Source organism: Strongylocentrotus purpuratus, unplaced genomic scaffold (genome assembly GCF_000002235.5).
Source record: "Strongylocentrotus purpuratus isolate Spur 01 unplaced genomic scaffold, Spur_5.0 spur5_scaffold_21, whole genome shotgun sequence".
NCBI lineage: Eukaryota > Metazoa > Echinodermata > Echinoidea > Camarodonta > Strongylocentrotidae > Strongylocentrotus > Strongylocentrotus purpuratus.
The window spans coordinates 27,494,038-27,546,475 of NW_022145607.1; the positions used below are offsets into that span (position 1 = coordinate 27,494,038).

General features: G+C 37.6%; 3 protein-coding genes across 4 annotated transcripts; 2 read left to right on the forward strand and 1 right to left on the reverse strand.

Moving 5' to 3' along the window:
• Positions 1 to 9,068: 9,068 nt before the first annotated feature.
• Positions 9,069 to 10,192, forward strand: LOC587648 (beta-1 adrenergic receptor-like). The gene has a single exon (XM_787362.2). It carries the CDS (start codon positions 9,220 to 9,222, stop codon positions 10,096 to 10,098), a length of 879 nt encoding a protein of 292 aa, XP_792455.1. The 5' UTR covers positions 9,069 to 9,219; the 3' UTR covers positions 10,099 to 10,192.
• Positions 10,193 to 24,638: 14,446 nt separating this feature from the next.
• On the forward strand, positions 24,639 to 26,927 carry LOC100889781. Its single transcript, XM_003723437.3, has 2 exons — positions 24,639 to 24,901; positions 26,181 to 26,927. The coding sequence occupies exons 1-2, from the start codon at positions 24,639 to 24,641 to the stop codon at positions 26,815 to 26,817; spliced, it is 900 nt and encodes a 299-aa protein (XP_003723485.2). The 3' UTR covers positions 26,818 to 26,927.
• Positions 26,928 to 32,940: 6,013 nt separating this feature from the next.
• On the reverse strand, positions 32,941 to 48,715 carry LOC588878 (ornithine carbamoyltransferase, mitochondrial). 2 transcript variants are annotated; one of them, XM_011666173.2, is made up of 10 exons: positions 48,441 to 48,715; positions 44,830 to 45,029; positions 44,591 to 44,678; positions 42,060 to 42,213; positions 40,616 to 40,738; positions 39,392 to 39,445; positions 37,586 to 37,735; positions 34,898 to 34,960; positions 34,641 to 34,715; positions 32,941 to 33,966 (listed from the first exon to the last, which is right to left on the reverse strand). In XM_011666173.2, exons 1-10 carry the CDS (start codon positions 48,578 to 48,580, stop codon positions 33,907 to 33,909), a joined length of 1,107 nt encoding a protein of 368 aa, XP_011664475.1. In that variant the 5' UTR covers positions 48,581 to 48,715; the 3' UTR covers positions 32,941 to 33,906. The 2 variants fall into 2 exon arrangements, with proteins under 2 accessions (XP_011664475.1, XP_793635.2); XM_788542.5 differs by lacking the exon at positions 34,641 to 34,715 and having other exon boundaries at positions 34,823 to 34,960.
• Between the last annotated feature and the right edge of the window lie 3,723 nt (positions 48,716 to 52,438).

Genomic DNA, 52,438 nt, shown 5'->3' on the forward strand with positions numbered 1-52,438 from the left:
CACGTGGAAGGTGATAAGAAATGTATTTCAAAAAGCATGTAAAGTAACAAGTATAATACAAATGAATATAGATGACCAAATGGTTGAAGATAAAAAAATATATAGTGGAAAAGTTTAATGAATATTTTTGTAATATTGGTCCGAATCTGAAAAAAAATATTCCTAACAGTCAACTGATTTCATGATTACTTAGTAGAACCTAACATGCAAAGTTTATTTCTGGTGAAAATGCAAAGATGTGCAAATGAAGAAGAATGCTTGGTATTGTTAGAGCCCTCAAGAACAAGAAAAGTCCTGGGTATGATCATATTGGGAACGAACTTATTAAGCAAGTTATTGTCGGTATCCTTCAACCACTAGTTCATATTTTTAATTTGTCTATGTCAAGCGGAGTTGTACCGATAAACATGAAGATCGCAAAAGTTGTACCAATTTTAAAAAAGGTGACTCTCAATTACTGACAAATTATCGTCCGATTTCTTTGTTAACCTGTTTTTCAAAAATTCTGGAAAAAATTATTTATGTAAGAACTATAACATTTTTAAACAAAACATGTGTCTTCAGTAATTATCAGTTTGGTTTTCGGGAGAAGCATACAACAACACATGCAATCTTACACCTTATAGATAAACTTGCTTCTGCCTTAGATAGTCGCTTACACACCATTGGTACATTTTTAGACTTTTCCAAGGCCTTTGATACTGTAGACCATGAAATTCTCTTAAGTAAATTATGTCATTATGGTGTCAGGGGAGTCGCCTTGGATTGGTTTAGAAGTTATCTAACTGATAGAAAGCAATATGTGTCCTTAAATGGAATTGACTCTAGTCCCCAAAAAGTAACATGTGGTGTTCCCCAGGGATCCATTTTGGGACCACTTTTATTCATTTTGTATATTAATGATTTTCAACGCTCATCAAGTGTATTATCATTCATATTTTTTGCTGATGACTCAAGTGTATTTTTTTCTCATAGATGTCCACAAACATTGTTGAAAACTGTTAATGAAGAGTTTCGAAAATTAATGAAGTGGATTAATGCTAATAAGTTATCCTTGAATCTTCAGAAAACTAATTATATACTGTTCAGTAATTCAGTTAATATTTTGCCAGGCGAAGTGGCATTCAATAATAACCCAATTGAGAGAGTAACTTCAACGAAATTTCTTGGCATATACATAGACGAGAAACTGAATTGGAAAACTCATGTGGACAAATTAAGTAAAGTGGTGTCAAAAAATACTGGTGTTATTTATAAGTTGAGATCATGTATACCTCAAGAGGTATTGTTCATTTTGTACTCTACTCTTATTTTATCATATATCAATTATGGTATGTTGGCATGGGGCAAATCATCCAAAACTCAAATCCACAGGCTTTTTGTTGTGCAGAAGCGGGTTATTAGAATAATTTGTAAAGCAAATTATCGTGCACATACAAATCTACTTTATTATGAAAACAGTATTCTAAAACTAGAAGATCTCTATTCAATGCAACTTGGAATGCTCATGTTTAGCATTCACTCTGGAGACCTCCCTCCTGCCCTTGCTCAAATCTTTAGAAGAAATAACCAAATTCACAGCTATAATACTAGACAGGCTTCTGCTCTCCATTTACCATAATTATGCAAGGACAACCTTCACTTTGAATACACTAATGTCCACTGGCCCCAGGTTCTGGAATTCACTTGATACTACCATAACAAATGCTTCAAGTATCTCAGTTTTTAAACGTAGACTTAAGTCATATTTTCTTGACAAGTATGTCGATGACACATGAATGTGTTATCAAGCTTTATTGTTAGTGTACTGTAGCATATTTAACTCTACTCTTGATCTTTTTTTCGTTAATTCTTGACTTTGACATATAACCCCCTTTATCCCTTTTCTTTTTTCTTCTTCTTTCTCATCTGTACATACTACATATACCATATATTCCTACTTGACCTCTGCACTCAGAGAGCAATAACTCATTGATGTCTCGACTTGGTGTCGGCTTGGGTTTGTCCATATTAGATCATATTAGATGCAACGTTGGGTAGTTGTTCTCTGAGAGTATTTTGTAAATAGTTTTATATATTCCATATTTGTTGTTGTATTCATAATAGGTTATCTTTGTCACATCATATGAGGGGGCCTTAACTTAACAAGCTGTGCTTCAACCAAGGTCTCCTCGTCTTCCTTTGTTCTACATTGTACTGTTATGATTATACTCTATTATATTTTGTCACATGTGTTTTCTGGAAGACAAATAAACTTGAAACTTGAAACTTGAAACTTGAAGTCCGGTGTGTAAAGTCAATACGGGCCGGATTTGTGTGTACTACGAGCCTCTTTGGTACGTGGAAAGTAGGCCCCTTTAAGGGCCTATCTCACTGAGCGGCGAATGCTTAATTGCGAACGTAGCGAATTTGGGGTTTCGCCAGAGGTTGTAAAATGTTGTAAAAGGTTGCAAGAAAGATCGCAAACAGTTTTTCTTGTCGCAAAGAAATTTTGAACATGTTCAAAATTTCTTTGCGAATTTATTTTTCCGCAAACAGTGAGTTGCAGGCGTTTGCAAAACAGTCGTTAGCGTTTGCAAAACAGTCGTAAGCCTTTGCAAACGGTTGTTAAACGGTTTTGCTCTTTGTTTTCGTCAGTTTTCGCCAAAGCTAGCGACCACGTTACCATATGGTTCCTTTATAAAATCGACCCATTGAGTACCAGTAGTTAGCAAAAGGTCTCAAACGTTCACAAATTCGTCCTTAATAGTGGCAATTAAGGATTGGCAAATAGTTGCTAATCTTCGCAAAAGTTGTCGCTAACGTTTACAGTCGCTAATAGTCGCCAACTGCCTTTCGCAAACACTTTCGGAGACATTCGCTCAAATGTTGCTATAATAGGCGCTAAACGTCACCAAATGTCGCTGATTTTCGCCAACATTCGGCAGAAAAGTTGGCGAATCCAAATTCGCAACGTTCGCAAGCATTCGCTGCTCAGTGAGATAGGCCCTTACCGGACATTTTGGTAACACGCATGGGTGTCGATCCCGGGGGGGATGGGGGGATATATCCCCCCCCCCCATATTTCAGGTGGGGGTTTGGCCTGTACAATCATCCCCCCCCCCCCCTGAATAATTCACCCTCCAAAAAAAAATAAAAAAATAATAATAATAATGATGAGAGCCCGATGAGAGTAGTTAATGGTTATTACTCGCAAGATGACCGTCAAAGGCATCAATATACACATTTTGTTATCTCATTTTCATAATACATACATATATACGAAGTTAATGTGACAACCGTATATGAGACAAGAATAAATTGAATTCTCGTTCATACGGCTTCATCAGGAATTGATGAATTAATTCACTTTGTTCAATCAACAGCATCATAGAAATGCAGTGCGCCAGATGCAAGACGCAGCGTTAAAAAGCAACGAGCTAAATGTTAAGCGCGAAGCGCAAAAGTAGCAATCTGCAACATCAGACAATCCTGGACAGTGTAAGCATAGATGAACTCTGTGACAAATTCGTTATGAGATCGGAGACAAGGAGAAAGATTTTCGGACATTAGTATGACTTAGAAGAAAGTTGTTATGTTGTTTCCGTTCACCCTTTTTAAAATTTACGTCATTGTATCTTTATTTTTTATTTTTTTCACTCATTTTATTTCCTGATATTTCCTTTAAAAATTCATTTTTGGAGAAAGATTATTATGTCACAACTTATTTTTGTTTTATTGAAAAGCTGATTTAGGCCTATGTCACTGGCGTATTTCATACAAGTGATTTATAAATGTTCGTGATATCACATGATTTTCAACAAAATTCGCGTTTCTCCATTTCTGTTGCAAACTGACACATTACCAAATAGCCAGGAAGAGCATATATTTTGTATAGTCACTAATGGACCTAAATAGTGGCCGTTAACACTAATGGTAGTATACAATTCCTTTCCAGAAGCTATTGCGACAAGCACTGCCGGGAAATAACATGCTACCATCCACTCGGGCTGGACATGCAAAGATTTGCGAACGTACGTTCCATACGTACATCATGACTGGGGAAACTAAATTCAGACAAGGATTAATATACAGAACAGTACAACGAATCGTCTTTTTTCTATAATAATTTAGTGAAACGGGAAAGCTTCCGCGCTTCACGCGGGAGGGGGCAACTGAATTCAGACTAGGATTAAGAGTTATAATCAAATGAAACGTCAAAGTACACGATACAACGAATCATCTTCTTTTGCTAATAATTTAATGAAACGTGAAAGCTTCCGCGCGGGATAGGCGAAAGTGATTTCAGACATGGATTAAGAGTTATAATCAAATGAAACGTCAAAACTTCCGTGCGTCGCGCGGGAGGGGAAAAACTGAATTCAGACAAGGACACGATACGACGAATCGTCTTCCTTCTCTAATAATTTAATGAAACTATAAAGCTTCCGCGCTTAGCGCTGGATGGGCGAAAATGAATACAGACAAGAATTAAGACTAATAATATATTAAAACGTCAAAGCTTCCGCGCGGGAGGGCGGGAGCGAATTGCACTCAGACAAGGACACGATACAACGAATCGTCTTCTTTCTCTAATAATTTAATGAAACGTCAAAGCTTCCGCGCTTCGCACGGGAGGCTGAAAACTGAATTCACACAAGGATTAAAAGTCGAGAATGGTACATGTATTCGTCTTCTTTCTTCAATGATCTAATAAAACGTCGGAGCTTCCGCGCTATGCGCGGAGGAAGGTGAACTTGATTCAAACATTAAGAATTAAGGATGGTACATATCGAATCGCCTTCTTTCTTTAATAATCTAATGAACCGTCAGAGCTTCCGCGCTACGCGCGGAGGAAGGGGTAGGCCTACTTGATTCAAACAAGGATTAAGAGTCGAGAACGGTCCAACGTATCGTCTTCTTTCTCTAATAAGTAAATGAAACGTCAAAGCTTGCGCGCTTCGCGGGGGAGGGCCCTCCCTGCACCCAACCCAAAGACGACCCAACACCATAGGGAGCGCGCTTCGCGCGCTCTGTAACTCTCCTGGCCTCGCCCTTGGGGAGGGGTGCAACCCGGCCACACGCTTCTACCTCTTGATTGCTTTGAACCATTGCCGAAAATATTTTGGCACCTATCACCCCCCCCCCCCCCAACCATGGTTACCTCTCCGTTCACTTCACGGAGTGGGAGGGGGGGGGGGGGGAAGAGACAGAATCTATCTGAGACTGACAGCAAAATTGCTTCTCAATCCTTCGACTCCTTCCATTTCATTTTTAAACGTATTAATTTGCACGGAATCTACTTTTCGATTCGCGCGCGTTATCCTTTAGCGGTACGTTTCTTTGATTGGTCAATTGATAGAAATCACGTGGTTTGAACCAATCACATGCGAGATTTTCGGGGCCGGTACGCCAAAAGCAGAGCTTTCGTTGTCGTTTATATTAGGTTTATAGGCGTTCATCCTTCAGGGGTAAATATTTCACCTATTCTGTTGATTTGTTTTCCTTTCAAATCAGATTTACTTTTTTGAATATATAGATTTGGCTAAATTGGATTCTTTTTTTATTTATTTATATTTATTTATTCGTTTTATTTAAACAGGGTAACTCTCTTAGTATTAATACTCTTTTTCTAAAAAAAATGATTACAAATACATGAAATAAATAAGAGTGTTAAAAGACGTATACATGATTTTATATATATATTCTTTTTCTTTTTCTTTAAAGGTACTATGTCCCATTTGCAGGCCCAAAAAATGTAAAGGTTAAATTCCAACGGCATTTGAAAAATGATACTAATTTAGAACTTCCCTAAAAAGATAGGGCTTGAAAATGTCTTCAAGTGGGAAAATAACGACTATTAGATGTCAAATCGACTTAGGAGCTATAGAGCCAATAAGTAATAGTCTTGATTTTCATACCATTGTACCGAACGGTCATACGTTTTATGCTGCGCAAAGATTCAATCAGTTTAATTTTTGTCATCACAAGAAGTGTGTTATCGATGTAGACAAATGCTAGTGTACCCTTTACAGCTCATTTTATGTATTTTATTACCAAAGAAGAAAAAAGCCAGTCAGTCACTCAATAGTGTCTGACAGTGAAGTCTAGCAAGTAAACGGGTTTCCTTGCATAATTTGAATATGAGGACATTGCTAACGTTTAGATTTCACAGATAGGACATACATGATATATTCATAATTCCTGCAAAGTTCTACAGAATTTGAGGTTGGCTGCAAAAGGGACATAGTACCTTTAACGTTGAAGAGGTCAGTATCCTTACTGGAAAGGCTGTTGGTAATTTTTTGCGTGAAAAGAACCCACTAGAAGAATTGAGGAAGAAGTATAAAGAATAGCAAGGAAGAGATAATAATGGAATTGAGTTTTAAACAGTTTTATGTGTTGTGTACCAAAAAAATACAAAATAAATAAATAAAGGCTATAAGTGATGATCGAGATTGAGAAGGCTGTGAAAAGATAAAAGTTGAAGAGTGAAAACTAAGAATGTTGTTCTAAAACAAAACTGTTAGTACGAATTCCTCAGTGGAGTGGTTATAAACAAGATTTTGATTCAATGATTCAAATTATTTTATTTCTCATGCAAAAATATAATACAATGATTAAGTATATTACCCCAAAATATACAATGAAGTGACAAATATAATAGAAATAGCACGAGAAAAGAGAAACTTACTATAGGAGCAGAGCTTGTTCATCGTCCGTCAATTCTCCTAAACGCCCAAAGAGCGGGCTCTTTTGACACAAAGATTTATCAACGTCCTTTTGAGTAAGGGCAGGCTACCATACTAATGGTGTGACCAATAGCCCTAACAGTAGGGACTTTTAGATTTGTATGGACTGATACGTGTGACGTCCATGATTCAAGGCAGTGCATCAAAAGGACGTTAAAATCCACGTTGTCGTTGTGCAAATCTAAAAGTCCCTAATACTTGAGAACCCGGGCGCGTCTTATTTTTCGGGCAGTGCTTCACCATGGACCTACTATCCATGGATTCACGAAACATTCTATAAGTAGGCAGATTCACCAAACATCAATTCATGCTGTACGCCAACTTTTTCGACGACGGTCTGGTGAAACGATGCCCATAATTATCTTCAAGGGGATTGGGAGAGGGGGGGGGGGCGTCATGCAGTTAAAGTTGAAAAAGTTCAGTACGGGGTTTGTATCCCCGTCACGGCAGTGACGTTTCTTGGCAAGACATTAATTTACATTTGCTACTCTCGGCCCATGACGAGGAGGCGCAATGGCTCAGTAGTAGTGTAGTGGTTTCGTAACCGGGAAGTCCCGGGTTCGAAACCAAGTTGAAGTGCAGCTGATGTCTCCCGGAAAACCCAATTTAGTATGTCTAGAGCTTACATTGCGATGACCGTTTCATTATCATTATTAAAAGACGGGAGTTGCTGGTTGCTGCTACCTTGATTGGCGTTCAACAAAAGATAGAGCAACGTCGATCTGGCGCTGATCAGTGGCTGCCGGGCTCACAATCAATTGGGCAAAAAAGAATTTACATTTTCGGTTTAACTTAAAGGTAAAGACCAGTTATGGTCATGCGATTGCATTGTGAAAGAAACGTTGTGGAATCGATCAGAAAAGGTTGATCATCTAGCATCTGCAAGGTTCTGGAATCATCAAAATGATAAGAAATTTGGCCATTCTTCGTAAAGTTACAAGTACTATACACAGAAAGATGTATATGGGACTACCCTATATCTCTCACAGACCATGAGAGAAACAAATCTACCAAATATATGAATTAGTAGGCGGTTTCCCGGCAAATTTTTTATCATCATGTATTAGTCAAAACATATTCTTTCACATGATTGGTAATGAGAGCTTCCATTTCATTTTTTGAAATTGGGGCGTTTCCAATACTGGTCTTTACCTTTAATAAAATTTGGAGTGGATTGTTATTATTATTATTATTATTATATATATATATTGCTTTTCAGATGATTTCGGAATGAAAATGCGCCAAGAAAATATTTAATTACCGTGACCGTATCTTTCTCTTTCTCTCAATCTGCTTTTCAGGGATATTTTAAAGTTGAAATTAAGTTTGAAAACAAGTTTTATGAAACAGGGCCTAACACTGATTAGTGGCAGAACATGTTGGAGGGGGGCCTTGCAAGCTGCATCTCTTAAAGTAGAATATTCCTTCTAAAACTTACAATTTAAAAAGATAATTAGAGGAATTATGGCAAGTCATACATTAAGTGCACTATAAGAAAATAGAATAAGATTATTTTAAAAAAAGCGATTTCCAACACACTGAATTGTGATTCTTCCAAAATTCATCTTCCCAGTTGTTTTTGGATAGATTATTCTATCCATAATATTCAAACACTTTATTTTCTGATTGCAAATGTTAATAACTATATACCTTTAGGGTGATTATTTCAATTTGATTTTTGTTGACGCACTTCTCCAAAAATATTCAACTCTTTATAGCCCATCCGTCGCGGAAAATTTTACATTACAAAGACGATTAAGGCAACTGCGATAAGCAACAAACTATTGTAGTGATATAAATCTTTGATCGTCCAATCACTAATGACTGGTTTAATTATTCCACTTCAGCTCTAATTCTGATTACCTGTTCTTCACTTATTGACATTATACCTGGGCGAAACGAAGTTAGCATACCTAAGCGTTTAATTATAAAGTCGGGTCATCAGCATGCAGTAAGCCTTGATAAAAATTGGACTCTGTCAGAGCACTCTTGAGCGTGCGGGGTTAATGGGTTGAAAACGAGAGAGAGAGAGAGAGAGAGAGAGAGAGAGAGAGAGAGAGAGAGAGAGAAATAAAGAAAGAAACACAAGGAGCATCATTTTATTTTGCATGTCTGGAAAGAAATATAATGACAAACGTATTCCAAAGAATGAACATCGATACCAGGCTGCATTTTCGTGGGGCACAGTGGACGGTCCTTCCATTAAACTTTTGGAATGAATGTGCCATTGAAAAAACAAAGGACCAAGTTGTTGGAGGCTGATAAGGATTTGGCTAGACTCAGAGTAACTATGGATTCAACAAACTGCCTATCTAATGATAGCTCAACTGAAGAAGTTTTGGGACACGCAACAGTGCAGTACGTTTACGCAGCTTTCCTGGTTGTTTCCTGTCTTCTTTGCTTCGTTGGGAATACGCTCAATTTTGTGGTGCTTCGAAAGTTGACGGACATTAGTGAACCTAGGAAAGTGGTATTCTACTTCCTATCGATGTCGGATCTGTGTACGGGTATTGGTTGGGTACCCTCGATACCGGCAGTAGTTCTGAAGTCTTGGCCATTCGGTCGTGGATTTTGCGTGTTTTGTATCTACCTGATTCTCACGAATCTTGGTATATCCATCATCCTCATTCTCCTCGTCACTTACGATTGCTTCATCGCCGTCGTTTACCCGTACAAGTACGCGTCCATGATCACCAAGTCCAGGGCCATTGCAGTTTCTCTCTTCGTTACCTTTAGTTACTACGCGGTGATGGCCGTGTTTATAGGTGTAGGAAGCAAGGGGCCTTTCACTGATGTTAAGTTTTATCCGATGGTTGGTTTCTGTTACGTTAACTTTGTTGCACGAGGACCCTTTACTTACAGCATGTACGGTGTTTCATACATCCTGCTTTTGTTCGCAATCATGATGACAATCATGCAGGGAATGGTTGCCAACGTTTCGAGAAAACAAGCTCGTCGCATCGCCGAATCGGAGGGCCGGTTCAGGCACAGCGCCCTCACTGAAGACTTCAAAACGGACGCAATGTCATCGGACAAAACGCAGAAGCGCAAAGGCCCGAAGGGAGATCCGCGGATGCCGGGTAGGCGGCAACCATCGGAGCTGAAAGGAGTGCTCGTCTGCATCGCCGTCTCTGTGGCATTCTTCGTTGCCTGGTTACCTACGGCAGTGTGGCAGATTTACACGGTACATTTTGGGGAATGCGTGAGTTCAGTAGCTTTTAGAATTGTGGTTATTCTTTCCACACCACAATGTTGGATTAATCCTTTCATCTACATGGTGATGAAAAGGAACTATAGGCAAAGGCTTTACAAAATATTGGATCCGATCTTCAAGCGATGTCGGATACAAGTCATGACTGATCCATAACCAACAGACGGCTTGAACATTGCGTGGTTCAATGGCGGAGCAATAGGGGAACATGTGCCTAATCGAATGGCGAAAAATATAAGAAAAAGAATGACACGGAGGAGAAGGAGATGATGCTGTTGAATATCAACAAGAAGAAGAAGATGAGAAAACAAGGAAAAAATGAAGAAGAAGAAGAATGAGAAGAAAAAGAAGAAGAAAAGGAGAAAGAGAAAAACAAGAAAAGAGAATACACAAATAAAAGTTAACGATTTGGAACAGAAAAATGGCTGAATCCTCTTGCACATTCCCCGTCTAATCGGTGACCTTGTTAACTCGTATTTCATACACCGAGTAAGACCGGTGCAACGGTAGCGGATCACCTCCCACAACCCCGCCCTGGTTCCAGTGCCCCCTCAATGCAATATATGAAATGAGAGAGAGAGAGAGAGAAAGAATATATGCGTGTTTGTGTGTGTTGTGTGCGTGTGTGTGTGTACATTACTTGTACATTATGTAAATGTAGTTGTTACTCTTTTTTAAAATCTAATTCCTGTGTACATTAAGTTGTTATTAGTTGTCATCTTCTCCAGGCGTTTTTGGACAGATTATATTCTACCCACAATATTCAAACACTTCATTTTCTGCTTGCAAATGTGAATAACCACCTTTAGGGTTAAAGGGAAAATAATGATATTAAAATCCTTGATAATGTCGAAAATCATTTATACATCACAAGTTTTGTCTCGTCCTAAAGAGATAATTAAGGAGCTCGATATGTTATTTTTTTATTTTCTATGGAAAGGGAGACCTGCAAAGGTTAAAAGGTCAAATGTATTAAATAGTATTCAAGAAGGTGGTTTAGATATGTTAGATGTTCAAACAAAGGTTGCATCGTTAAATATAAATTGGTTTTGTAAATATCTAAGCGACGAATTAAATGCAGGTTGCAAATGTATGTTTGACTACTGGTTTGAGCAAATTGGTGGTAGAAAGGTGATCATGAATTGTAAATATAATACAAAAAACGCAAGTTTTCTAGAGAACAAGATGCCTCATTTCTACTATAATTTAATTAGGAACTTTTTCTTCATCGATCATGTACTTTTGGCAACTATCGTAGAGAAATGATTTGGCTGAATACAAATGTAACGTATAAAAGGAAAATGCTTTTTTTAAAATTTTTATAGGAATTGGATAAATTCTGACATTTTGTTTTTTTTGGATTTAATGGATGGTAAAGGTCTTCTACCAGTTAATGAGTTAAGTGCGAAAATATTATTTAAGGATGGAAGGTGGTATAGTCAATATGCATGTATTAGAAGAGCGATTCAATCACTCGGGAATGTGTTAGTACTTGCAGATATGAATGCAGAACATAGAGAGTATATGAAATTTAGATCCACAGCGTTTGTAAATAATGATATAAAATTGATTGAGGATATGATTTCAGTTAGACAGTTAACAGTTAAAGAATATATCATGAGTTAATTAAAACAAAAATCGAAAAATCTAGAGCGGAGGAATTTTGGCGTCATACTTTGGAAATTGAATATATACCTGTATGGTCAGATGTTTGGTTATTTAAGTTAAAAAGTATAAAAGACAGATACTAATTAACTTCAATTTCAAATTCATGTGTAATATTTTAGCAATACCATATAATTTGTTTAAATGGAAAGTTAATGCCAATGATCAATGTTATTATTGTAATAAAAAAGGTGATTGTATGCACATCCTTTTTTTGTAACGAAGTCAGTATGTTTTGGAATGAAGTTGAAAGGACTATAAAGAAAAATTTCATGTCTACTTTTAATTTCTAACCATGTCGTCTATTGTTTGGTATTGATTTTAATTCAAAGAAGGAAAAAGATGTTGATATTATTTTGAATTATGCACCTTTTACTATTTACAAAACTTTTGTTGGAAAAGAATTTAAAAAGAAAACAACTAAAAGAGGCTTCTTCATATTTTTATTTACCTAAATAAGTTATCGTTTACAAATAGAAGAAAATATTAGAAAACCATGCAAATCCCTCCAGAAATGGAGGCAAATGCTAAAAATGTGAATATGTTTATATTATTATGAAGAAAAAATAAAGAAGACCTGAAATGGTTATTTTACAAAAAAACTTCTTTTTAGGGTGCTTATTTCAATTTGATTATAGTTGACACACTACTCCAAAAATATTCAACTGTCTCTAGCCCATCCGTCGTGGAAAATGTTATATTACATATATTATTCTGTTGTGTGTTTCTAAGCAAATGCGACAAGCATTAAATTATTATAGTGATATTAATCTTTAATCGTCCTCTCTCTAATGATTGTTTTATTCATTCTACTGCAGCCCTAATTCTGATTACCAGTCCTGTTCTTCACTAATTGACATTAGGGACTTTTAGATTCGCACGAAGACAATAGGTCTATGCTACGATCGACGTCCTGTTAATGCACTGCCGTGAATGGACGTCACACGTATCAGTCCACGCAAATCTAAAAGTCCCTATTAACTGGGCGAAACGAGGTTAGCATACCTATAAGCGTTTAATTATAAAGTCGGGTCATCAGACTCTGTCAAAGCACTCGTAAGCGGGGTTGAAAGAGAGAGCGAGAGAGAGAGAGAGAGAGAGAGAGAGATAGAGAAGAAAAAAGTAGCTTAATTTGCATGTCTGGAAAGGGAAACATATTCCAACGAATGAACATCGAAGCCAGGCTGCAATTTCGTGTGGCACAGTGGACGGTCCTTCCATTAAACTTTTGGAATGCATGCGCCATTGGAAAAACAAAGGATCAACTTGTTGGCGGCTGATAAAGATTTGGCTACATTCAGCGGAAATATGGATTCAATAAACTGCCGAGCTAATGGTAGCTCAACTGAAGAAGTTTTGGGACACGCAACAGTGCAGTACGTTTACACAGCTTTCCTGGTTGTTTCCTGTCTTCTTTGCTTCGTTGGGAATACGCTCAATTTTGTGGTGCTTCGAAAGTTGACGGACATCAGTGAACCTAGGAAAGTGGTATTTTACTTCCTATCGATGTCGGATCTGTGTACGGGTATTGGTTGGGTACCCTCGATACCGGCAGTAGTTCTGAAGTCTTGGCCATTCGGTCGTGGAATTTGCGTGTTTTGTATCTACCTGATTCTCACGAATCTTGGTATATCCATCATCCTCATTCTCCTCGTCACTTACGATTGCTTCATCGCCGTCGTTCAGCCATTCAAGTACGCGTCCATGATCACCAAGTCCAGGGCCACTGCCGTTTCTCTCTTCGTTACCGTTAGTTACTACGCGCTGATGGCCGTGTTTATAGGTATAGGAAGCAAGGGGCCTTTCTCAGATGTTCAGTTTTATCCGATGGTCGGTTTCTGTTACGCTAACTTTGTTGCACGAGGACCCTTAACTTACAGCATTTACGTGTTTTCATACATCCTGATTTTGTTCGCAATCATGATGACAATCATGCAAGGAATGGTTGCCAACGTTTCGAGAAAACAAGCTCGTCGAATCGCCGAATCGGAGGGCCGGTTCAGGGACAGCGCCCTCAATAAAGACTTGAAAACGGACGCAACGTCATCGGACAAAACGCAGAAGCGAAAAGGCGCGAAAGGTGATCCGCGGATGCCGGGTAGGCGGCAACCATCGGAGCTGAAAGGAGTGCTCGTCTGCATCGCAGTCTCTGCGGCATTCTTCGTTGCCTGGTTACCTACGGCAGTGTGGCAGATTTACACGGTACATTTTGGGGGATGCGTGAGTTCAGTAGCTTTTAGAATTGTGGTAATTCTGTCCACGTCACAATGTTGGATTAATCCTTTCATCTACATGGTGATGAAAAGGAACTATAGGCAAAGGCTTTACAAAATATTGGATCCGATCTTCAAGCGATGTCGGATACATGACTGATCCATAACCAACAGACGGCTTGAATATTGCGGGGTTCAATGGCGGAGCAATGAGGAACGTGTGCCTGATCGAATGTCGAAAACATATTGCTCCGGTTGTCTCATTTTCGCTCGCTGGACGTATATAGCAGATGACAATCGGCGGATAAGACGACACTTGGTAGTGAATTTGTATGTGAGATTGCTTTGCTAAAAATAAAATACAAGAACATTTTCCATATCTTTAAACTATCATTGATATCTGATAATTAAACGGTTATTAAAATAATCCTACCAAACTACATAATACAATGAAATACTTGACTTAAAGTAGGGGAGTTTGATGTGATGCACAATTTCACCCCTCTGTTAAATAATCGAATAGTCCATGGTGATCATGAATATTCATGTTTTTGCTTACCTCGGCAAAATGTTTGATTTTACTAAATGGAAAAATTACGGTGGGGGATTTGATGAAATGGACATAATGAACCAAGCAGAAGTGATCTATGATAATTCATGCTTCTTATCCTTTGTGTGCTTGACCTATAATCTTAAATTCGCTTGGCAAACTGAGTCCAAAGTTCGACTTGTTTCACATGTGTATTAAAGGCAATGGCGAGCTTGCAACCTATTTTGATCAAATTACGGTGGGTGAGGTTTCAAAAGTCAATAGGACATGAGGGTTCCAATGAAAGAGCTAGTGATAACGTACGTCGGGGTGGATGTGCTTTTCGTTTAAACAAAAAAAAAAGATTTTTTTAAAACGATTTTTTTTTGGGGGTAAAATTCCATAGGCTAACATGTAGGCTGCTGACTCTGACGATAGGGGGCGTTGTGAAATGAGACTAAACGGAGACGGAGGAGGAGATGGAGAAGGAGGGCATGGTGGGGATAATGATAATGCTGTTGAATATCAACAACAAGAAGAAGACGAAGAAGATGAGAAAACAAGGAAAAATAAAGAAGAAGAAGAAGGAGAAGAAAAAGAAGAAGAAAAGGGGAAAGAGAAAAACAAGAAATATTACACAGATAAAATTCAATGAATTGAGAGGGAAAACCGGCTGGATCCCCATTCACATTCCCCGTCTAATCGGTGGCCTTGTTAACTCGTATTTCATACACCGAGTAAGACCGGTGCAACGGTAGCGCATCACCTCCCACAACCCCGCACTGGTTCCAGTGCCCCATCAATGCTAGGACTCTTGTTACGCCCTTTTTTTCAGTGGTATGCATACGCCTAATAAAAGTGCCAATACTTGCCACAATGTGCATGAAATATCAAATTCAAAAAATAAATATATAAAGTTAGGTATTGAAAATAAAGTTGAATGTGGGATTGCTTTATGGCCCCCCTTAAGATCTCGGCCGTGAAAGGGCCGATCGCCGCGAAAATTTCCACGCATATCAAGTAAAGTGTATAGAATAATAATATGATATCAATTTTTTGAAAAAATTAACTCATTTGCATATGTATGGTAATATATATGCAAATAAGGTCATAAAATCATATTGTTACCCCTAATTCATATATTATTCATATTTTTCACTACATATATTCATTAGATCATGGGGAATAATAATACGACAAAACAAATTGGAAGAGCCAGCTTATTCCTTATGTTATCTCTTGTTTTGATAATTTCTTATGTATTTCATTGGTTTTTTTTTTAACTTATAGTGTATTTTATTGGTTTTGTTGTTTTATTTCATTTCTTACTACAATTCAACTATTTTGACTCCCAAAACAACCACCTAAACTTTAAACAAGACCCAGTAACCAATGTCTGATCTACTGTTTGGAAAATGACATTTCCATATGTTTTGTACACAAATCGCAAAAATGTGCGATTTTCGGGCTGACAAGCAAAGACAAAAGGTCACGTGACCTTGTAACTATAGGTCCGATTTTCATTTTTTTTTCTTTAAATGCGCAAGATTCGAAAGAAAAAAGTCAGCGAGCGGCGGGGCGCCATCCATATGCGTTCCCGAACAATCAGAAAAATCGTGGAGGGGGGGGGGGGGCATGATGGCCCCCGGCCTTATTAGGGTTAAGACCTAATGTTGTTCCCAATGTGATTAAAATGTAAATTATGCACGGACAAATGATGATTGGAAGAGCGAATTGGAGTGGAAACAAAGAGATCTAAAAGCAGATAATTAGGAAAAGGCGTTACTACAATAAATGGCAATGACACATCCAGCTAGTGCAATCAGATTATTTGGAGTAATGAGCATTTAGTAAATTAGATATAATAACTACCTTTTTCTTTTTCAATTCGTTGAAGAAAGAAGTTCTTTCTGTAATTTTTTATTTCGGTATTTGCATTTCAAGAATTTGCATTTTGATTGATGGATGAAATGACAGAGAGAGAGAGAGAGAGGGAGAGATGGAGAGTGAGAAAGAGAGAAAATGTGTGTGTTTGTGTGTGTGAGGTTGTGTGTGTAATATAAATGTGTGTGTACATTTCTTGTACATTATGTAAATGTTTACGTAGTTGTTACTTTTTTATGATCTACGTCCTGTTGTTTATTATTAAGATGTTAGTTTGTAAATTTATTCAAACTGATTACTAACAATGCCCTTCAAAATGTCTATATGTTATATTGTTTTATTATATGTTTGGAAATTAAAATAAATGAAATAAAAAACCTTTTTATTTTTAAAGTAAAAAAGGTATGTGTGTGTGTGTGTGTGTGTGTGTGTGTATGTAATACGAGAAAGGGTGGAGTGGTAAGGAGCGGGAGAAAAGAAATAGAGATTACAGGCCTAGGAGAATAGAGTGAGGAGGGGCGAGCAGGGAAGAGATGGAGATAGAGAGAGAGAGAGAACAAAAGGTGAAGGATAGGAGAGCATGCGGATGTAGAGTCAAGCGAGAGAGAAAGAGAGAGAGAGAGGGAGAGGGGAGAGAGAGATATATAGAGTGAGAGGGGATGAGAGGGGTTGAAAAGAGAGAGAGAGAGAGAGAGAGAGAGAGCCAACGCGAAAAAAAAATGGATAGAGAAAGAGAGAAACATGTTAATGTAAGGAGAAAGAGAATAAAAGCAAATGACGGAGCAAAAATATAATGGTTAGAGGAAGAGAGAAAGAGAGAGAGCCAACGCGACAAAAATTGGAGAGAGAGGGAGAGAGAGAGAGAGAGAGTGAAACATAATAATTTAAGGAGAAAGAGAATAAAAGCAAATTACAGAGCAAAAATATATGGGGTAATAACATGTCGACAAAATAAATAATGATGTCTTCATTGTATCGGGGTAAAAAGAATAACGAATTCATCTATTTCATGAACTAAAACAGGCAGCAAATAAACGTATACACCGTGGCTACGATTTGATATTGAACTAATAGTGCAGGGCCTTGCACACAATGCCACTATATATGCCACGAGAGTCAATTCACGTGTATTTCCTAAAATCGGTCAACATTAATTCATAATGATGCTGTGATGACTAGTTTTGACACTTTTCAAATATATGGAAATCTCAGTCAATAGACAGCTCATCCGTTAAAAGGATAGACGTACCTTAAAAGTTTTAAAAGTCAATCAGCCATTATTTCATTTGACAACCCCAATTAAAAATTTAGTTCGTCAAGGCGTAATTGATCATGTGTGTTGTGGTATCCATGGTAACAACAAACACCAACGGATGAATTTGGTATTGCAATATTTTGGGGTTAATCATGAATATTGTTTGAGGGAGAGTCTATGAGAGTACTTGTTCAAAAGTACTTGTAAAATAGATGAATTGAGGAATAACTATCCTCTCCCCACTCCCCCATCTCTCTCTCTCTCTCTCTCTCTCTCTCTCTATATATATATCTCTTTAAATTGTATAATGTAATAATAATAATGATTATGATGATAATGATAACACTAATAATGATAATAATAGTAATGATAACAATAATACTGATAAAAATAGTAACAATCAGAATGATGATACTTTAATAGTCACGTTTATAATGAAGCTTATTACTACCAATGACTACGTTTATTAGCGCTATACATCGATATTATTAATACCCCGGTCATTGGATTCAATGACTTATCCGCACATGATACAACACACGCTCCACTCCCTGGGGAGTATCATATCCCGGCCAGGTTTCCTTTTTACAAGCGCACACATGCCAATCCGACCACACTGACGATCGCATCCCACCGGGAACCATTTAACACCTGGGTTGAGAGTGGCAAATGAAGATTAATGTTTTGCCAAAGGAAAGGGTGAGATAATTGTGATTCTGAAAAATGGTCAGAATTCTGACCCAGGGCCATTTTAAAGGGATTGGGTAACTTTGTCTCAAATTCTGAAACAAAATCCTGGATTTAGCTCATGCTGCAATGATATTTATAAACCTTTAGGTCAGTCAGGAACCCCATGACTTGTACGAGCAGATCGCTTGTCTGATTATCAAGATATTTATGATCGGAAATCGAATTCAAATTTTGCGTTTTCCTAACGGTTTTCATAGCACTACAGTCTGTTGGGAAAAACGAGTATGGTAAAACCGGTCACTCAAAGATTTTGAATTTTTTGAGGCACTTCATGGTCATTTTGAAGCACGATTTTTAAGGGCTTCAATATTACACCATATTACAGATACTGACTCTTAGGGCCTGGTCAGATTTAACGTTGTTAAACTATGCCTTTAAGAGTATACTCGAACCGCAAACCACGTGATCCACAGTCCGATTGACGTATCCGCTATACACAACGATACCGCTAGCTCTGTCTATCTATTTGAAGGCTATCACGCGCACACGCACACGCACACAAACTACCACATTGCATCCTAAAACGGCAGATAACTGAAACGCAAATTGATGATTTATGGCATGCCTAAATGATTAAAAACCTTTCTAAATTACTTAATGTTGAGAGCGATGTCGTATAACATTTTGCATTACATATTACATGAACATCGTGCAGGGCGCCGGCTCTAAACCCAAATGCAAGAAAGAACATTTATGATGATAAATTTCAAAGAAATTGACAACAGACTTTCATAAAAAATATAACATCCCTGATAAACTGTATCCATTTTGTACCACTGAATGAGAAGGTTACCTTACACAAGGGATGCGAATGAAATTAAGACTGTAATCATCATAACAAAGAGATCATACATTTTGCTTGTAATAAGCATTTCTCTGAGTTTGAGTTGGAGTTAAACCTTTTTTCGACTGCCTAGTAGTCAATGTCAATAAAGTAGCAATTGTTTTGAATGAAATAACACACACATAATGGCTTTTGACCCATATTCGTTGCTTCAGCCTAAACTTGGTACAAAAGGATTTTGACAATATTTTTTGAAAAGCCTGCTGTTCAGTTATCCTTGGCAACACAATTATAAAAATGATATCATTATACAGGGTATTAGTTCTTATTTTAAATGAAATACGATTCAAGGTTACACAAGTTTTAACTTTTTAATTAAAAGCTACCAAAGTTGGGTAAACTTTTGTTTGATACGCACTGTATTGTGGCCGATAAGAACATCGTTGAGAAAGTGTCCACAATGTGTGACGTTTAAACGCAACTGAAAATATTAACTTTGCAATAATTTCATAACCTTGCTGGAAGTCACTTTTCATTTAATTCTTGTTTAAAATTTTATCGGAGGGGGGGGGGGGGGACAAACTACCCCTTGCCCCCTTCCAAAACGCCAATCTTTCTGACCCATTCTAGCTTCGGTACTGGTATCTAATTATCGATGCTCATTATTATGTAGAGCACACGCCGGGGCACGCTTTCCCCTTTTATCATAAATTTACCAGTAATCACAACGCCATCAAGAAAATGCTTTTTTAAAATTAGATTTTAATAGAGGCAAGTTGCAGGCAAATGTCCAGCATTCTCGCTCCCGCTCCTAAAAGTGGCGGATGTGACGAACGAGATGAAAAGTGGAATTGCTAATTTAGAGGAGTTTTTGAACAAATATTTGATCAGCATGATAGTTTTGAGTGATGATGTATGTGAAAAATTATCTCATTATCATCAGCGTTCACCAATAGATCAATCTGGAAGAGATCGTGACCCTCCGTCATGGTATGGGCTACTGGTATAATGATCGACATTGAGCAGCTGAAACGAACCTAATTGCGTGTTTGTAGTTTCTGTCATCACTGTTGGAGATGGGGCAAAAGAGATACCGCAAAGTGGGGACAACTTTACATGGAGGAAGGTAGGAGTCTCGCCAGATTAAGATAAGATACTTTCGTAACTTCTTTCGGACATAACGTTCTGGGTTTTCTTTGTGAAAGAAGATTCATCAATGTAAATAAGATTGTCTCAGTTCAATTGGTTTATGTATCTGCCGTCAAATACATAGCTGAAAAGAAAAACAACAGAAACTTGAAACTGTAAGCTAGACATTTTTTTTTTCCGATAATAATATACAAGAAAACTCAAATCAACAATGTCGGTGAAACTGCCTCAATTCAATGAATCTGGTGATGCGACTTGCTCTGCAAGGAACGAGGTTTTAATTTTCGAAGCTATCGTCATCTCTCTAGCTTCTGTCGCTGGTATTCTGACAAACATCTTCAACATCGTCGTCGTACCTCATCTACCCGGTACGAGCATTGCCAGCAAGGCATTATACAGCATTGTATTCATAACTGATATATTTGGTTCACTGACTGCCTTCCTTACCCTCCCATGTTTTGTCCTGTGTCGGTGGGTATTTGGAGAAACATTCTGTTTGATTTTCACCTTGGTTTGGAACACGTGCCCGAGGATTACAAGCACATGTCTGTTTCTTCTGGCCATTGACAGGCACATCTATGTGACTCGGCCCCTTCGATATGAGCAAATCGTCACACCAAGTCGTTTAGGTGTTGTCACGGCAAGTGCATTGAGTCAGATCGTTTTCAATGGTCCAGTGTCGTTGTTGTTTTTACTTTCGAAGCCTACCATCACATTTGACCCTTACGCAGGAGCATGCGACTGGGCTCCACTGGCAGATGGCTACGACAGTGTGTCGAATGATATTACCATAACGTTCTCTTGGTTATGCATTTTCCTTGTCACGATTATCTGCGTACATTCACATATTGCCTGCATCACCCGCCGCCACTCGAACACGATTAAAACCCGTCAGAACATGGACCCGCGGTCAACAGTCAACTCAGTTTCGATGACAAATAGGACAACACAAAGCATATCTGCGGCGGAAGTTACTTCAACGTTCACAGAGAAGTCTTTGACCCATCCAAAAAGGAAACCCGATCAGGTTAGCGAGTTCCAAGAGGGTACGTCCGCCTGTACCTCAAGTAAAGCGACAAATCATCCTCCGAAGTCGCGCGGTGCCTCCCAAGCACCTGTTCCGGTCGATGTCTCCGAGCCTTCTCCTACCACTCCTACAACTCTGCATGGCGTTGTCCAACCCTCAACCAAGGATCCCCATCAACAAGACGCCAAGGCAGTTCCTCAGCGACAATCCGCAGAGTGGAAGGCAGTCAAAATGGCCATTCTGTTGTCAGGTGCGTTCTTCCTTGGGTTCCTACCAGATGTCATCTACAAAGTCATGCAAATCACTGGATTCGTAGATATCTACCAAGTCTTTATAACAGTGCATCTCTTATACATGAATCGAGTTTGGTGGAATGCTCTGATCTTCTACTACGGAAGGAACGCATATCGTTTACAAGTTCGGAGACTGTTTCGTTGTCTGAAACCGAATCGGGTGGACAACATCAGCGATTTTTAAAGTCATTACAAATAAACATCTCTCATGTTTCCATTTAAGATTAGCTTTCTTAATGTAATATCAATTTTTGTATTTAAGTTAAATGCACTTGAATGATATCCTGTGCTGCAATCTGTGACCCCCCCAAAAGGGAAACCTACGATATCTAAACTGTATAATAAATAGGGTAATGTAATTTCCTTTCGGATCAGGGGGTGTTTCACAAACTTTCTAAGTCGAACTTAACTCTAAGTTGGACTTAAATATTATGGAGAGCCATTTGTAGCCTCATAATGAAATATATTCAAAAGCAAAAATTCAAGTAATTTAGACTTTTCATAAATTCCACGCCAAGAACATGAAATCTCCCAGGATAGTAGGAACTATGAATGATTTGAATCAACATTTTATGCCTTTTAAAATAACTTTTACAAAATATTTTCAAGGATGCTAATGGCTTTCCATAATTGTTAAGTCCAACTTAGAGATAAGTTCAACTTAGGATCTTTGTGAAACACCCGCCTGGTGTCGGCCTGGTGTAGGCCTCACCGATGTGATTATAGGTAGTACAGGTTTATCCTCTTACCTTCGTCTTTTTGTACAGCCATACACCAGCCACATCGGAGAAACCGAGATCAGACCAACAGGAGACCGAACAAACAATTACATTACCTCATACCTCGGTCAAACCGACGAGACCGACAAAAGACCGAGAACGGACCGAACAAACAATTAGAGCCTCCATTACCTCATACCTCGGTCACACCGACAAAAGACCGAACACACAATCTGGGCCTACATTACCTCATACCTCGGTCACAGCGACGAGACCGACAAAAGACCGACAAGACACCGAAAACAAAATAGGGCCTACATTACCTCATACCTCGGTCACACCGACAAAAGACCGAGAACGGACCGAACACACAATCTGGGCCTACATTACCTCATACAACGGTCACAACGACGAGACCGGCATGAGACCGACAGCAGACCGAACAAAAAATTAGGGCCTACATTACCTCATACCTCGGTCACACCGACAAAAGACCGACAACAAAACGGCCTAAAGCCGATTCGGCCGCGCTGGCTGTCTGACCCGGGCATTAGCAAGTTTACTTTGTTATACATCACAAACTATCGCCATTTTGTATATTTACTAAATAATAAATCTTTGAGACATATAAAAAGAAAATTACCTCCTCATCTGGATAATACGCTAACGTTTGCCTCGCGGACGTTATTCCACTTGTCAACAAGGAACAAACCTGTTCCATAATTCCTTCTACGTAGTCAAAAATTTAAGAGTAAATATTGGTTAGTATATAATAAAGATGAAATCAACTAAAGTACACCTTTTCATCTATTACCCCCTTGTGACTCGTGTTTGTTTAATTTCACACTTCGCAAACTAGAATGCACAGTTTAGGTGAAATCGTCTTCATCTATATATATACATGTACTTCATTTACGAATAGACGATACATTTAGGTCTAATGAAAAATAATCAAATATCTTGAATTAGCTACAATAGAGATATTGAATACATTTTACAGAAGCTGATTTTAAACAAGCTCATAAGCAAATTGATTGTTATCATGTTTAGATGAGAAAACTTTTGTTCAAATATAAATGATTCACGACTGAAGACAGAGAGGCTCAGGCTCTCATCCAAACGTTTTCATTTGTTTAAACAGAAAATACCTAGTGAAATAAATGTATATCTCATTATAGAAGTAAATTATTTTTTCTTCTTTTTGCTCATTTGTTTGCGTAGCATTGTCTCATATCGTGTTGTTTATTTTGTTGTTGTGTTTCGGTTTGGTTAGGTTGTATTTCTTGTTAACGAGAATGTCTGTTTTATTCAATTGTTATTACTATTTGCGCTTTATGAAATCATTAGTTACATAGAGTCAGCATCACAATGAAAAGTAAGTTATTTTTGGCTCTTATTATACTCTTATTATGTTACTGTATTTATTGTTATATCTGTTGGTATTTTTTGTTTTCTGTATTGAAATAAATGCGTTGAACCGAAAAAGAAATCATTATTTACATTCCATGTTTGATGTATGACTAAAAAGATATGGCTTCTGTGTGTTTCTTTGTAAACATAATTCCGTTGTAAACATGATTATAATAACTATTTCTTATTGTCATAATTACCTCTATCATCACATACAAGTAGTAACAGTAATAATGAAAATAATTATAATAATAATATTTGTTTTAAAACAATGTGAGGAAAACTATTTCTATACAATGTTGTCAATTATCCTCTTCGTCTCTTTAGATAGTCCCCCTCTCTCTATTTCTTTCTCCACCCCTTCTCTCTCTTTATCCTTTTCTCTCTTTTGACAAGAATAGCTAGACATTATATATAACTTATAGAGTCATTCCGGGCCCAGTAATTTACCAGACGATAAATAACTGCGTCTTTATGGACACACGTATCAACAAACATTCTAAATTTCAAGCTATCAATAATAATGATAATAATATTGTTAATAATAAATCTGGATTTACATACCGCTTTATACGGAATAGCGTCGCTATATAAGCACTTTATTATTACCCCAGTCATCAGATTCATTTACGCACACTTATGCACGTTCTCCACTCCCTGGGAGTATTCCTACCATAATAATGATCACCACGAGGACATATGGTAATTCGTATAATATAGATTTATATTTTATTACAATGAGAGCGAGATGGGAGAGGAAGAAATTATTCATATACATACATTATAAAGAGAGAGAAAGAGAGAGCGAGTGAGAGAGAGAGAGAGAGATGTCCACTTCAGCATTGTCTATTTGCACACGTATCTCCACAGTTCAAAGGTATTGATTTTAACATTAACTCTGAATGTTTCATTTGATCAAATATGATATTGGAATAAGATATAACTTCGATTCTCATGACTTGCAATAGTTGGAAATCAAACTTCCCGATTCAACGTTCTACTCTTGCGTATAGTGATCATGGCGGACAAGCAAATCAAGGTAGCATTGTGGTGCGTGCCACGGTCGATGTCCACGGTGTTTGCGAAATGCATGAGTGCCATTGACGAGATGGAAGTCTATTTGGAGCTTTACTCGTATTCTGCATCAGTGAGCGGCGTTTTCCACTCGGCGACGGGGCGTGTATTGCCGAAGAAGCTTGCCGGGAACGAGACGGTATACGAAGAAGCGCTGGCAGTGTGGAAGCAAGAAACTGACAGCATTTTAAATCCGAAAAGAATATCGTGAGTAAAATTTCGAAGAAAACAAGGGAAAGAAGCTGGAGTATATTATATAAGGAGATAAGGAGATAATCAGGAGGGGGGGGGGGGGGGGGGTCAAAAGGTACTATGTTTTTTTAATGTTTTAAATGGGGGGGGGGGGGAGCAAGCAGGTAACGATAGAAGCGCTGTAGGGTTATTAATGCAATTGACAGCGCCCAATTACATATGATTGGCAGGTTAGCGGCGCCAATAAATGGATTTGCGTAGAGTTGCGTAGTGTGGCGTACCAACTACGCCGAAATTAGGCTGCGTATTCATGAAAAAACGTTGCTTCAGCGTAGTCCCTGCGTAGGTAATGCCTAGGCTGGCGTACGATGGCGTATGGTTACGTGCGTAGGGTAGCGTTCTGTTGCGTAGGCTTGGCGTTCTGTAGCGTAGTGTTGCGTATAGACTTGCGTACAAAATGCGTACATGTATAAAAAATTATACATGTTTAAGTTTGTGTGTCCATCTCGCGTACCCCTTTGCGTCCCTCAGCGTACAGTAACGTAGGCCAGCGTAGGGCAGCGTAATACTGAGAGAAGAAGTATGTTTTATGTGATGTTTTGAAAATTGGCAAAACTGGTTAATCATCTAATGGAAAGTGTGATATTGTTCCACGTTTTTCGAAGCAATCACACTCTGAAAAAATGTTGGGCTAAAAAATTGCTATTGGGTAAACTAAAGATTTTGCATGATTTACCCAGTGTTGGATAAAAAGAAAATAACTATCTTTTAACCAACCGACTTACATTTGAGGCCGCCATCCTTGTCAAGCATCGCTTATTATTGCGGTCTCCTTCACTTTTACATAGATAGTTAGGATAATACTTAAAATTTATAATAATAATGTTATAGAAATATTAAGTTTCGTTATGTTAATATATTTTTAAAAAAATTGACATAAAGTTATTATTGTTTGTATAGTTTGTATTATACCATAAGTTTATTATGTTCTTTGTTATTATATTTGGAAAAATACAGAAAAAATCAAATGATTTGCCCAGTAACATGTGCCCAACTTTTATTTACAGTGCACTTCTGGGTCGATTGAATAAAAAGCGCTCACATAGGACAATTTGGTGCCCATATTTGGTTTTAAAAATATGCACATTATACAAATATTGCTACCGTTATTATCAGAACGCTTCTAAGCCTAAGATTATATTGACTAGTTTGTAATTTCGCCAAGTCGGGTTCCTGAGGTTCAAATTATAGACCTATTCTTTTTTTAAAAATCAAAATGCTCATATCTTTTCAGATGCTATGATATCAAACGAGATCTTGAGAGCACGAAGAGTAAGTTAGTTTTTATCAAGGAGATGGCCTACATCACAGATTATGTCCAGGAGTATCTGCCGCAAGGCTTCAAGTATGTCTTCCTCACTAGAGAGCCTACCAGGGTCTTTACATCTTTCCGGAAAAGTATACAAGCCTCGGGAATGTTCCATCGAACAGAAGGTCCCATTCTGGACATCATACGCGAAGATCCGGCGAATATTCGACCAATGTCTTGGTACGAGAAACAGCACCAGCTCTGGAAATATGTCCAAGAGCACCTCGACCCTAACCCGATCATCATCGACGCCACTGATCTCGCCTCCCAACCGAGGAAGATCTTGAAGAGTTTCTGTGAGGCTGTTGGGTTTCTCTACAGCGATAGCCTCCTGCAGTGGTCCCCGAGTCAAAACTTCCCAAAGAACTTTGTGACGGCAGGAGAAAACTTAGAACAATTCGCTGCGTTTTATTCTACAGCTTTAAGCAGCACACACTTCATGGCGCCTGCTAAAAAAGGGCCTATACCACGTGATCAGCTTACGGATGACGTCATCCGATGCGTTGACTACTCCATGCCATTCTACCGTGAGATGTATGAAAACAGACTGCAAGCTTCTTAAAAAATGTCCGCAGGTCTTTCAAACAAGAATAAGTCTCGCTTTGTGCATTTTAGAATAATCCATGCCCAAGTGATGTAGGCGCTTCATAAACGCCTTTCCTTTGCCCTTTTGAAAATGATACTGCATAAATAATACAGAGTCGGGGCTAAATGAATAATGTTGATTTAACTTTCATGATAACATATTGTATCAAAGTAACATTCGTCTTGATGAGTTCACACATTAATTTGTATGAAATAATGATATCTATCTGCCGAAGCATAGTATTCCCGAAGTAGCTCAGAGATTATAAGGCGCCAATTCATCATCAGACATCAATGTTCATGAGAAAAAATTGACAATGTCCAAATTTCGTGTTCGTATGAAAGAAAGTTGCCAGATCCGGGAACGCCATCATGCACCTCCGTTACAGTTTTGCATTATCACACAAAGGATCAGTTGACGAATCAAAGGAACTTTGCTTCATGGTTCGCTAAACAAATCTTCGTTCCCCTAAGTTAATGGCTTCACAGTCAACAGTTTGCAAAACACAAGTCCAAGCCAATTAACCAATCAACAAAGCTATAGACACTATCCAGTGGCCGAGCAGCCGTTAAATAGCCGAACATACCCCGACAGATTTCATTCATTTCTTCAGCACCGTTCACAGTTGATCTCTCTCCATTCTATCAATAACATTGCCAATCGATATGGCTCGTCGCATATTGCTAGCTCGAAGAAACGAAGGAGTGAAGCCGTCCATCCCACCAATGCCGGGGATGATCAGTGCTCCCATCGTCAAGCCTTCATCCTCTCTTCAAGGAGGTGTCCAATCTAACATCCAAGCGATGTCAGCTCATCACAAGAATACTTCTGATTCATTCTAGACTGGTTCTCCAACTGTTAATCTTCCGATGGAGGAAAACGGCTCTTTTAAGAGCCACTATCTGTACAAGAAAGAACGTTGTATTTCATTAAATCAGGGAGGTGAAAGAAAGGAGTCGAAACTCTTGTAATTTATTCAAACGCATTCGTGAGTTCTAAAGCGTAAAAATGGGCTGTGCATTCCACTTGGCTTTGAAGTTCCATGCTCCGAGCCGCGCTTCCACTGCGGAATTTTTGGAGGCCAGGCACCAGTTTCACATTTATTACAAAATATTAAATTACCGGCAAAATTTCAGTGTAAATTATAAACTTTAAATGGGGATTATATTGGGAATAGTGCATCAAACAATTTTTCAAATTTAGGACTGCAACCTTCCTATAATTTGTGTGCCAGAGTTAATAAAACAAAAATTAGATCCTGACAAAACTTAATATTTTAGGATAATGCACTAATTTGTGCATGTTTTAATGTCCCGTTATGTAATCCATGATTTACAGTCTTCGATAAGTTTAAGTTTGCTAATGCGCGTTTTTGCGTGTTTTTTGTATTTTTGCAGTTGAAATTACACAAGTTTGTGTTCGCTTGTTCTACTCTTTACACATTCAACAATGGATGAGATATCATTGAAAGGGACAGCGAACAGTTGCTGTGATACCATTTTCTGATGTAGGAATTCTAAATCCTGAAATTTCATGCGCTCTTTTATCTCACCACCTGGTCAACAGTTGCAGAATAGCGCATAACTTTTCGGCGGCTTGGAGCATGGGGTCAAAGGAGAGCGGCTTGATTCCAGTCCTTTTCTATCACGTCCCTGATTCAATAGACCAGTTTATAGTTAGCACATGGGTCATATGACCCCAAATATCCACATATCTTTTAAACATAGATAAATCCATATTGTGCCTTTTGGAATAATCACAGCTAAAGTCATGGAGGTGATTCATTGTTTGCCCTCTTGAAAAGATTACTTCCACCTGTATTCAATAGAATGCATCACAGGTGCATGCGTGAGTAATGATTACATAACTTTTGTGAGCATGTATCCATTTAGCTTAGATTGTATCTACGAACTGGTATATTAAGGGCATGCGAGCTAGGAGGGTGGGATAGGCCATTAACCAGTGGCCCACTACAGTTATAAAGGGGCATTGATTTCATAGAGGGTGGGGGCGGTCTTGATTCTTATAGAATGAAAAAATCAATTATGACAAAATATGCGAGTCAATTTAGGGCTGGCCGCATATCAGTAATAAAGATGAAGTATAAGTATAATAATTTATTGTCCTTTTCAGGAAATTTGTTTTCCACTGGTTACAGAGTATTGCGATACAGATATATAAATGAAATATTACAGGACAGTGATAAACATACACATAAGATAAACATACAATAGATGAGTTAATATGTAAGCCACGGTATATATATGGTGGTTAAAGAGGTAATATCAGATTCCATTTTACAAAATATGAAGCTAAATTATTTAATATCAATGATTATTCCATAGTAAATCTTAACATGATAATAAATACATAAATCATTATTATTGTCATTTTTATTATTATTATTATTATTATTATTATTATTATTATTATTATTATTATTATTATTATTATTATCGATTACCATTTGGAGTAGTATAATTATTACCGGCATCGTTTTTATTGATGACAAATGGATTGTAGTTACTGGCTCAAACGGTAATTGATAGTTGGATGCAATATTCATGGCATATATTTGAAATTTATATTATATTACATTTATATTGATACATTGACATGGTAGGTTCATAGTAATCAAACACGTTTTGCTTTGGAATTGAAAAGATGAATGGAGTCGGGGATAAGTAGGGGATAAATATCAGACTATGAAGAATAAAATATATTGGATCCTAGGAAATCGATGCAGAAGGCTCGTTTGTTATTGGCACGAAAGATCAATTGAATGAAAAGGAAAGTGTAAGAGAAGGAATCAGTATTATCTCTCTCTCTCTCTTTCTTTTGAGAGAGAGAGAGAGAATATTTATGCTGTATTTCTTCTTTCTCGCTTCTCTGTAATCTCTACTTATACTATATTTCAATCTCTCTACTCCGTACTACCCCATTTCTACTATGGCATATGACATGTACTGTCTACCCCTCCCCCTTTCTCTATTATGTTCTATTTCCCCTTTACAATTCCCTCTCTGCTTGGTACTCTCTATTCCCCTCTGTACACTGCTCTCTCTACCATTTGCCCTCCATCCTCCCCTTCTCTCTCCCTCGACTCTACTATGTTCATCTCTCCCTCCATCTCTGCTCTATTCTGTACTGCCTATTTTGCCCCCCCCCCCCTCTCTCTCTCTCTCCCTTCCATACCACATCAGTCTGTCTTTGCTATTCACTCTCCCTTCATATCACCCAACCACTTTGTCTTTCTTACACCTGAACACATGCAAGTGATCGCCTGTCTTGACCAAAAACAATGAAATACTACATGTCTACTCCACATAATTTTTACGATTGCTGGAGTTTAATTCTTTCACATAATCAGAAACTATATTGCAATAAAAAAGCCAAATCAATTATAACATTCCCTACACGTAACCCTGTACACCAAAAATAAACTTTAAAGACTGTTACAAATGTTGGTTTAAAATAAAAACACAAAATTTATTTAAAAAATTGATGTCATATAAACAGGTTTTAAACCAAATGTATCATTTGCTTCATTATGGTGATCATTATATTTGTCTGTTTGTTAGATGTTTAAACTTTCAAGGTGGTGCCTTCAATGAAAACAAGTACAATAAGATATTGCCATTAAATCAATAAATTAAAAAATACATCATTTTAACAGGGTTCCCACAGAAACTTGAGAACCAAATTCCACAACCCATTTTTTCCTTTTTTCCATTTTTCCATGACCAGATAAGGATTATTTTGGAATGGGTCGAGGCATCCACCCGGCCTATGAATACCACGCCCAATGTAAGTTTCAACTGGAAAGCTGCCAGTGCCACACATAGATGTGGGCTGTGTGTGGGTGGAGCACACAGCCCACACCCACGGTCAATTTTCACAACTTTCCAAAAGTTATCTTTTCATTTTCCATGGCATACCCATGGGAACCCTGTTTCAAGGTCATAACTTGACCTTTAGGATAGGTCCGAGCAAACGCACAAGACCTTTAATACTGATTTCACACTGGCAATATTTTGCTTAACCCCGTACAATAGGTGGGGTTAAGGGGGGTCTTAGCCCCACCTATAGTACGGGTTAAGCCTATTCCACTTTCTGTTCAGACTGGTTTTTACCAAAGTGGGCTAAAGTTGGCTAACCCCACCTATAGTACGGGGTTAACTAACCCTGCAAAATAGCAGGGCTAACTCCGCAATTGTGGTGCTAACTCCTGCTAACCCCGCAATTGCGGTGCTAAGCAAATGAATGAGAACTGAAACGAAAAATAGTCCGGTACTACGCAATGGAGCGTATCGCAGCTGGCCAGATGCGAAGTATGTCCAATCATAACATACACGATATCCGGGGTTAACGAAATGCAGTGAGAACAGCGGGAATTTTCTTATTCCGGAATAGGCGCTAGTACGGTACTAAAAACAGCGAGTGTGAAAAGCCAAAAAATAGTTCGGGGTTAAGGATAGTACGGGGCTAAGCAAAGTACGGGGTTAAGCAAAACCAGTGTGAAAAGAGTATAAGATGGTAAAGTATAATTGGGTAAAGATAGAATATAAATTCGAAACAAGTGAATTAATTTTTTTTGTTGACAGAATGTCCTTGGCTTGAATCAGTCAAAAGTATCATGAATACCGATGTCATAATACTGTCATCTTTCACCTCACCATAATGCTTTGTTCTATTTCATTCAGGGTATTTACAGGAATTATTGCAGCATCAAAGTCACAAATTTCTAACTACTTTGAAGAAGAACATAAATTGAATCGCAATGATTGTTATTTCAGATTGTAAATCCCCTTTTTACACGTCATTCAATGCAGGGAATTATAGATAAACATGTTCAAAACTGGTAGTGTGATGACAATGCATCAGTTCTGCTTGGCTTTTATTTCATATTACAAACATAAGATTAGGGCAAAGTCAGTGGCATTTCAGAAGAATTCGTGAAAAAGAAGAAAAAAAAGCCTCAATAGTACTAATATGGTAAATATATCCATACTTTTAAAGTATGGAACAGCTAGCTTACAGCAAGAAAAGCTATTCTTTTCTTGCAATTTGCTATCAAGTCTAAATTACACTATTTCTAACTTATACCGGGTAATATCAAAGGAATGAACACTAATAATACAAATGCTTGAATACATTTCTGTTTATATTTCTTTTCATGATATCATGTCAGGAATTCTTCTCTTCTTTAAAGAAAAGGTTGAGTTCTGGGAAAAATAATTTGTGAGTGTTATCATTGTATTATGCAAGTGTGGAACAACTTCAGATAAAACATCTTCTCTGAAAAGCATGGCTCTTTTTTCGCCACGTGTTTGTTTAGTCCCAAATACATCTTTCTATGTACAGCGCTTGAAACTTTACCAAGACTGGGCCAAATTTCTTAGCATTTTGATGATTCCAAAACCTTGCAATACACATAAATACTTATATGCTAGATGATCAATCTTTTCTGATCGACTCCACAACGTTTCTTTCACAATCCAATCGCTTGACCAGAACTCAACCTTCTCTTTAAGCCTCATTTAGACATAAACTGCAGCGTTTTTTTAAAAATTATTACGTAAAGTGTAATCTGCTTCACATTTCTGCATCGTAACACAGAGCTCAGTGAATATATAAATGCATTTTTTTTGTTGCAGTTACTATTCATTACATGTACAAAAACTAACATGGTAGCTTTTTTTGTGGCAATTTACCACCTAACAACTAAACAAGTCTTAACAAAGAACAAGTATGCATTTATATTTTGCAAACGAAAAGACTACTTTCTGAAGAGTAGTGCTACTTCATATGCTAGCTCTAACTATAGTCGCATACCCCAGTCACTTTGTGAAACTCACTCCAAGCTGAGCAATAATCATCAAAATCTTTACAACTCGGGGTCAAGTAATTCATTTTTTTGTTTGGTCTATTGACCAAACGTCTTATCTAACTACGTCTTGTCACAGTGTATTTGGAAGATACATGATTTTTTTTTTCCCCAAAGGAAAATGACATGTATTTTCAGATGATTCAGCTCAGTTAAGTCCATTTCACGATTCCATAAAGAAAACAGGAAATGCTCCATATTATCAATAAAAATGCTAGTAGGTATTGTTTTGTATAGCTCTCATATTTGCTACGCAAGTTGCTCAAGAAGCTCTAATGTTTGCCCTGGCTCTGCAGATTTCGCTACTCACAGCAATCAAGGAAGACTTTCCTATCTGTGCCCATTTAACACCTAGGTGGAGAGTGGCAAATGTAGATTAATGTCTTCCCAAGGACACTAATGCTAAGCCAGGACTCCATCCACCTTCACCTCACTATTCTACCGCGTGGTACAGATGGAATTCTTACACTACTATCTCAACCATGACAGTCTCTGAGAGATGATTACATGAAACATTATTATTTATGACATCACTCTATTAAGAAATCACAAAATTTGCAGAAAGGTCTTTAACCTGGCATTTAATGAGTTGACAGATTTTTTTTTCTTGAGTTCTTTTGAGCAGAGTATTCAACATTAAATTTATACACTGTGTTTTGAGCCAAGTGGGAGAATCTGCACATCTTATGTTTTGCACACAGTACTTTTTTTTCTTCAAAAGCATCTCAATAAATATAGATGGATTCCTATTTCCTTCTTGATAAACAATCCAAAATAAGTTTTAGAGTTTCTCTCGAAAAGCAGTTCTACTGCCAGTTCTCGAGAGGAAACTTTTAACCAAGTCAAACAATGACCCCTACCCCAAATGGCATTTGACTCCTGGAATTTTTGAAAACAAAGATGAAGTATCTTCATACAAAAGTCACATTCCTCACTTCTTTCAGACGACTTTTTAGTATGAAAATGAGGCTATAAACGAAACAAAATGAAAGATAAAATGAGTGCTGCCAATTTGAAGAAAAAAAGGATCTCTAACCCTAACCAGAATTTATGACTTAAACTATAAATGCGGTCTGTAAATGAAAATGATGTTCTACCTACAAGATACTGACTCACATGCTACAAATCAAGATGAGATTCTAACCCCAAGACATAGATTTGAGATGAGAATGCCGATCCTAGTATTTTGGTTTGGGCGTTGTTGGTGTATGATCCTGGAGCAGAGAGAGCATGACAGACTGTAAGAAGAGAGAGAGAGAGAGAGAGAAAAAAAAAATTATTAAAAGAGAAGGTTGAGTTCTGGGAAGAGGTGAAAAATAATCTGTACAGACGTACGTACGGACGGACAACCAGAAAACATGATGCCTCCGGCTACTTTGAAGCGGAGGCATAGTGAAAGTAATCGTTAAAAAAAAAATTAATATAAGTGGGCTGTAATATATAATACCACCGAACAGCACCTGTCTAAGGACACAGTTAGGTTTCCCTCACAAATAAAATTATTTTTATTTGAGATATTTCTTGTCCTGTTTTCAGAGAGTGTATTTCTTACTGTGGCTGTCCAAATTATGCGATTCTCATTGGACTTTACATGAGACGTAGATGAAATAAAAGTAATTGTAAAAAACAAAAATTACGTAAATTAATTGAGGTGAAATAAATACATGTAACACCGCTGAAATAGGGACACAGAAAGTTACCAGTATCCCTCACAAATAAAATTCTATTTTAAAGATGATCATGCGTGGGTATATAGTCGTTCATGAAGTAGGCAACTTGTCGATCACTCCCAATCGCTACATAACACAGAGCCAATGGGTATTGCGCTTCAGTGCGTACGTCTGTGTGCTGCCCCCTATATACCCACGCTTGAGCAACTTTAAGTCCTGTTGATAGAAAGTGACTTTCTTACCATGGCTGTCCACTTGCGGTTCTTAGCGGCAGGGAAAGCCAGGGATCTAGGAGAATAGAAGACCTCGTCGTTCACCTCCGTCAGTACGTACATCTGTCTGTACGGACCGACGGACCGACAACCCGAAAACATAACGCCTCCAATTAAATTCTATTCTAGTTGATAGAGAGTGACTTTCTTACCATGGCGGTCCACTTGCGGTTCTCAGCAGCAGGGAAAGCCAGGGATCTAGGAGAATAGAAGACCTCGTCGTTCACCTCCTCTGATTTCCTGGGTAGACAATGCAGGAACGTCCAATCCTTGGCTGCTACGCCACACATCTAGGTCAATGAGAGCAAAAATGGTTTCAGTACCTTTATGAAAGACGTTTATATAGGGCTGAAGATGAAATTGATCAATGCCATCGCAATATCCATACCTAAAAAATCTACCGGTATTAAAGATAGAGACCAGTTATGGTCATGCGATTGCATTGTGAAAGAAACGTTGTGGAATCGATCAGAAAAAGTTGATCATCTAGCATATAAATATTGGTGTGTACTGCAAGGTTTTGGAATCATCAAAATGATAAGAAATTTGGCCCATTCTTGGTAAAGTTACAAGCACTGTACACAGAAATAAGTATATGGGACTACGCGACACGAGCGCAACACGTGCCCGATACCTATCAGGTCCAAATAGATATAATAATTTACCAAATATATCAATTCGTAGGCAGTTTCTCAGCAAAAAGTTGTATCATTACGTATTAGTCAAAACATATTCTTTCACATAATTGGTAATAAGAGCTTCCATTTCATTTTTTGATAGGGGGGTGTTCCAAAACTGGTTTTTACCTTTAATACTTTTCAACTGAATATAGTTTGGATAGGCTTTGGCAGTGTCACTAATATAAAAGTTCTGATTAAAGGTAATGCAAAGTTTTGGAAAATTTTGAAAGTTGGATGGATAGTAATTCTGTAAAATGATATATTTGGATGCTCCTGTGGATGTATTATAAGCACTAGAAAATGTAGCCCCTAAACACTTCTGCTTTTGAGCAAATTGAATAATCAAAATGTACCGGTGCTCCTGGATTTCAAATAGAGCGTAAGGCCATTCAATGGTAGCTCGACCATGAAAATCTCGGAATATGCAATTCTGATATATAATTTCCAAACAGAAATAGCAAATTGGTCGATTGTAGCCAATAAACATTGTTTTCTTAAAAGCTAAAGTAATATCAGTCTTGAGAGGGAGCTATACAACTCAAAGTTTATTATTTACAATTTATTCACTTTCGACTTGATTTCAACCGCGACAATTATCATTGAATATTGTAAAATCGCGTTTACTTCTAATATATTCATTTGATTCATGACCCCATACTTTGTATTACATTTAATCATATCAAGAATCTAGAGTATAATTTACAAATTACACTCAACATTAAAATCTCAAGTCATAGGTTCCTTTAATTTTTGAAGAAATGGTGGAAAACTTGCTTCTCTTCAGGATATATTTGAATATATGAATATTATCTAATATGGCTTTCACATATTGTATTTTTTTAGTGTCGCATTTATACAAAAGAGGTTATGATTAATCTAATCACAAATCTAGGATGTCATGGTATAAATATGGTTTTTTAATTTTTTACAGGAAAAGTCAAAACTATGATCATTATTTAAAGGGATAGTTGAGTTGTGTTGCAGAGGGCGCTACACACAATAATTTTTTGTCAGATAATGAAAAACTGAGTTTCAAATTTGAAAGAACATAATATTTAAATGACAAAATCATCTTTGTTCGATCAAAATCGGTTCAGAGACGGCTACAATATAACGATTTATAATACTTGTGTACCACCACAAATATTAGATATTTTGAAAAATTTGAAAAAAACATTGAAAAAAACGAAATAACGCCTTTTACGTTGTATTTCAGCCAATGCCGATGTTGGCTTTTTTGTCGGCATTTTCGTATTGTTTATATTACCCACAATTAGCTGGCTCACGTATTGTTATTTTTAATTAAATAATTAATTAACGGTCACCGCATTTTTTTCATAGTGGAGCTGAATTAAGAAGATCGTATTGGCTAAATTTCACACATTTTGGGGTCTAAAATTACCTTCAAAGCTATTTTAGATTCTTAAAGGGCACTATAAATGTCATAGATAAGAATAAGAGCAATAACCATGCACTTTGAAGGCATTTGTGGTCTGGAAACAGAACTCAACTATCCCTTTAAAAACAACAATCACAAGTGAAATCTAAAAGAGAAAGGTTTCTTGAATTTAACCCGTCGACTACTGAATTGTATAGGTCCCATAGGCTTAACACAGGGACCACCAGGTTCCCGTAAGCAAAGGGTTAATAGAAAAGTGAAAACTAACAACATTTTGAATGATTGCCGATTGCTTTAAACCTGACTGCACATTTACAGGTGAAATCTTAAAGCCCTCTCTAAATTGTTGGGAGCCCCAAATTCGCTTAAAAATTGGATAGCAAAATTTCACTTAAATTGTGTAATGATGCGAAAGAGGTGTGCAAGGCATTTAAAATGAAATGTGTTTGAAGACGAATATTGATCAAAGAATACAAAACTTGGGTTTTGTGTTGTACACTAAAAACCTAAATTTTGTATTCTTTCATCAATACTTGTCTTCAAACACATTTATTCTGGAACTCCTTCCAGAAGTCAGTGTTAAATGACATCCTCTTTCACTTGAAGTAAATTTATGTAATCAAATTTTGTGGGCTCCCAACACTTTAGAGATATTTTAAGACTCACAATGTTCTTTCTTTTCAAAAGAAACAATGAATAATAAAATAAATTTTTGATAACAGCATTCAAAAGTGAAATCATGAAAGTCATAGGTTCCTTCTATTTTACAGAAAAAAGTGAATAACTAATATCATTTTTGGGAAATTCATCTCCTCTACTAGATGACCTTTGCATACCTTCATATTGACCTGGTAGCCCTCAAACACCTTCAACCTCTCCGCCTTCTCTTCCTCCTGACCCATGCTGACCCAGGTATCCGTGACGATGACATTTGCCCCTTGACATGCTTCCATAGGATCATTAGTATAGTAGAAGGACGTACCATACTGTTGATTCAAATTCAGAACAGGAACATATCAATGATTTTACTTCATATTCTTCTTTACTTTATCCAAGTGAACTGTCATGCAGGCATTATCATCAACAACAGAAAATACCCCCCCCCCCCCCCTCCCAAGACCACTTTTTCCGGTATGCTCTTTAACTCATTTGGGACGACCAGTCATCTTTTGTGGTTTGACTGAATAACTACAAACTGGTCTATGGTACGGAACATAAAACTCGGTGGAGTAAATCTCGCTGCCTTGTAACTACATGCAAGACTGATAACATACAGACATTGACTGGTAGGATGTGTAATATAGCATTCTTTGGATTCCCAAAGGGAGTTATATTTTCCTAAGGAGTTATATTTTGTGCGCTGAGTGAAAATATGATCACGTCGGAATATAGCTTCTGCGCGGTCTTTCCTTATGTTATTCTTTGTTTCTTCCTTCTGTGTCACCTTTTCTTATGTTAATCTCTGTTTCTATCATTCTATCACTCTCTCTTTCTGTCTTTCTTATGTTATTCTTTGTTTCTTCCTTCTGTGTCACCTTCTTTTATGTTAATCTCTGTTTCTATCATTCTATCACTCTCTCTTTCTGTCTTTCTTATGTTATTCTTTGTTTCTTCCTTCTGTGTCACCTTCTTTTATGTTAATCTCTGTTTCTATCATTCTATCACTCTCTCTTTCTGTCTTTCTTATGTTATTCTTTGTTTCTTCCTTCTGTGTCACCTTCTTTTATGTTAATCTCCGTTTCTATCGTTCTATCACTCTCTCTTTCCTTATGTTATTCTTTGTTTCTTCTTTCTATCACCTTCTATTATGTTATTCTTTGTTTTTATCATTCTATCACTTCCTTTTCCTGTCTTTCCTTATGTTCTTTTTTATTTCTTCCTTCTATCACTTTCTCTTATGTTATTCTTTGTTTTTATCATTCTATCACTTCCTCTTTCTGTCTTTCCTTATGTTATTCTTTATTTCTTCCTTCTATCACTTTCTCTTATGTTATTCTTTGTTTTTATCATTCTCCTCTTTCTGTCTTTCCTTATGTTATTCTTTGTTTCTTCTTTGAAAGAATGTATATTACACACCCTTCCTTTCAATATCTGTTATATTAGATAGCCTTGATTACACTCTGTTATATAAAATCAAGAACAATTGCGATCTCATGGTTTTTTTAATGTGCTTTTTGTGCTGTCCAGGTTTCCGTCTGAAATGCGCACCGTTAAGACAATCCAAACAATGGGATACAATTGGATACCGTTTGATGCAAAAATATATTAATCGACCACGTGGTCCATATAAGTACCATTGTAAAATGAGCGGGAGTGAAATATTCTAATTACGATAATCACAAAACCGATATGACGTGATGAGCTATGGACCAATCACACCTCATGGGTGGTATTCTCGAAAGCAGACTAACTTTAATCCATGGTTTAATCCACCGATTAATTATGGAATGCCAAGTGTCATATTATTACATTTTATTTTAATTTAGTGACAGATTAAATTATTCAAAAACATATTCATATGGGCACTTGGCATTCCATACTTAGTCGGTGGATTAAACCATGGACTAAAGTTAGTCCGCTTTCGAGAACAACACCCCATGTGTCTGTAAGAGCTTTCTATTATGAAATGATGATGAACTTACTTGCTCTGCTAGTTTGCCTGCATCCTTCTCCACTTGAGGGAAAACCTCATAACCCTGTGAACAGACAAATATATTCAAGAATATAGGGAATGCATAGGGAATGATTGGTAAATAATATATATAAACAAAATTATTTGGTGAGAAGGCTTAGTGGCCAAGCAGTGGTCTCGTATCTGCAAGGACCCAAGGCAGGAACCACATGGATTCGCTAGAGCTCTTCTGTAAAGCATTACTCCTCTTTACCAAGTCCCTCAGAGAAGACTTAAAGCCGTCAGACCAGGGCAGCGTTTCACGAAACCGTCATAAGTACAAGTTCACCGACATCCCATTGAAATGCGTGTATTAAGTTTAACACGCGTTTCAATGGGATGTCGGTAAACTTGTACTTATGACGGTTTTGTGAAACGCTGCCCCAGTTGCTGTTTTGTTCAGATATGACGCAGTGAAACAGTGGCAGTTTTATTATGATGACATGCAGGGCAATACGCTTCACACTTCTGTATCTTATATAAACACAGAGCTCACTGAAAACGCAAAGGACCTTTGCAGTTGCCATTCATATACACGTTTTAAAAACGTCAGTTGGCGTCGGTTTACAACGTCAGATCTGAATGAGTGCATGTTTTAAAAACGTCAGTTGGCGTCAGTTTACAACGTCATATCTGAATGAGCCTTTACAAACATACACACATGCTTTCTTAAAGGGATAGTCGAGTTCTGTTTTCAGACCGCAAATGCCTTCAAAGTGCACGGTTATTGCTCTTATTCTTATCTATGACATTTCTAGTGCCCGTTTAGAACCTAACATTGCTATGAAGGTAATTTTAGACCCTAAGACGATCATACCAATTCAGCTCCTCTTTCAAAAAAATATGGTGACAGTTAATTAATTATTTAATTAAAAATGACAATACATAGGCCGACTGGTTGTGCGTAATATAACCAAATTAATCTAATATTTGTGGTGGTAGGCCTACACAAGTATTAGAAATCGTTATATTTACGTCTCTGAACCGATTTTGATCAAACAAAGATGATTTTGTCATCTAAATTGTATGTTCTTTCAAATTTGACACTTAGTTTTTCATTGTCTCACAACAAAAATTATTTTGTGTAGTGCCCTCTGCAACAAAACTCAACTATCCCTTTAAGCAGTCAGGTAAAATAAACCATCTAATAATGAAACCAATCATTGATATTGAAACAAAGGTTTAGTTACCGTACCTTAGGTGTTGCAACTCTTACGTTGACTCCCAGGGGAGCAGCAGCCATCATGAGGGAGTGTATGATGTTGTTTCCGTCTCCAACCCAGGCCACAGTCAACCCTTTCACAGAACCATAATGCTCCTGTCACCAAACAAATAGGGAAGAACAGAAAAGAAAATATTATGTAATGCAACGAACACCAGGTAGCGGGGAAGTTGTTTCCATCTCCGACCGACCAACCAAAGTTATCATCACAGCCTCTTTGCAGAACCATAATGCTCCTGTCACTAAACAAATAGGAAAGAACAGAAAAGAAAATATTATGTAATGCAATGAACACAAGATAGCAGGAAGTTGTTTCCATCTCTGACCAACCCAAGTTATCATCACAGCCTCTTTGCAGAACCATAATACCTCCTGCCGTGATAACAAATAAAAAGGTAATTCCAGGGTATTTCCTCCTTTGGTGTCCCATATGTTACGTTGAGGGGGGGGGGGGAATACTTTTCACTTCCTACTTGGTCTGATCTAAAGTCTAATAAACTTAATACAATTTTTGATCACTCCCCAGATATATAAAATTTACACATAAGAAGGGAAAAAATGGGATAATATAGCTTGGACCTAACTGGATGAAAATATGATGAAAATGTTGGATGCAATATTATGGCACTTATTCTTCAAAGATAAAACCAGGCTTAACCTCGACCATGCACGTGTCAACCCTTATAAATTTCTACTTAAATAACTGTAAATATGTAACAAATAAATAGACAAAATTAATATGAATATAAATGAAAAAGACAAAACTATACTCAGGTCATAAGTTCTTGTATTTTGATTTATAGTAACAGAAATATGGCAATTTGTTTTGTATGGGATAAAATGACTGACATTTGGTACTCTACAAAACAGTGGAATTGACTGCACTGCATTGACTTGTCTAGGGTACCATGTCTAGGTTGCCCAAGAAAGTTACAAAAAATATCTTGATATCTGGAGAATTAAATGGCTTACAAAACTAAGAACCTTTCTACAATGAAGTTTGTAATCATAAATACGACAGTCTTGGTTCAGTGAAAACAAATATTAAACAAGCAATATTACAAATGACTTAATAATAATAATAATAATAGGCATTTCTATAGTGCCGTCTTTCTATAAATTCTATTCCGAGGCGCATTTATTATTACCCCGACTTTAGCCTAGCTGCCATTACAGCGCTCCAGCATTTCAAGGAATTAATTCCTGCCTGGTACCCATTTACCTCACCTGGGTCGAGTGTGGCAAATGAAGCTTAATGCCTTGTCAAAGGACATTAGTACCGTGTCAGGGACCGACTATGACCTTTGAATTCCAAGTCAAGTGCTTAAACCAATCAACAACGACACTTCTACTTCTTTAAATCACTCATACTCATAGCATCATTTGAAATGTAAAGTAGATATGAGAACACATGTACCTGGAGAGTTTGAAAATCCGCAAGAGCCTGGAGAGGATGGTATATCTCAGAGAGACCATTCACAATTGGAATATAGCCCTCTGTTGACAAGGTGAGGAGAGTCTCGTGGTCGTAGACTCGAGCGAGAGCGATGTCAACAAAGCCAGACAAAACTCTAGAGTAAGATAAAGTTTTAAAGCGATACTTAAAGATACTATGTCCCTTTTGAAGCCAACATCACATTATGTAGAACTTTGCACTGGGAATTATGAATATGTCATGTACATGTATGTCCTAACTGTGAAATTTAAACGTTAGCAGTGTCCAAATATTCAAATTATGCAAGGAAACCCGTTTACTAGCTAGGAGGCGAGTTGGCTCAGTCGGTAAAGCGTCTGCCTGTCGAACCAAAGATCCCGGGTTCGACTCCCACCCAGGCGGATGACTGAAGCCTGCGTTGTGTGTTAACGTGCCCCTTCCCTTGTTCATAGATGCAGGTTATGTCAAGTGGAAAACACTCCGTCCCTCGGATAGGACGTTAAATGGAGGCCCCGTGTACAGGAGAGTCACCACCCTTGCACGTTAAGAACCCATTGCACTATTCGTATAAGAGTAGGGGGAAACCCCGGTGTAATGGTCCACCTGCATACCCCAACCAGGCCGAGTATACGGCATCTGCAAGAATCTTCAGTATTGAAGGAGGCAGATTATCTTGAAGAAGAAGAAGATCACTGTCAGACACTATCGAGTGACTGACTGGCTTTTTTCTTCTTTGGTAAGAACATTCATAAAATGAGCTGTGAAGGGTGCATTTGTCTACATCAATAACCCACTTCTTGTAATGGCCAAAATTAAACTGATTGAATCTTTGTGCAGCATTAAACGTACAACCATTTGGTACAATGGTCTAAAAATCAGACTATTACTTACTGGCCCTATAGCTCTTAAGTCGATTAAACAACTAATAGTCATTATTTTCCCACTTAAAGACATTTTCAAGCCCCCCCTTTTGTTTAGTGAAGTTCTAAATTAGTATTATTTTTCAAATGCCGTTGAAATTTAACCTTTTCATTTTTTTGGCCTGCAAATGGGACATACATGTAGTGCCTTTAACTGATGAACTTTCTGCCCTAGCATACTGTTTATGGAACAGCGCCATCTCATGGTCAACTTGCCAACAGCGCAAAACCTGAAACATGCCTCATTTCCACTTCGCGGACAGCGGATTTGATGTGACAACCAATAGCGCAGCTAGGGAAGCAGAACGTTACAGGACCATACTGCTACAGCCGACCTGAGATGGAGCTTGAGGGAATTTTGGGGTAGTGCTTCTAGTACAGTATGGCTTTCATTAAACTAATCTTATGAAACATTTGTTACCTAATTATCTTCTGGGGCCATTTTGACTGTACAGCCAATTTTGAGACCTCAGTCATAAGAAATATATTTCGAGATCACAAACTTTTTTGTTGTAAAGTAAGAGTTTTGAGACAATAATATCCCATGTCTTTTGTATTTTGTAATTGAAAATTTTTACTTCCCCCTACCCCACCCCCCTGTAACTGTATCAATAATGGTTAAAGGGAAATCCTACCCAAATATACAACTACCGGTACTTTAAAAGAAAGCAGAAAAATCAGAGAAGCAAGCTGATGAAAGTTACAATGAAAGTTTCTTACAAAATATATATAAGAGAGTTATGAATTTTTGACAGTTGTAATCACTATACGTAAGGGCACTTCAAATTGGCTGAAGCGATAATGTCAATGGGTGGTATTCCGGTAACGCGTACTAAGTTAGCGCGTGCTTAGTTAGTTCACACTTTTATGGAGTGCCTGTTGTGAACTGATTTACCCTGAACAGATTATTTTAATCCTTCAATGAAAAGTGTCCAAAAAATTAATTTTGCAATGAGATGGGAAGAAAAAGATCATATGAGTATGAACTGAATTTCAACAAAGTCTTTGGTAGATTATCTTTGTCATGAATATTGAAGGAGGAAGATGAAACCTAGCATTCCATAGAAGTGTGAACTAAAATTCTTGTTTAGTCTGGACTTAGTTCCGGCTTAACTTATGAGAATACCACCCAATGTGATGTAGTGATGGACTACTTTCCCATCTGTTCCAACATATCAAATGACTAAAATTTAAATTTTTCAAAAAAGCATGGCTCAGGAGGGTCTATTTCTTTAGAGGACCCATAATAATATGCTATCTATAATATATTTTGAGTAGTGCCCCAAGGGAGAAGGAAGTTACGAGAAAAACAGAAATTAATGACATTTTTTTACGACAAATGGGAGAGTTATCCACGTCATTCGTCACAATCCACTACAAACCAAACTACCAATTTGAGATTTGCATAGACTTTGAGTGATCTCATATTTCAAACACATAACTTCCTTACTATTAGTCCGATTCATTTCAAACTTTTGCCATTCTGTCTTTGTTATTTTTCTGCTTTCATACAAATCAACTTATTACAAAGGTTGGATTGCCCTTTGATTACAGAGAGTGAGAGAGAGGAATGCAAGAATACCGGTAACTTACTTTGCTGTATCTTTCACAGATTCATTGACTCCTAGATGAATGTCTGCTGGTGATAAGAAAGCAGCATGTCCACCGAGCAAAGCAAATCCTGTATGAATTAAATATATAATGTAAATATGAGGTGTTTTTATACACCATGATATAAACACAAACAAAAATAGATATTAAGGCCAATAATTTGTTGACAATTTTGTTTCAAGATGCGGAGTGGGTCAAGAAGGAAGGAATAATGTTGTTACCTGTTTCGTTGGAAACCCTGGTTCTGGTGCTACGTTTCTCAAAGATCAGGGCAGCAGACTTGCCTTCCAAGGGTCTGTAGGCCTCACCGTTTTGCTTGTAGCGGATCTTCAAGTCTGCAGCCGTCCAAAGCAGCTGTTCAATCTCGGTCTTGGTGAAGTATTTGAGCGTGAGGAAGTGACGCCCGACAAGCGAAGACCAGCTGCAGGAAGGGAAGGAATGGGGGATGTGTTTGAAAAGGCTTACTAAGAAATATCGGGTTATCGCGTCCGGTCGGGTGGCCACGTTACATGGCCTTCCGTGACACAAAAGCATAAGATGACACGACCTTTCATTGATTTGCCGTTGGGTTTTCACAACGTGTTAGATCAATTGGACCGGACCATTTGTAGATGAGAGGGGTTCATTTCACAAGCAAGAACCCTGTCATTTTGCAAATAAAGGGGCATGTTTTCAACTCAAACAAAAAGGTTGGATAATGCGACCACCTAGCCTGATGATTCAAAGTAAGCTGTTTGAGAAGAAGGCTTTGTTTTTTCATGAGTTTAGTCGGAAAGCTTTGATCTCCTTTCATAATGTGTATAGCATTAAAGGTGAAATTCAAAGAAAATCATTGTCATTTTTTAGAGTGTAATGCACTTGGAGAGTATATACCGGTAACTATTATGTTTGTATTTTATAATGTAAAGCGCCTTGAGCATGTTCATGTAAAGGCGCTAAATAAATACCAATATGTATGTATGTATGTATGTATGTATGTATGTAATCACAAATATATGTCAACTAATGTATCACTAGAAACTGGTAAGCTAACAGATGGCCATCGTACAAGTTTTAGGTAAACTACATATCGGGTGATTTATAAAAATATAAATATAAATACAACCACCTCCATAGCAGCTGGGATATACGAGAGACTCGCCAGAAAAATAACGATGTTGTAATGACGTCACTATATGGACCAATACTGCCCAAGCAGACGATATCCCATAAAGAATGAACATAATTGCAAAGCTATTATTTGTCAAATTATAATGAGTTTAGTGTATATAAATGTAATGGCATGTCAAACCATTCAAAAGGGGATATGACCCCATTTTGATAACTAAAATCTTTTGCTTGTAAATACACAGAATAGGGTTAATTAACAATCAAAGAACCAGACTTTCAAATTGAAAAACCTCCGGAATAATGTTAAGGACGGCATTTGTTCCCTCTTGAAACGCTGAACATACCGCGGTGTGTGCAGCTGAATATACAATGGCGTCTTATTTTGTTTACAAGCGACAAATTCCTTTATTTTTGTATCGCTGCATTTGTCATCGAAATAAAAACATGCGCGGGTTTAGAGTGAGGCAATAGATTATACATTTAGCCTGACGGTAGTGAAGTAAGAGAAAGAACTCAAGAGGAGATAAAAACACAGGCACTGAAAATGTGTGAGATGTCATGGGACATCGTCTGCTTGTGCAAATCATGTCCATACTGTGATCTCACTCATCTCAGCAGCATTCGGAGAGCTCTTCAGGTGCCATGCCAGGGCTGTTTTTAAGCGTTTTGTACTCTATAATAATCATTACTTTGAACAAAAAACACATCAAAAACATAAAAAAACTGAAAAATATCGGACCAAAGAGGGCGACAAAAAAAAAGTTTAAAAAAATAAAATCTTTTCCGACCGACCCACCCATGTTTTGGCACCTAAAGGGCAATGCAACAAGTTTTTATTTTAGGCCTAATAGTAATACAAATAGAAAAGAAAGTATTCTAGCCTGTTTTAACACAGGGATGAGACTTAAGATATTAAATGGGGGTCCGCCCCTAGCAGGGGTTAAGGGGGCAGTGCCCCCTAACAGAGTAAGAATTGGGGTTAGATTTTTAGGGCTAGGGAATTTTCTTTCCTACCAATTTTGATTTTTAATGAACTTTTATCAAAAGATTGCATGCTTTTATTTTAACTACAATCACCGTTGGCTCGTTCGCAAATTGATATCATTTTATGTAAACAAATTCCTGAATTGAAACCATTTTCGTGTGAATTTATTATTTTCTACAATTCGAATCTGCAATATAATTTTCGTTTTTGAAGTAATTTATAATCGAAACTCTAATATTATCAAAATCGGGCAATTGTTTCTATATTTTGCAGGTATACACCATCTGTCGCACCATAATCAGTATGCAATTCAATGCATAATTATTTGAACCTCTTAAACCAAATAATTTATCTTGTAATGAAAATGTTAATTTTTTTCCGGTACTACAGTAGTATAAATCTTGTGCTCCAACCTATCCCAAATAAGTTTAACATGCGTACAATCACATAGCAGATGTATAACTGTTTCAATCTGTTCATTACAAAATGTACATTCTTTTCTTGGGACTAAATTCATTTTAAACAGTAGATTGTTCGTATAATATGCATTGTAAAACTTTAAACTGAAACCATCGTACGCCCACATCAGTAAGTGGAAAAAATGTATTTTACTGCGAGAGTAAAGGAGGGGGTTTTCGGCCGGTCCGTTGGATGCATGGTAAAATAACTTTAAAATACATCGCAACAGCACATATCACACACATACAACAACATGGCAGAGTCACTGAAGAACCACATTTGCAATGGAAAATGGGAGTGGGGGCATGTGCCCACCCCCAACCCCCCCCCCCCCAAAAAAAAAAATTCCAATTTGTTAGACCCTTCCCCAGGATTACATTTACATTACATATACATCGATTACATGTATGTGCCCCCCCCCCCCCAAACCCCCAAACATCAAACTCTGGCTACGTCCCTCCAAAAAATGAAAAAATAGCATTTTTGTCTTAAGATCATGGCCGAAAATCCCATCCTTTACTCTACATGTATTTAGACCGTCATGAAATCAGTGGAGTTTTGTACAGTGGTGTTTGAAATGTTGAGAATCAAAAGCCCAGCTTTTACTACACAGCCAGGATAGTAATGCACCTATGTGTCGATTGGTTGGGTATTCTGCAATTAAAGGTATTACAAAGTTTTGGGAAATTTTGAAAAATGGGTGGATAGGTCTAGTGATTCTTTAAAATTTTGATATATTTGGATGCCCCTGTGGATGTGTTAAAAGCACTAGAAATTTTAGCCCCTAAAACACTTTTGCTTTCGAGAAAAATTGAATAGACTAGATCTATAAAGATTTCCCGGTGCTCCCGGCAAATTTTGATAAATTTCAAATAGTCTAGCTCCTACGGCCGTACAATGGAAGCTGCGACCATGACAATCTCAGAATATGTAGTTGTGGTATATAATTTCCGAACGGGAATAGCTAATCGGCCGATTTTAGTCAAGGAACATTGTTTTACAGCTTAATTAATATCTTGACCTTGAGAGGGAGCTATACAACATAGACCTAAAGTGTTTATTATTTACAATTTCATAACTTTAGAGTCGATTTCGACCGCGACAACGATCAGTGAATATTGTAGGATCGCGTATGCTTCCAATATGTTCATTTGAACCAAATTCACGACCCCATACCAAAACTTTGTATTACCTTTAAGCCCAACAATCAATCTTCCAACATAATTTTCAACGAGTGGGACCGAGATTAAATTCATTGAATATGTTTATACAAATTACCCCATGTCCTGGCCATCATTGTACACCTTCTTGCTGGTATGAAGACTTGCACATAACAGTCGAGATTTAGACTTGACTGGTAACAATTCTGTGCCTACAACGCCGCAGAAACGACGGAACGAGGAAGAGATGGAATTCATGTTTGACTTTTGGTTTGGTTCTTCTTCTTCTTGACCAAATAAGGTATCGCCGAAACGTCCAATCGAAAAAGGAAACTATTTCAAAACCCCCAACATTATTTTGTATAAAAATAATTCATTTACCGCATTTGGTACACATGTACAAGGTACACACAATGCTCTTTACAATATTTCTAATAGACGCATTGCACTGATACTGAATATGGATAGTGCAAAATTAAACACCTTATCATAATATCTGACGGAAATAATGATTGGCCTGTTTTTAGATCTTAGCAAGGCTTTTGATTATCTCGATCCCACTCCATTTTATTTAATTAACAACTTGGAATGTTATTGTTATAGAGGAATTATACTGGAATGGTTTGAAAGTTATTTAAGTAATCGAAAACATTATGTTGTAGGCCTACTACAAAAATCTGAATCACAGGCAAAGACAGGGTAAGATGTGGAGTGCCCCAGGACTCAATTCTAGGACCACAATTATTTATTTTGTATGTAAATGATATTTGCAATTGTTCGAAAGTGCTATAAAACTAATATCATTTGCAGATGACACTAGTGTGTTAATGTTTCATCAAGATATTCTATTTCTTTAAAATCTTGTAATCAATTTAAACAAAACATTTCATGATTTTCACAAAAAACACATCGATATTACTAAGATTAGAGTTAAGGAATCTGTTGTTGAACAAGCCACACATTTAACATTTTAGGAGTCGCGATTGATGATGAATAAAATTGAAAGGAACACACTGGTGTCATCGGCAATGGCCCGTTAGCTAAACATGTTGGTGTATTTTATAAATTGAAACTTTTCCTAAAGAAATATTTGTTAATTCATATACTACATTAATATTACCCCATGCTCTAGAATGCAGAATACAAAACGGTTTTTAATGTTACAGAAGAAAATTATAAGGTTTATGCCACACAAGCAATACCTTGCCCATACTATAGACCTCTTTGTTTTTACAACCTTAATATTTCAAGAGTAGGCCTATACGATATCAACGTGCAATTGTTATGTATTTATGCTTTAAAAAGTTTACCAAGTACTTTTTTGCATTATTTTCAACTCAATAAGAATATTCATGACCACCAGACCAGGTATTAGAATGTGTAATATTCCAGGGGTAGGGACACTAGTTTCCTAAAATACGACTTTCTTCAGGGGTCCCAAAATTTGGAATGATCTATAAATCACTGAGCCCATCACTGAATAGTTTTAAAAGAAATTTAAATTGTATTTATTACAACAATACTCAATGGTGCAAAAACCTTTATTTAGTTTTCATCAAGCAGATAAGTGTGTGGTGGTGCGCATAGGAGAGAGTTTATGTGTGAATTAATATTTTTTCCCTTTTTTCTCCTGTTATTAAAAAATGAATATTTCAATAATGTACTTAGTTTCTTATACTTATTATTAAAGACATGCAGACTTTTACATGACGCCTTCCTGTCTTGTCTCCAAATACTAGGCAAATACTTTCATTACGTGTTTAAACAAAATTCCCCTTGTTCTTCAAAACATCATTTCCTCGCCACTTGTGTTATTCTCATGTTATATTATATTGATACATGTTTTATATTTTAACTTTGTTAATGAAAGTATTTAATAAAGTGAACTTGAACTTGAACGTTAATCCGAGCAAATTGCATTTGTACATCCAGCTACGTAAAATTAAGTGCTGCAATAAAAATGCTGTACAAACTCGCTAAAATCGTATTCTTAGCTGATTAATAGTGCAGTGAGAGGAGGCATTCAGCTTTTTCTTGGTATAGGTCGTGTCGATCTTACTGTTTGGACCTGAAGACGGTAAATAGAAGATATGGCACTATCTTCGTCTCAACAATAATTAACGTTCGTTGCCGCGAGGAATCAAACATGCGGCCTTAATCCGAGCAAATATCAGGTCGTGTAAATCTCCTTCACGTGTCGTAACTAGAAGATATGGCACTATCTTCGTCTCAACAATAATTAACGTTCGTTATTTGAACAATGCCGCGAGGAATCAAACATGCGCCTCAATTCGAGCAAAATATCAGGTCGTGTAAATCTCCTTCGCGCGTCGCAAATTGCCCCCCACCAGAGATAAAGCTTCTTTTTTCCCCCTTCTTTTTCTTTTCTTCAATTCAAATCAAGTAATTTTATTTCCATAACTCAATAAAAACATGAACACGATGCTTCCATAAAAGGAAAAAAACATTACATTTGCAATAAAATATGCAAAATGAAAATTGTTAATTTTACCATCTTAAGCGGGACTAAGTAGCTACTTGCACCCTCTACAATGTGAGTCCAAAAAAGCCCACACCCAGAAAACTGCCAACTATTTCAAAAATCATCCATGAACAGCAAAATACCACACATCCCACGAAAGAGTGCTTCATCCCAAATCACTTGGTATCGTTTTTGTGTGGTATGCGCTCACGCCCAGATGAACATATAGTCTAGTTCTGGACCCTATATTCGGCGAATAACAAAAATCAATATAGCGCGGTTAGTGGGGGTCTCGCACTGATCTCTACGCCAGCCCCCCCCCCCCCAATAAAATTAAACCATGACTTATTTTCAATTCCATTCAAGTGATTTATAAATGTTCGTGATAATAACGTGATTTTCAACAAAATGTGCGTTTTTCCATTTCTGTTGCAAACTGACACATTCGCAAATAGCCAGGAAGAGCAATGTTTTTATAGTCACTAATGGGCATTAGTGGCCACTACCAGTAACACTAGTAGAAACCTTTCGAGAAGCTATACTGCGACAAGCACTGCCGCGGGAGATAACATGCTACCCACCCGGCCCCCCACTCAGAGGTCGGAATGACCGCATGCGTGTTGCCAAAATTTTCGTGCGACAAAGTTCGGCCCAAAAATTGTAAAAAAAAGGGGTGTATTTGACTTTTCACCCGGAGATTTCTTTAAAAAGGGGGTGTTTTTTTTCTCTCATCTCTCTGGACTCCTGAGAAATTATTCCGAATTTAGAGGGGGAAGGGGGGAAATTGGGCATTTTTCCTGATTTAGGGGGGTCTCCAAGGCAGGCTTTTTGCCAGCGAAATGCCCGCGAAAGGGGGGTTCGGAATTATTGGCAGTCCTCAGATAGGGGGTGCTTTCAAAAAGAGGGAACGAGCATAATTATGCGTACCCTAAATAACATTGAGTGGGGGGGGGGGGGGGCGGGGCTACCCACCACTCGGGCTGTGCTCAGTGGGGAAACTGAATCCAGACAAGGATTAACGGTACAACGAATCGTCTTCTTTCTCTAATAATTTAATGAAACGGCAGAGCTTCCGCGCTAAATTCGCGCGGGCGGGGGGGGGGGGGCAACTTAATTCAGACTAGGATTCAGAGTCGAGAACAGTAAAACGAATCGCCTTCTTTCTCTAATAATTTAATGAAACTAAAAAGCTTCCGCTCTACGCGAGGTATGAGCGAAAATAATTTTAGTAATAATTAAATGAAACGTCAAAGCTTTCGCGCTTCGCGCGGAAGGGGGGGGGGGGGGGGGGGGGGTGGGGGGAACTGTATTCAGACAAGGACACGATACAATGAATCGCCTTTTTTCTCTAATAATAATGAAACGTGAAAGCTTCCGTGCTTCGTGCGGTATGAGCGAAAATGATTTTAGACAAGGATTGAGTGTTATAATTAAATAAAACGTCAAAGGGGGACCGGGAGGGGGGGGGGGACTGAATTCAGACAAGGACACGATACAATGAATTGTCTTTTTTCTCTCATAATTGAATGAAACGTGAAAGCTTCCGCGCTTCGCGCGGGATGGGCGAAAATGAATTCAGACAAGGATATGGTACAACGAATCGCCATCTTTCTCTAATAATTTAATGAAACGTG

Coding starts and splice junctions, on each gene's coding strand:
- LOC587648 (XM_787362.2), top strand. CDS start 9,220: ATGTCGGATCTGTGTACGGGTATTGGTTGGGTACCCTCGATACCGGCA.
- LOC100889781 (XM_003723437.3), top strand. CDS start 24,639: ATGGCGGACAAGCAAATCAAGGTAGCATTGTGGTGCGTGCCACGGTCG. Junction 24,902..26,180: donor TTAAATCCGAAAAGAATATC/GTGAGTAAAATT, acceptor ATATCTTTTCAG/ATGCTATGATATCAAACGAG.
- LOC588878 (XM_011666173.2), bottom strand. CDS start 48,580: ATGAATTCCATCTCTTCCTCGTTCCGTCGTTTCTGCGGCGTTGTAGGC. Junction 42,214..44,590: donor TCTGTGAAAGATACAGCAAA/GTAAGTTACCGG, acceptor ATCTTACTCTAG/AGTTTTGTCTGGCTTTGTTG. Junction 34,961..37,585: donor GCTACCAGGTCAATATGAAG/GTATGCAAAGGT, acceptor TCATTGACCTAG/ATGTGTGGCGTAGCAGCCAA.